General features: G+C 35.5%; 1 protein-coding gene across 1 annotated transcript; it reads right to left on the bottom strand.

Moving 5' to 3' along the window:
* Positions 1-44,097: 44,097 nt before the first annotated feature.
* ANXA1 (annexin A1) lies at positions 44,098-62,602 on the bottom strand. The gene is given in 13 exon segments (NM_001098567.1): positions 44,098-44,440; positions 45,337-45,459; positions 46,936-46,994; positions 48,297-48,392; positions 49,276-49,369; positions 50,953-51,009; positions 51,624-51,703; positions 53,595-53,685; positions 54,112-54,225; positions 55,065-55,159; positions 55,685-55,793; positions 55,887-55,966; positions 62,545-62,602. Coding segments are annotated over 12 exon segments (1,041 nt in total). The 5' UTR covers positions 55,953-55,966; positions 62,545-62,602; the 3' UTR covers positions 44,098-44,383.
* Positions 62,603-72,089: the final 9,487 nt, after the last annotated feature.

Genomic DNA, 72,089 nt, shown 5'->3' with positions numbered 1-72,089 from the left:
ATGTGCAAATCAGCTCATCTCTGTGTTTCAGGCTTCCTGTTGATTGTGTGACAGAGTTGCCAGGCACATAACACATTTGTTTTACAGCACTGCCTGATGAATTCACAGTGTTTTACCTCCAGGACTGAAAGTCCTTAATTTGTTCTTTGAGGAACAGTCTGTTTTCATCAAGAGACACGCTTTCGTTGATCAAGCAATTCTACAGAGAGTGACATTAAAGAAAAAGAATCTGGGGATAAGGGTTAGCAGGGAAGTATCTGCCCAGTACCCATGAAAACATAGCAGTTCTCATTTTCCAATTAAACACATTTATTAATTTTTAAATGAAGTTTTCAGAATATGCCTACATCCAGCACAATAGCAATCTCTAGGGCAAGGAAAAAAATGAAACAAAAGCGATGAAAAAAAAAATGATGTGAATTTGTAGCAAGTGCTGTGTTTAGGGGAAGTAATTTAAGTGTCAAGGAATATATAACACATTTAAAATATGCTTTTGGTAAAATATTACTGTCTGTTTAGGAATTATCTATTATAATTTTTCTGAATCCAATTTAAATATATAATGGGGTGAAATATACGTACAATATACTTCTAATTGCTTTTCTAATTAGTATGAGAATCCCTCTTAGGAAATACTTTTATATACCATTCAATACATATTTATTCTTTATCCACTACATGTCAGCCACTACTTTCAGACACCAGAGACACAGGGCTAAAATGATCAATCCTCTCTCCCCACGTGGAGCCTGCATTCTAGTCTGAGCTCATCTTGACAAACCACCTGAAGTGAAAGTGAGGTTCTGAAGGTTTAGGTGAGGAAATAACAAAAGAGATTCATGACAAGCTTAGCATAAGAAAGGGACAGGAATTTAGAGCGGGGATGAGCATAAAAACAAATAGAAGTTAAGAGTTTCAGAGGAAAGAGAAGACCAAGTAATAAGGTGAAAAGTTTAAGCCTGGGATAGAGAAAATGACTTAAAAAAAAAAAAAAAAAAAAAAAAACCCTGAAAAGCTAGATCTTCTAATACCCAATTTCAAAATATCTGTTGAGCAGCAATATGTGTAAAGACCTTCACCATTACATGAGAATAACCACAACAATCTACTGTATGACAGGAGCAATCACCAGACATAGATTGGAGAACTGACATTCTACAGAAGCTGGAAACTAGAGCAGAGATATCTAGGTAAACATTTAGCCACAGGAAAACTCAGAAACTCCGATACAGAATTTGAAATGAAAATCTGTGCTGATTTTAACAGGCACAATGGAGATCTGTGCTAAGACACATTATAGACTCTGTCTCTCTTTTTCTCTCTCTCTCTCTCTTCTCTGCCTTTCCTCTCTCTCCTCTCTTTTTTCCTGTATGTCCATACACATGTGTATTTTTATACAAAATAATTAAATTGAAATGAGCATTTAAATTTGAATTCCAAATTCAGAAGCCAAGCATTTCTATTCAGTTTTTTAAGCTGTAAAATTGGTTATGCCTGGCTCTACCTGATCTTGCAGAACTTCAGTGTTCCCATCTTGTGCAATAGGGAGTTTCTCTTTCTACTCTAGAGTGCAGCTCTAAAAACCAAATTAAACAATACATATTAAAGCAATTTGTAGATTACCACCTGCTACACAAGTAATGATGGCAATAACTTTGTTTTTGTACAGCTATGAACTCTTTATAAAGCTCTTTCTCATGTATCATCTTCTTTTCTGTTCAAAACCACTCTGCCAGTTAGACCTTATTGATCCCATTGAAAGAAAGGCAATAAAACAAAGCTCTGAGAGGCTGAGTATCCCAAAGTCACACAACAAGTAAATGGCCCAGAGACCACTTCCTGCTTTAAGAGCATCACTTTTCCATAATACACATTTTCTTTTGGCTTTTTAACCAGAATTCAGATAATCTTCAGTAGCCTCTTCCCGGAACCCATCTTTCCTTCTGGTCAGAGTGTGTGAGCTCTATGAAATGACACAGTGTCGGAGATCTTGAACTATGCAATATTTCTATTTAGTGAAAAACAAATATCCAGGGGTATGGAGAAGGTACACTAAAAAGAGGAAGGAAACGAGAAAATGTTGAAGTTCAAAACAGAGCTCCTACCATGCTGGGTAATTGCTTTGCATAGTTTTTTTAGGCAGAAATTATAGATCCATAATATGCTAATGAACATTCACACTCACAGTGTGCACTGTAATGACTCCAGTAGAAAAGCTCATAGCTTCCATTCAGTCCTGAATAGGCTGCCAAATGTGATCATACCTAGTTTCATGCAATCATAGATTAAACAATACTTTATTGTCATTAGCATACTTTAACACACACACACCACTATCATAAAATAATATTTTAAATTGTAATAAATAAAAATATAATCAAAAAGGAAAAAGGAATATTTAGAGCAAATTGTGAAATTGACCAAAAATAATTATTAAAGTTTAACAAATTAAAACGTTAGGAATCTGATGGAAACCTCATTCTCATCCAAGTTCACTGTCAATCACAATTCTTAGAAATGCCAGTGCCTGAGAGATATAACATCAATTTAAAAAATTTTAGTGATATTAAGGAAAATACAGTCCTCTTAACACTTTCCCTAGACCACTACAGCTTATCTGCTTCACAAAATGGATGGGTTTGAGTGTGTCTTTGTCTTTTACGTAAGTGTTACTAAACTACCCAGTCTGGCCCCTGCCACGGACTTCCCCACAGAATATGGCTGCCAACGTTTCAGATTTCACTCAGCACATCAGACTTAATTTACTAATTGTCTTCCCACATCATTTTGCCAACTGATAGAAAACCCAGAGTCAGTAAGTAGCCAATCATTTCCACCAGTCATCTCTCTCTCTCTGCAAGTGTAATATAGCATAGCCATGCCTTTGTGCAATGTGATCACCATTTCATTTAACTACTTTACTTAGAAATAAAATGGTTTTGGCTAATTGTCATAACTTGAACCTGTACTGTTATTACCTTTTCTTAATGTGATATCCATTTTACTCCCTTATCTTTCCTCTGAGCAACTCCCATTACGCAAGTCTGAGTCAATACATCCTCAGTCCCAGAAACACACTTACTTATTTCTCCAAGTCCAGGTAGTTTCATATTTATGCGTACATGGAGGAACAAATGAATTTTCAGATGTGTCTTAGTTTGGGTTCCTCCAGAAGACAACTCTAAGATAAGAATTTGAGTACAAATAGTTTTTTTAGGATGTTATCCCAGGAAACATGGGTGAAGGGGGATAAGTAAAAGTTGTGTTAATTCTCCTGTACTTCTAGACTGCTGTGCAAGGGGCACACCTGTCTCCAGCTGTCAGAAAAGCCATTGGGCAAAGAGGTGCAGAGTCTGGCAGTGAGAAATCAGAACTCCATGTGTGACATGGTAAAGCCCTAGGGAATGTGGTAGGGAACCAGCAGGTTCTGCTACAGGATGAATGTGATCCACACGGAAAAATAATAGTACCTGCATCACCAGAGTGCTGTTAGGATAAAGTGGATACATGCGTATAAGCCACATTTGCTCTGTATGTAATATCTTTTATTGTGTTTGCCTGTAAGTATTATGATTATGATATATATTTTATTAGCTTGTTATATATTCATTTTTTGGCTTAGTAATCATTCATCTCTGTGCATTTTAATGTATTCTTTACCTATTCCACAAGTTGTTTTTGTTGTTGTTGTTGTTGTTTTGTTTTGTTTTTTTTTTGAGATGGATGGAGTCTCGCTCTCTTGCCCAGGCTAGAGCACAGTGGCATGATCTCGGCTCATTGCAACCTCTGTCTCCAGGGTTCAAGCGATTCTGTGTGTCAGCCTCCCAAGGAGCTGGGATTACAGGCACCCGCCACCACAACTGGCTAATTTTTGCATTTTTAATAGAGATAGGGTTTTGCCATGTTGGCCAGGCTTGTCTCAAACTCCTGACCTCAGGTGATCTGCCCTGCTTGGCCTCCCAAAGTGCTGGAATTACAGATGTGGAGCTACCGTGCCTGGCCCAAAGTTTTTTAAATGACTTACAATAACACATAAAGTGTATAAAATTTAAAATGTGGCAAATAAAGCCAGACACAACTCAATCATAGATCAAAGTAATGAATGAGACTAAAAACAAGCCGGGTGCGGTGGCTCACGCCTGGAATCCCAGCACTTTGGGAGGCCAAGGTGGGTGGGTCATGAGGTCAGGAGTTTGAGACCAGCCTGGCCAACGCGGTGAAACTCCGTCTCTACTAAAAATACAAAAACTAGCTGGGCATGGTAGTGCATGCCTGTAATCCCAGCTACTCAGGAGACTGAGGCAGGAGAATCACTTGAACCCAGGAGGCGTAGATTGCAGTGAGCCGAGATCATGCCACTGCACTCCAGCCTGGGTGACAGAGCAAGACTCTGTCTCAAAAACAACAACAACAACAACAACAACAACAACAACACATATCACAATGACCTACACATTTGTCATTGCTGGCTAGATAGTTGTCTATAAGCTATTTAATAGACAATGTACAAACAGCAAGGTTTTTAACCCAGAGCTAGTTTCTTGTTCAATATGAGCAAAGATACCAAGGAAAGAATTGGAAACCTCTTCTAAAATCAAGGGGCCAAAGAGAATATGAGGATAATTTTGGTCACATTTTTCATAAAAATTATATTCTGTTACCAGAAATATAAAGCACATCAACATATGATATGTATTCATCATATACAGAAATTCAGGGTGTGCATAGTCATGTGAGATTTCTCCTGCTTCTGAAATTCAAATAACTTTAATCTGCAGAAGGAAAGTCTGCTCTTATAGACTTATGCAATGCATAGACATTACTCATGGAGAAGGTGCTCTACAAGGACAAACACACATAAAAAAGAGGCATATGGATTAGATTAGAACTTTTTGGTTCATAGCACACTTAATGTTTAATAATATTTCTATGATACCTAGACCAAATTAATAGCTTACAGTTTCATTTATTAAGTGGTTAAATGAAACACTGAAAAAGTATTTATTTTCTAACAATTTAGTAACCGTTTAAAAATATAATAGTACACACAAATATGAATAAAATATATTTTCTTTCTTTCACATGATGTCCTTTCCGTGGGAGATTGTAAGTCAATCTTACTTCCAGCTTCCATACTGGCATTCCTTTTAGAACTATCTTTGGCTTCAAGGGCCCGTGTTTCTCACCTGCAAGCGGGTGAGAAATGCCAGGGAGTTCACATCCCCTGAGAGTACTTCCAATTAATAAGAGTTATGTACACCATGGCCAGAATGTTGTGTTCCCCTAGAATTCATATGTTGAAATCCTAACCCCCAAGGTGATAATATCAGGAGGAGGGGCCTTTGGAAAGTGACTACCTAATGAGGACTTTGTCATTATGGAAATTAATGGGATTAATGCCATATTAAAAAAAAAATCCCAAGATTTTTTTAACCTTGCCCCTTCTGCCATGTTATGTTACAGTGAAAAGAGGTCCGTCGATGAACCAGAAAGGAGACCTTCACCTACTCACCAAATATACTGGCACCTTGATCTTGGACTTTTCAGCCTCCAAAACTATGAGAAATAATTTTCTGTGGTTGATAGGCCACTCACTTCATGGCATTTTCTTATAGCAGCTTGAACAGACTAAAACAATATATTAGGTTGGTGCAAAGGTTATTGCAGCTTTGAACTGTGAATTTTAAATTATTATAACTAGGCTCAAACACATCTTTATTAATCATATAGGAACCATTACAATCAACACATTTTTGCCAAGGAGAAATAAGTTTGTTTATTCCCGTAGTGTAAAAATCCGTGCTTCAGGATTTGATGAGCTCTGGAAAGCATTTTCTGCATCCTGCTGGTTGTGGAAGTATTTTCCCTGCAAAAAGATGTTGAGATGCTTAAAGAAGTGGTAGTCGGTTGGCAAGAGGTCAGGTCAATATGGCAGATAAGGCAAAACTTGATAGCCCAATTCGTTCTACTTTTGAAGTGTTGGTTGTGCGATGTGTGGCCTGGTGTTGTCATGGAGAAGAATTGGGCCCTTTCTGTTGACCAACGCCGGCTGCAGGCATTGCAGGTTTTGTGCAGCTCATCGATTTGCTGAGCATACTTCTCAGATTTAATGGTTTTGACAGGATTCAGAAAGTTGTAGTGGATCAGACTAGCAGCAGACCACCAAACAATGACCATGACCTTTTTTTGTTTGTTTGTTTATTGGTGCAAGTTTGGCTGTGGGAAGTGTTTTGGAACTTCTTCTCAGTCCAGCCACTGAGCAGGTTGTTGCTAATTGTCACATACAATCCACTTTTCCTTGCATGTGGCAATTTGATCTAGAAATGGTTCATTGTTGTGTAGAACAAAAGAAGACGACACTTCAAAATGATTTTTTTTAATCTTCGCTCAGCTTATGAGGCACCCACTTATTGAGGTTTTTCACCTTTCTAATTTGCATCAAATGCCAAATGACCAATGTTGAGTTCTTCAGCAACTTCTCATGTAGTTGTAAGGGGATCAGCTTCAATGATTGCTCTCAATTGATCATTATCAACTTCCAATGGTGGCCACTACGCTCCTCTGCAAGGTTCTCCTGTCCTCTGTACGTATGTTTGTTAGGAGTTCCTGGGCCAAACGCACTGTTGATGTTGACTGTTTCCGCTGCTTTATGCCCCATTTTGAACTTAAATAAGAAAATCGCTTGAATTTGCTTTTTGTCTAACATTATTTCCATAGTCTAAAATAAATATAAAGTAAACAGCAAGTAATAAGTCATTAGCAAGATAACATAAAGCGAGAAATGTGCATTAAAATGATATATAACAGAAGCACATTTATTTAAGAATGTATTCCTCTATCAAACAGCAATTCCAACAATGCAAATACTCCAGCTCCCTTGCCTATGTGGGGACATAACTCTGAGGTGTTTGTTCTAGTTTGTCTTCCAGAGGTCTCCATTGGGATTAATCTCCAGTTACCTACAGTGAACGCTTGCTTGAGAGTGTACCATTTTATTGACTGTGTTGCCTTTTCTGTATAACTTTCCTCCTTCCCTTGTAGTGTTTCTGGGCATCACCTCCTAATCAATACATGAATGTACTTGAACCCCTGTTTCAGGGTTTTCACCTGGAAGAAATCAAACTAAGACAAATGAATTAATGATTCATCAACCATACACCATGTTCTAGCAATATTTTCTTTTTCACTTTTTTCCCTTGCTTTTTATCCCTGATGCTAATCACAGTGCCATTTATATGATAGGCATATAAACGGCACTGTGTTCTTTTAGTGCCCAATCACACTACAATTCATTCAGGTGACATGCACCAAGCCCCCATGTTGTATATACTGAGTTTGGTGCTGAGCCCACAGTATATATACTGTGTTTGGTGCTGAGCTCAGTTTCGTGCTGAGCCCAAAATATACTGTGTTTGGAGCTGAGAATCCCAATATAAATAAATATAAAGAAGGTATACAATCCCTGTTTTTAAAAACTCGTAGTCTCCAGAAGAGAAAGACTTATGAACTGGTGACTGATGATATACAGTAAATGCTTAAAAACTGTCAATAAGTAGTTTCTGATTACTCAAATAAATTAGCAACCTCCCTGTCCCCATAACCATTTTCACTTTTTTCCTATGCCCTTCTCTCTCTTTATACAGCATTGTTAGAATACCGCATGAGCAGTGTGTATGGGTCAGAAGTTATATGTTAGGGCAGTTCTCCCTTGTCATCTTTGCAGTGAGAGTAGGGGCTATTTGGTCCATTTGTTTAGCATAATGTATTTGAGACCAAGATTAAAAGTCTCACTTTGGGAAGACACATGGAAAAGGCAACATGAAAGAATTAGCTCAAATCCATCATCACTGCTAAGAAAACAGCTTAAAATTGGTGTTCCACGTGTGGTGGGATGATAGCATCAAACTTATTAGTAAGGGAGATTGATTTATGAAAGAAATGACATGAAAATCTTCCCTTTTTTTCTAACTCATCTTCACTCATTAATAATAAAGGTGTCTAGGGAAAGTCCTCTTCAGCAATCAGGAATCAGTAAAGTGCTATCTATGTCCATATGTATTAAAGTGAGTCGCTTGCCAGATTAGCCCTGGTTCTTCATATGTGATTCAGTTAAATAACTAGACAGATAGACACCACAGATGTGGAGATATATATAGAAGGATATAATGAACTCATAACTATTTGCCTACCGTCAACAACAAAAATAAAATAAGAATTACTTTAAAACAACTAGGAATTATTTCCAATTTAGCTATATTTTACCAAAGGTCTATGGTAGGTCTTGTGAAGGGAACAGAGGGAAAATAATTATACTGTTGCACATAGTGTCGTAAGACCATTAATAATGTGGCCATGATTACAGCTAATGATTATAATTTAAAGACATCTCATGCTAGGAACTAGGTAGAAGGGGGCAAAGTGGCTGCCACTGTTAGCTTGAAAGAAATGTCATATTTTCCCTGAACAGCTTAATATTCTGTTGGTCAGATATAAACCACAATTTGTGCCCTTGGGAGTAAGAGCTGGAGGAGAGAAAATTTAAAACTCTACTAGGAGTTTCTTGAATGGATAAGGACATATTGTGCTTATATGGTTATGGTTACCACGTTGCCACGGAAGCCCTCTCTAAATAAGTGACATGGACAACAAGAAAATCATCATTGTTCCCCCATTTTATTCAACTTCAGACAGCAAGAAAAATAAGTTATCTACGCCTGTGCACATATTTACTCACACACAAATATACATACACACATACACACACAGACATAAGCAAGAAGATTTTAAACTCCTGTACAAAGCCATATGTGGTGCCTACGTCCCTGACAGTTTTCAAAGCCAGCCACTGATAAAAGACAGGGAATTTATGAATGAAGTAGAATTACAATATATTCTACTTCTACGCATCATTGCCAAAGACAAAAGGATGAGAATCAATTCAGAAAATAATGTTTTAATTTTTTCTTTCGTTATTTGTAACAACCTTTTAAAAAGCAGCAATAAAATAACCTTCCCATTCACCCATTTGTTAGGCTCAATATACCAAACTCACAAACACTACACATTTTCCATGTTGTAGTATCTTCTGGCAGTATCTTTAAAAGGAAAGACGCTTAGAGTTTTATGTGCTTGTATAATTTTGGGGATTTCAATTGTGTTGAGGCAGGGGAAAATAAGTAAGAGCTTTAGCAAATTCCCCTATTTTGAACTAAAAGGGAAGTAGTCTAAATTAATATGTTGAAGTCAAAGCTATCTTTTTCTCTCTTTAGTATGTTCAGTACCTCACACTAGGCTAATAAAATGTTGCTAGAAGCAGTCATTAGAGAAACTACTTTACTAAATAAGAATGTAAATAAGAATGAGTCACAATTTGTAGTGTATCGATTGTTTTAAGGGAATATTTCAAAGTACAATTTACATAAACCAATTGAAGACAATCCCAACAAACTTGTTTACATGGTAAAATCCAGCCATAGGCTTCTGTAACTAGAGAGCTAAGAGTCTAAAAGTTTATAGACACTTACATAGCAAACCTAATACAAATGTTTCATTGCAATAAACATTACACATTCAATTCTGATAATATTTCTATTTTACCTGTATTAACCAGATAAAAGAAGCATTGGTAATTTTCTACACACAGATACTACTACCCTTTGTTAATATTTAGCACAGAAGAAATAAATACCTCTTGTGTAATTTTATTCCTGCTATCTAGGCCTATAAGAATATCATAAAGAGTGAAAAGTAGAACTTCCTCTGAAAAAAAGAGATCAACATGGTGATCACAGATAAATGGTCCTTCTGGAAATAAAACAAAACAAAATAACAACTAAAATCATCTCTTTGCCTTCTAAGGAATAAATCTAAATATATTTTTGTTTTTAAGATATAAAAATCATGACCTCAGAGACAACAACAACAACAAAATCTGTTGCAGTTGTAGTTATGATCAAGTGTCTATGAATCGATTCATGGTAGGATAGAGATGCGAGGGAGTTAAGACAGCACCTCTCATAACACGATTCTACTAATCAAACTAAGAGACCAGACGGCCGGCAAATGCCAAGAATAAGGGCCTGATGTCTGCCCTTTCTAGGGCATTTGTGTTAAAAAGCAAGATAATTTTTAAAATTTAGAACACAACAGTGCCAAGTCAAAGAAAGCAGAGCATTTAAGGTGTGCAATGAAAAATTTCCCTTGACAGGCATGGATAGTAAATACTGATACCAGACTGATTCAGGATAACTTACAACTAATTCTACAAAAGTAATTTTCAAACTCATACAAAAAAATGTGAAGTATTTTTGTTATATATTTTTAAAAACACAAATTCCCTCTACTTTGGTGTCTCTTTCATTTTAGTTTGAATTTCAGAGGATGTTACACAGCATCCAGGCCAACACCAAAGAAACAAGAGGTGAAATGATTTGCTTAGTCTTACGAATATTTGGGAGCCAAACTTCAACTGGAATGGGCTATCCTGATTTCATCTCTAAAATAACTTAGTCTAGTGACTTTTTGTTTTTGTTTTTGTTTGGTGCAGAGATAGAACAATAGCTAACAGACAAATAGCTCACATTTCCATTTTTTTTCTCATCAGTGTCACAGAATCATCAACAATTAAATGTCCTAGTATAAATCATATTAAAATAAACAGCAAGCCAACAAAATGGGTCTTTTACTAAATTGCAGAGAGTCTGAAGAGTGTATTTTGAGCATTTAAGTGTAGTCATTGGCATTCTGTACTAGAATGGGAAAGGAGAGTCAGGCTACATAAATGTCAACTCTGGTAAAATTGCCAGTGACATGGGCACTTCAGTTGTTGAGAAATGTACTGAGTCTAGCAGTTCTTTTTAAACCAATATTTAACAAAGCTTTCTGAAAATATTACATATGGCATGTATCAGCCTATGACATGTGGCCAATAACAACAGATATAAATTTAACTTGGGAAATTAGGTATGAAGGGCGTACTACCCATTAATAATTTGTATTATTCAACTCTAGCAACAATACATAAGTAATTAGGCATGACATAGTCAGTAGACAGTTTTGACCACCACTGCTGTCATAGTCAGTGGTGCAATGCAAGAATTTACAGGGAGGAAGGTGAAAGTGTACCTTTTGAGATGTTGTTGAAGTGCTGGACAGAGATCTTCCAAGGGCCTTGATATTGAATGGAAGCTCTCGTGCATACAGGTCGTTACATAGGAATGAAGATGGTGGTAGCAAGGAAGATATAGGACTGTATTATTGCTGAGAGAGATATTTTCATTAGAGAAAAAGGTCAACAGTGGTTGGGTAACATTACTGAGGAAGTATAATGTTGTCATCTACTAGAACTGGTTATTATCAGTGGACAACAGCCCAGCAGTTGATAATATTGAGGGAGTGCATAGAAGTAATGATGATAGTCCTCTCATCAAGAAACTTACGTTCAACATGAAACATCCACAAGCAAGAGTCAATAATAAATACTAGTATACATGGATATAGTTACAAAAATTGTGCTGAAGATAATTATCATTCTTGTTTAGAAAAGAAGTTTAACATTAATAAGAGAATAATTAGAATAAGAGTTGGCCAAATAGATTTCAAAATGATATTCAAACAAGAGAAGTATATCTAAATTGTTAGGTACAAGTATGTATAGGCAGGAATGATCACAGTTCACAGTCTTTTAGAGGGATTTTGAATAGATTGGCCTAAGCATTACATTCTAGACTGTGAACTTCTTGATTGCCATGTTGAAATTGACGTTATTCTCTGGCACGTTATGCTGCCCAATAGAACTTTCTGTGATACGGAAAAGGCTTTATATCTGAACTGTTCAACATTGTAGACACACACAGCTATGGAACGCTTGAATGAGTAGTACAAGTGAGAAAGTGAATTTTAATTTCATTTAATTTTAATTAATTAAAATTTAAATTTAAGTAGCCACGTGATGCTAGTAGTATCAGTATTAAATAGCAGAGCTCTAGAGACTAGGAAGTCACTATAGGTTTTCAGCAGAGAATAACAAGAGAAAGACAGTATTTTAGGCAGATTAATTTGGCAGATGTGTTTAGGCAAGTCTGGGGGATGAGGGAATGAGAAGCACTCCTGAGATTGTATTGAATTTATGAATGATCTGAAAGAATTGACATTTTTAAAATAAGTCTTTCAGTGATGAACATGATGTATTGCTCCATTTACTGAAGTTTTAAAATATCTCTCAGCAAGGTTTTATAAACTTGTAGCAACATAGTTCATAATAATAAAAATACTAAAGCAACCTACATGTTTATCAGAAATATAATGTGTATAAAAATTATATTTTAGAAAAGGTGAAAGAACCATAGCTGTATGCAACATGATTAATCATATTGGATAAATGAAGTAAGACACAAAATGATACATATAGTATTACTCCATTCAAAAAAGATACAATAACAGGTGAAACAAAAATGTATTGCTTATATACATAGTAAAACCATACAGAAAAACAAAGAATGGCTTACTATAAAAGTCAAGATGATAGATTCCTTTGCATGGAAGGGATGGGGTTATAACAGGATTATTATTAACCTGATTACTTCTTCATCTGGGTGGTGTTACTGCAGGCATTCACTTTATAACTATGAATTAATCTGTAAATATATGTTATGTACTTCCTAGTTATGTGTGTCACAGTGACCCAAAAAAAAGAAGTTGAAATAAATGTAAGAAAAAAGTAAAACAAAATTAAAATAATAATAAGGCAGAGAAGATAGGTTGCAATCCCTTGTAGCTCTTCCCATTCAAGAGGAAGAATACTCTATTACCCTACCCATTGATTCCAGGCTGGTTTTGTGATTTACTTTGGCCAATGGGACATTAGCAAATGTGACATAAGCAAAGACTTGAAAAAGGTTTTCACATTGGGGTTTGCCTTTTCTTGTTGATTTGAAACCCAGCTGCCACTTGACAAGGCTTGTCTACTAGGTGTTTGTAGACACATGGCTTGATATTTCTTATCATCTCAGCCAACCATTAGACATGTGAGTGAAGCCATCTGGGACCACAGCCCCAATTGTCCTACTAGCTGATTGCAGCTGCATGAGGGAATCAAGGTCAGACAAGGGGAGGAACTGCTGACTGAATATTGCCAAATTTCCAAACCACAGAATTGTGAACTAAAAATGAACCTTTTAAGCCACTAAGTTTTGGGTGGCATGCTTTCTGTTATGAATGCAGCAGAATATTTAGATATTCCCAGGTATCAAAAAGAGCACAGTAGTTCAATTGGTCAGTGATTCTGAATCTAAGCATTTTCACAGTAAAGGGGAAAGAGAAAACACACTAAAATGCATAGTTTTCATTTTCTGATCAACATACACCAACAAAAGGCAAGGTACATTTTTTAGGCTGTACAAAGTTATCAGTTTTCTTTAATATTATGTACAATGATGTCAAAGGCTATAGATATCTTGCTTATATATTAAAATCACGGGGTTATGAAAATTTGCTACACGTTGGTTATAATTTGTGCTTCTTGACAATCTTTCATTATCCTATTTCACACATGCATAATTTCATATGGATGATGAGTCTGCTTTTATTGGTTGGTATCAAAATTTCCAGTATTGAGAAGATTCTGAAAGTAGATGAGCTTGCTAAAGCAAAAGTAATAATAGTTGCAGAACATCTGACTCTGATTAGTAAAGGAAATCTCCCACCTCTCCCCAAAATACCCCACAAAAAATAATAAGACTCAAAATAGATACATGTATTAAAAACAAAAGGAGTGCTAACTTGAGTCAGAGTTCAAAGTTCCAGGTATTTTATCAATTTCCAAAGAATATCGTCCCATGTGAAATTAACATTGGCATACACAACTTGATGTCATAGGAAATAGTATAGCAATTAAAAGAAAGATTAAGATTTTTCAGGGTTATAGACTTTGAATACAAGAAACTCTAGGGGCAGATAGAGGATTTAGAAGAGAAATCTTGCCTGCACGTTCTGTAGCTTTCCTATATTTGCTATTTATTAACTTCCTGAATCCTTTTAAGTGCTTTTCAGTGAAAGACTCAAAAAAGATTGTTCTATAGGATTGTTTTGGGGGTATGCAGAATGAGGGGATAGGAAAACTGCAGCATCTTGGGAGAGAAAAAGATAGGATCCTGAGGAAATGGGGAGAGTGTGATCTGTGGCAACTGTGGAAAGAAAATAGAAACATTCTGAATATGAGAGGCCTGGGCAAAGGTAACCTTGGGGAGCTTTTCTAGACCTGAAAAGGGAATGTAGGGCTGAGAAGTTGTGTGCAACTCCCTGACATGTTAGAAAACTTCAATGAGAGCCCATAAAATAATTAACCATAAATGCTGAGAAATATGTACACCAGAGTACCTGTATCTTTGCTTTATTCTAGATTCTGAATCAGTCCATAGTCAACAAAAATATCTTTCTCTTTAGTTAGTAAAACTGAGCACACACCCCAGATATTTAGCTACCTTCTGTTTATTTACCTATGAATATGTCACAGGCATCTTTGCATAGTTAAAAAAATCTTACCCTCACCTATTTAAATAATATTTTTACAAGAATCCATATTGTCCCCGATTAATTTCTCTATCACCATTAATAAATTAAAATTATATTTATAAAGACTCTGTGGCGTAAAACTTAGGTACCAGAGAATGGTGTAGGTAGGCCTTCTTTGAAATCTCTTTTTTTCCCCTGCCCCCACTAATGGATTTAAGATGATTAAATTGCAAAAGTCATGACAGAAAGGTGATGTTTTGACAAAATGAGCTGGGTTGTTTGGAAGCAGCCCTGAAGCAGTAGCTTGGAATTGGGGGCCTTATGGATTTCTCCATAATGCAGATAGAACTTCATGATATATTTAAATCCTTTTCCGCAAACATTTCCCTGATTTGTTGCCAAGCCGTCACTGAATTTAGTAATCCAGACAGATTACCATAGGGGTCCTATTTTTAGGGTCCTTCTGTTGCTGTGGCAGTTGCAGCTGATCGGATTATGGTTCTATCCTAGCCATGTGAAATGCTTTGATGCTTTGAGAGAAACCTGCACTCAACTCCCGTAATTACAATGTCAGACTCATAGCTGGAAATTTCACTCTGAATTTATTTTGTAGCTCCATTGTGGCCAATCCATTATTAACTCATGAGATGGCGTGTTGTCTTAGTTTTGCTCTGTGTCTTTCAAACTAGCTCACTATTATGTGTATGTGTGTGTTGGAAGGGAGGGTGGGTGATAGTAAATGCACGCAGTGGGTCACAGAGGACATATATAATCTCTGATTCTGAGTGCAAAAAAAAAAAAAAAAAAAAATACGCAACCCAGACATTACTCTCTCCTATAAATGGCAATATCTCCATCTAGTGGTGAAAATTACCTTAATTGTCTTTACTGTCAGTTGAGAAAAAGCCACAAATTTGTCTCAGAACGTAATTTGTATTTTACCTTCACAATATAAATGTTTTCCCAAGAAGAATAGATGTTAGTCATATCAAATTGGACCCATCCCATGGCCTTTGCAAGGGAAAAAGTAATTCTGTTTACCTCAAAAGAAGTTTGTCTTCCACTGTCACCTGATACCTGGGTACACAGAATTTGTCCATAATTTTTTTCATGGTTTTTTCTTTTACAAGGTATTGGGAGGGAAGTAGTGACAAAGTGTAATGAAATAACAAGCTGAATGAATTTTATATGGACTTATATTCGATCTAAGAAGTAAATTACTCAGCCAATTTCTCATCTCTCATAAAACTATTTTTTCATCAATGGTATAGCAATTACGCCACAGTAAACTAGTATACATTTTTCACGTATATACAAAGAAATAATATTTTTCTTTGAAAAAATAAAGGCTAAAGCAGAATGTTAAGGTTTTCCCTATTTTATAACTTATTGCAACCTCAATCATAAAAAGCTCTTGCAACATGAAACCAGTTATTTAAGGCTGTCTTTTACGAATGCTCTTGATTGCATTTTCGTTATTGTTAATGCAAGTGGGAAATTGTTTTAACTAATATTCCTACTCATCTCCAATTATACAGCTTGTACTCACACATTTATTTAGGTAAATATCAATATGGAGTCACAAGGTAGAAAACCAGGAGAGTGAAGGCGGCCTCTGGGCACACAGCAGAGCCCGTTAGATGGCAGCACGCGCACGGTCTCAGCTTGTTTCAAATCCTGCTGCTTGTACTCGGAGCCCCTGAACCCCAGGTTGGTGTGTGTGCCATGGCAGTTTGGTATCTCCAGAGGGACTGAGTCCAGTAACTCGATGCAACAGAGTCCGATCTTTCAATCCAGAATGCCAACTGATTAATGTAAAATTGAACGTATTTTTTTTCTGATATGTTAATATTGGAATGTGTTACCCAAAGAATCTGATGTCAGGGCATCTAAGAATTTGAACGAGTTTGTGGCCTGGACAAGTGTTTTATCCAGCTTATGTCAAAATCCGGTGACTTTTTTCTGTCCAATACTTTCTTCCCTCCCTCTTTCCCCATCTCCTTCCTTCCCTTCCTCCTCCTCTTTCCTCTTTCCTTTTTCCTTCCATTTTTCTTTTTTCCTGCCTTTTTCTTTTCCTTCTTTCTTTCCTTCCTTTCTTTTTTTTTCCTACTTTCTTTCTATACTCCTTCTTTCCTTTATTCTTTCCATCCTCCCTCTCAGTGCCCTTCCCTGGCTTCTTTCTCTTAATAATAACACTAATAAGATTAATAGCAACAAATAAAAGGGAAAAATATGTTTGCATGTGCCAGTCTCTGTTGTAAGAACTTTACTGAGATTATCTAATTTAATCCTTCTAACCTTAACTATTCTAACCTATGCATACAGTAGGAGTAAACTGAGGGATACTTTCATTAAGTAAATTGTTCAATTTATTAATTCAGAATATATTTTTTGGACACTATGTAATCAGGATGCAACAGTGATCAAATCAGATAGATGTTCTCAAAGAGTCTGCATTCTGGACAGAAAATGAACAGTTTAACAAAAAATATTATGGCTTGTGATAAGTGCCATGAAGCAAATGAAAGGAGTGCCATGATGAGACAAAGATTAGAGCTCTCTTTTTTATAAGGTAGTATATATGAATTGTACATTTCATATACATATGTACAAATCTAGGTTATAAAGTAACTGTATTCTCAAGATCTGGAGTCTTGCTTATGTGGACAGGTTTTGAGCCTGGCATTTTTAGACTTTTTGGACATTATACTTTTTCTTACACATTGTAGCCTTTATGTTTACATTTTCCTCATCTTTCTTTACTTTATGAAAAGATTAGCTGCAGTTACCTTAAATAAAATATGGCAATCATACTTTCTTGAACTACACCCCTATTGAACAATATGGTTCTTCAGTGACATATTCACAGATGATATCTCACTCACTTGTATAGATGACTAATCTCATCCATTATGTATTAATTTGTACCTTAATTTTAAGTTATGAGGACTTTCCTATATTTCTCCATACCTGACATTTATGTGTCTATGCACACACATTATATTTTAAGAAGAAAAAATTGAGCTTATAAAATGGATTTATAGCTACCTGAGAAAATATACAATGTCAAATATAACCATTTTGCTAATTTTATGTAGTTTAAAATATTTGTTATATTATTTCATTTCAAAAAATTAACGCTTTGGTGCCCCAAATTCACTATCCTCAATTGACATGATACAGAAGAAATAAGCAGTAAGCATTATAATTGTGAGGGTATTGAAAATAGTGATGAAAGAAGGAAAGTGTAGAATCCAGGTTGAAAATAGCAATATTTAAACTGCATGAAAGAATATCATTTTTTATTGAAGCATGGTTAAAACTTTAAAGATATTCTTCAAAAGAGATTCACAGTTTTAAAATAGTCAATGCTTTCATTTATTTTCTGCACCACTAAAGCTTAAGAATGCCTGTCATATTAAAATTTCTTGGTAAAGGGACCACACACAGTGGCTCATACCTGTAATTTCAGCACTTTGAGAGGCTGAGGTAGGCAGATCACTTGAGCCCAGGAGTTTGAGACCAGCCTGGGTAGCAGCAAAATCTTGTCTCTACAAGAAAATTTAAAGATTAGCTGAGCATGGTGGCTCATGTCTGAAGTCCCAGCTACTTAGGAGGCTGAAGTGGGAGGATCACTTGACCTGGAAGTTCAAGGCTGCAGTAAGCCAGGATTGCACCAGTGCACTCCAGCCTGGGTGACAGAGCAAGACCCTGCCAAAAAAAAAACAGAAGAAGAAGAAGAAAAAGAGAGAAAGAAAGAGAGAAAGGAAAGGAAAGGAAAAGAAAGGAAAGGAAAAAAATTTCTTAATAAATAAAAAATAATATTTCACATATCCTCACACCATTAAAGGATTATTAGGGACAGTCAAATTACATAAAATAGAGTGCTTGATGTGTATTACAGAGAAACCATAAGGTAGCATTATCTAAAGAATCAATGGATTTTCTGACCCCACAGTGTCTAGTGAGTAATAGCTATTAAATAAATATTTCTTGAATGTGCTTAATAAATACATGGAAATTTAAATTTCTCATGTAGACACAGTTATAATAGTCTCAGAAAAAGAAATATTCGTATCCAGTGTATTCATTCAGCAATATTTATAAATACAGGTATAAATTATATAGATAATAAATATGTAATATTAAAAGCATAATAAATGTGAATATAAAAATAAACAAAATATACAAAATATATGTGTGTATAAATATATATTAAATATACATATATGTATATTGTATACATTGAATACACAATATATAAACAGCTGTGTATATATACACATCTATACATATATTCTATATATATACATATATTAAATATATGTATATTCAACATATATATTATACATATATTAAATATATGTATATTCAACATATATATTATACATATATATGTACTGCTCTTTCTAACTTCTAGGAGCTACATAGAATCTCAAGTTTTAGTTTTAAGAAATAGGGCTTTCATTTTAATGGAGAAGACATATTAATAACTTATTACAAATTAAACAGTTTAATTTTAATTATCATAAGCTCCAAGAAGAATTTCAAGAAACTAGAAGAATATAGTAACAAGGGTGATTCACTGTTGGGAATCATTGGTCTAAAGTAATAAAAAGCTAATGAGTTATCAAAGACATAAAATGTTTTTAACAGCCTCCAAGAATCAATTTAAGCCCTAGCCCTAGCTCTAGAGGCTCAGATTTTCAGGACATGTTTACTCCTGTTTTATATTCATATAAAAGCAAAAAGTAAAGTTCAAATTGATAAAATAATCTAATAATGCTATGGCAATCAAAAAGACTGTACTCTCTCCTCTTGTCTGAATAGTATTAGAATTAAATATTTTAGATTCTACTTTAAAGTAGGCAAGCAAATTAGATAGCAGTATTGGGTCAGTGTAAATTTCCTGATTTTGATAATTTTACTATGATTTTGTAAGAAAACATGGTGTTTTCAGAAAACACACGTTTAAGTGGCAGAGAGATATCATGCCTTAAAGTTACTTTTCAATAGGTCAAAAATGTGTGTGTGTGTGTGTATGTTGTGTGTGTGTGTGTGTGGAAAAAGGACAGAAAAGGAGTAAAATATTAAAATTTGAGGATCTGTGTAAAAAGTATATCAGAATTATTTGTTCTATTTTTACAACATTTCTGTAAGTCTGAAATTCTTCAAAATAAAAAAAAATACAAACAGTGTTTGAAAAAATCATACTGAGCATGGTTCCTGGCACATAAATTCTTCATGAGTGTCAAGCTTAGATTCATAGTTTTTACTGAAATTATGAATTCACCACTTATGTTTTAGTTCTTACATTGCTATAAAGAAATACCTGCAACTAGGTAATTTTTAAAGAAAAGAGGTTTAATTGGCTTACGCAGTTCCACAGGCTGTACAAGAAGCATGGCACTGGCATCTGCTTAGTGTTTGGAGAGGATTTGGGAAACTTACAATGATGGCAGAAGGCGAAGGAGAAGCAGGCACGTCTTACATGGCAGGAGCAAGAGGGAGTGAAGGAGGAGGTGACACACACTTCTAAATGACCAGATCTCACGAGAACTCACACACTGTCATGAGGATGGTACCAACAGGATGGTGCTAAACCATTCATGAGAAATCATCCCCATGATCCAATCACCTCCCACCAGGCCCTGCCTCCAACACTGGGGATTACAATTTGACAAGTGATTTGGTGGGGATACAGATCCAAACCATATCAACTTGATATGACAAAACAAAGTAAATAAATCTCTGCCATTCAACTTTTAATTCACAAGGTAAATTTTTAATTCACAAAGTAAAAAGAAAAATATCTGTGTGTTATATTTAGGTTAGAAAAGACACTTCACAATGATGCTTATAAACTTTTCGTTTTTTAGTTTTTAAAAAAACTGACCTGAATGCAGTTTCCCTTCCCTTCTTCTTACACACCCAAGAAGAATAAATTATTCACAATGATAAAGGCAAGAAAATGTACCATCAACCAGCCACTTAAATGTTGAATTTCTGTAATATGGAAAGCTGATAAGGTCCTACTGATGGACAAATTAGAATTTAGAAAACAACACGAAACATGTGCTTGAGAAGGCAGAAAAAAAAGATGAGAGCAGGGGTTACTGTCAGAGTAATAAGTAAAAGGCTGAACAGAGAATGCATTAGCTTCCATGTTTGCAGCTGGCTGAGATATATACACCCAAATAATGGGATGGAAGGAGAAGGTAGACTTATAAATGTCTATTCAGCCATAGAAGGGAAGGCTAAGAGATTGCAAAGTTGCTGTCCAGGGGCGTTGATGTAATTAAGCCTATTGGTCAACCCTACAACCATGCACTTCTACATCTCTTGCTATGAATGGCAAATAAATTCTTACCTACATAAGCCATAATGATAATCAAGTTTTCTTTTATCTGGAACCAAAAATATTCCAGAACTGACCCAACATTTAGATGTGTAAATGCAATTATCAGAAAAACTCAAAATAACTATGTAATTAACAAGTAGTAGTAGGAGTAAGTAGGGCCAGAAAGATTGAGTAGGAAAGATACTATGTTCATCTTTTGCAATAGGGCTGTTAATATATATTTTTAAAAGTTAATGAATTAAGAAAGAAATTTACATGTTTGTAGTAAGAATTACTGAATTGAGCTACCTATAAAAGTAAAAATACGGATTTTTCAAATGGATTTACCTGGGACCATGGTACTTTCTCAGGTAATGGAAAAATGAATTAGAAAAAAATGACATGCATTTCAAATAAAATAATACAAATGATATATGTTGAGACTATGAGATGAGGGAAGATATCATAGAATATGGTATCTGATATCATTTTCTTAATTTAGTAACATGTTTATATTTATTTGTACATATATTTCCTTATGGCATTTATTAAGAAATACATAAAATTATTGAAAATATTTTCTAGTATGTGTTTTGGAATTTTTTCTCAAGAATAGACAAAAGAAAATCAAAAAGTTTTTTTCTTCACACAGCTGACAAAGAATAAAATGTTCACAATGGAAAGAAAATACATGGTCTTTGGGAGCAGATTTTTTAAATCCCTGGAAAGAAGTAACTAAATAATTGTCTGATTTCGTATGCTATTAATAGGTGATTTTTCCCATCTGCCTTACATTTCCATTTGCAGTTATCTGTTTTCATGTCTTCTCACGGTGTCAGGTTCACACCCTCAATTTGATGTTAGTGATTTGAAACAATTGAAAATCACTCTTGAGGGTGTGACCTGGCTTTGGACAATCTGCAATAAATCCAAGAGTCACAGTACCAGGAGACAAGCAATGAAGAGTATTGTATTTAAAAGCAAGAATCATTCATCCAGGGACTGCGACTTGCCAGACTTTTCTCTTAAAATTACTGAGTTCTAAATGAAGTTATTCATTCTTATTGATAGTTTCTATAGTTAAAAGCCAGCAAAATGATCCTGCCAGTAAACATCACTGTTTGCTTTTGTTTGTTTCCATCCCCAGTGATCAGCACTGGCAGCAATCAGTGCCCTCACTACATTTTCATTTATTACCAGTGCAGATGATGATTCTGTTAAGAGGTTGTCATGCTTTATCCATTTCTCATAGGCACATTCACTTTTCCAAAAGGCACAAAATTCACTTTGGGATAGAAAGGGAGGCAGGATGAGCTTTAGTTCCCCAGGGACAAGCAAGGGTTCAACAGGTCACTAGATGTGCAGGGCTAGGCATCTGAGAAGCCAGTGCTCACACATTTGATTTGAAGGACATAAATGCAAATGAAAGATTAAAATATACATGTGGATGATATCATGTGACCATTAGTAAGGCAAATAGACCACCCTATACAGTATCAATAACAATAAGACAGTAATCAAAGGAAGCAGAACACATGAACCCATGTAATAGGAGTAATGACCAGAGAACCACAAGAGAATCAGAGGATGGAAGTCACTGAAGGAAGAGAAGACATAAGAGACCCTGTCAAATATAGTTAAAAAAAATTAAAAAATGATTATTTTATTAATTGATAAGGTCATTGATGATTGGCCAATATTATTTCAGCAGAGTAATGAGGAGTAAACAGGAGTGAAGTGGAAATGGTCACTGAGATGTACTCTTTTAGGAAGTATGAAAGAGAAGAGTAATATCATTTGGCTCTCTGTCCCCACCCAAATCTCACGTAAAATTGTAATCCACAATGTTAGGGGAGGGAACTGGTTGGAGGTGATTGGATCATGGGAGCGGGTTTCTCCTCACTGTTCTCATGATAGTGAGTGAGTTCTAATGAGATCTAGTTGTTTAAAAGTGTGTAGCACTTCCCCTTTGCTTTCTTTCTTTCCAGCTCTGCCATGTGAACAAGGTACTTGCTTCCTCTTTCCCCTTCTGCCATGATTGTAAGTTTCCTGGGGCCTCCCCAACCATGCTTCCTGTGCAGCCTGCAGAACCGTGAATCAATTAAACCTCTTTTCTTAATAAATTACCTAGTCTCAGGTAGTTCTTTGTAGGAGTGTGAGAATGAACTAATATAAAGACACAAGAATTACTTGTGTGATTTTTAAAATTCTATGCTCTATTAATATTTTAATTGATGTATAATAATATACATATTTATGGGGTATCTGTAATATTTTGATACTATAGACAATGTGTAATAGCAAATAAGGCATTTAGGATATGCATCACCTCAAATATTTATCAGTGTGTGTGTGTGTGTGTGTGTGTGTGTGTTGGGAACATTTCAAATATTCTAGCTATTTTGAAATGTACAGTACATTGTTGTTAACTATAGTCACTCTACTTATGCTATCAAACACTAGAACTTATTTCTTCTAGCTAACTGTATGTTCATACCAATTTAACCAACTTCCTTTCATCCCGCCCACCCTTCCCAGATTCTGATAACTATTATTCTACTCTCTATCCAAGTGAGATCCACTATTTAGCTCCCACATATGAGTGAGAACATGTGGTATTTATTTGTCCTTCTGTGGCTGGCTTATTTTACTTAACATGATGACCTCCAGTTCTATCCACGTTGCTGCAAATGAGAAGATTTTATCTTCTATTAGGAATAGTATTCAATTATGTTTTTATCTATTTATCTATTGATCACATTTTTATCCATCATGCATTAATGAACACTTAGATTGATTTCATGTCTTGGCTATTATGAATAAACTGCAATAAACACAGGAGCGTAGGTAATTCTTTGATTTACTAGTTTCCTTTCCTTTGGAATAAATACCCTGTAGTAAGATTGCTGGATCATATGATAATTTTACTTTCAGTTTTTTGGGAAATCTCCATACTGTTTTTCATAATGGCTATACTAATTTACATTCTCACCAACAGTGTAAACGTGTTTCCTTTTCTTTGGATCATCTCTAGAATTTGTTAATTTTTTGTCTTTTTGATAATAGCCATTTTAACTGGAGTGAGAAGATATCTCATTGTGGTTTTGATGTGCATTTCTCTGATGATTGGTGATGTTGAACATTTTTTTCAAATATCTGTTGATCATTTCTATGTCTTCTTTTGAAAATTGCCTATTAAAATTCTTTTCCCAATTATTAAAAAATTATTTGGTTTTTTATTTGCTGTTGAGTTGTTTTAGTTCCTTTTATATTCTGGATAATATTTCCTTGTGAAATAAATAGTTTGGAAATACTTTGTCCTATTCTACAGCTTCTCTCTTCACTCTGTCAATTGCTTCCTTTGCTATGCAGAAGCTTCTTGGTTTAATGTAGTCTATTTATCTATTTTTGTTTTTGTTTCCTGTGCTTGTGAAGTTTTAGCCATAAAAACTTTGACTTGAACAATTTCCTAAGCATTTCCCCTATGCTCTCTTATAGTAGTTTTATAGTTTTAGACCTTATGCTTAAACTTCGTTTCATTTTGAGTTGATTTTTATATAAGGTGAGAGATAAGAGTCTAGTTTTATCCCTTTGCAGATAGAAATCCAGTTTTTCCAACTTGAAGAACTGAAGAAAGTATCTTTTCCCCAGTATATGTTCTTGGCACCTTTGTAAAGAATGAGTTTGCTGTAAATACATGAATTTATTTATGGGTTCTCTATTCTGTTTATTGTTCTATGTGTGTGATTTTAGACCAATGTCATGCTGTTTTTGCTACTATAGCTTTGTAATATATTTAGAAGTCAGGTAGTGTGATGCCTCCAGCTTTGTTATTTTTGCTCAGGATTGCTGGGTCTATTCAGGGTATTTTGTAATTCTATACAAATTGTAGGAATTTTTTTCATTTCTGTGAAGAATGACATTGGCATTATGGTAGGAATTGCATTGAATCTATAGATTGCTTTATATAATATGGCTATTTTAACAATATTAGTTCTACTGATCTATAAGTGTGGCATGTTTTTCCATTTATTTGTGTCCTCTTCAATTTCTTTCATTAAATAATTGAATGGAAATTTTACAGTTTTTCTTTTAGAAATCTTTCATCTTATTGTTTAAATTTATTCCTAGGTATTTTTGGTAGCCATTGTAAAAGGCATTGCTTTATTGATTTCTTTTTCAGCTAGTTTGTGATTAGTGTGTAGAAAAACTACTGATTTTTGTATTTTGATTTTGTATCTTGCAGCTTTACTTATTTATCAGTTCTAAGGGTTTCCTGGTGGAGTCTTTAGTTTTTTCTATATATAAGATAATCCTTCCTGCAGAGAGGGAAAATTTGACTTCCTCTTTTCCAGTTTGGATGTCTTTTATTTATTTTTCTTGCCTAATTGCTCTCACTAGGACTTTCATGTTGTGTTTAGTAGAGTGGTGAGAGTGGCATCCTTATCTTGTTCCAGTTGTCAGAGGTAAGGTTTTCAGCTTTTCTCCATTCAGCATGATGTTAGCTATGGGTTTGCTATATATAGCCTTTATTATGTTGAGGTATATTCCTACTATGCCTAACTTGCTGATAGTTTTTGTCATAAATGAATGCTAAATTTTATCAAATGCTTTTTCTGCATCTATCTAGATAATCATATGGTTTTCAGGCTTCATTCTGTTAATGCAATGTGTCGCATTTATTGATTTGCATGTGTTGAACCATCCTTGCATCCCTGGGTTAACTCCCACTTGATTATGATGTACTGTCTTTTAGATGTGCTATTTAATTCAGTTGGCTAATATTTTGTTGAGAATTTATGCATCCATGTTCATCAGGGATATTGTCATGTAGTTCTCTTTTTTTGTTGTTGTATTCTTGTCTGGTTTCGGCATCAGGTAATGCTGATCTGGTAGAATGCATTAGAAAAAATTTCCACCTCTTCAATTTTTTGAAATAGTTTAAAAAGAATTGGTCTTAGCTCTTCTTTATAATTTGGTGGAATTTAACAGTAAAGTCATTTAATCCTAGGCTTTTCTTTTTAGGAAGACTGTTTATTGCTGATTCAGTCTCATCACATGTCACTTATTTGTGCTGGTTTTCTGTGTCTTCCTGGTTCAGTCTTCATAGATTGGATCCAGGAATTTATCCATTTTCTCTACATTTTCCAACTTGTTATCATATAGTGGTTCGTAACAGTCTCTAATGATCCTTTGTATTTCTGTGGTATCAGTTGTAACGCCTCCTTATTTGTTTCTAATTGCATTTGTTTGGGTCTTCTTTCTCTTCTTTCCTTTTGGTCAGTATAGCTAGTGGTTTATCAAATTTGTTTATCTCTTCATAAAACCAATTTTTGGGGTTTTTTATTTTTCTATTGTTTGTTTCCATTTTGCTCAGTTCTGCTCTGATCTTTATTATTTCTTTCCTAATTTTGGGTTGTTCCTGCTTTTCTAGTTATTTGAGAACCTTCATTAGGTTATTTGAAATCTTTCTACTTTTTGATGTAGGCTTTTATAGTGATAAACTTCTCTTAGCACTGTTTTTGCTATATTCCATAGGTTTTGATATATAGTGTGCCAATTTTTATTTGTTTCAAGAATGTTTGAAGTTTTTTTCTTAACTTCTTTATTGATCAAATGGTTGTTCAGGGGTCTGTTGTTTAATTTCCATGTATTTGCACAGCTTCCAAAGTTCTCGGGTTATTGATTTCTAGCTTTATTTTATTGAGATCTGAAAAAGTACTTGATACAATTTTGATTTTTAAAATTTGCTGAGACTTGTTTCATGTTCTAACATATAGTTTGTCCTGGAGAATGTTTTATGTGCTGATGAGAAGAATATATATTCTGCAGTTGTGTGATGAAATATTCTGTAAATGTCTGTTAGGTCCATTTAGTCTATCGTACATTCCAAGTACCATGTTTATTGATAAATATTTGTCTAGATGATGTGTCCCATGCTGAAAGTGGGGTGTTGAAGTTCTCAGCTATTATTGTATTTAAGTGCCTTTCTCTTTAATTCTCATAATACTTGCTTTACATATTTAAGAGCTCCAGTGTTGGGTGCAGATATATTTACAATTGTTATATCTTCTTGCTGAATTATCTTTATATAATAATCTTCTTTGTCTATTTTTATGTTTGACTAAAAGACTATTTTTTTCTGAGAAGAGTGTAGTTACTTCTGCATATTTTTGGTTTTCATTTGTGTGGAATATTTTTTCCATCCCTTTTCTTTCAGTCTATGTATGTCTTTACAGGTTTAAATGAATTTTTTGTAGATGGCATATAGATGTGTCTTGGTTTTTTGTGTGTTTTATTTATTTATGTTTTTATCCATTCAGCAAGTCCATATCTTTTAATTGAGGAATTTAAAACATGTGCATTTAAGGTTGTTATTGATAGGTGAGGACTTGTTCCTATCACTTTGTTCATTGCTTTCTGATCGTTTTGTATATTCTGTTTCCTTTTGTCTCTTCCATTGTTTACCCTATGATTTGTTGGGCTTTTTTTGTGATAACATTTGACTCCATCCTTCTTCTCATTTGTGTATCAGCTCTACAAATTAGTTATATACTTTCTTTGTTATGTTGATGATGAATATTATCCTTTCATTTTCAAATGTAGAACTCATTTAGGCATTTCTTGTAGGGTCAGTCTAGTGGTGATGAATTCCCTCAGGGTTTGCTTGTCTGGAAAAGATTTTATTTGTCTTTCATTTTTGAAGGACAGCTTTTTTGGGTGTAGTATTCTTGGTCATTGGGGTTTGGGGTTTTTAATACTTTGAATATATCATCCCATTCTCTTCTGGCCTGTAAGATTTATGCAAGAAGTTCGCTGTTAATCTGATGAGAATTCCCTTACATGTAACTTGATATTTTTTCTGTTTTTAGAATCTATTTCTGTCTTCTTTTGAGAGTTTGACAATAATATGCCTAGGAGAATATCTTTTTGAGTTGAATCTATTTGGTTATCTTTGAATATCCTGTACCTGAATATCTATATATCCTGTAAGACTTGGAAAGTTTTCATCTATTTTTTGCTAAATAGTTTTTAAATGTCCTTGGCTATCTCTTCTTCTAGAAATTCCAAAATTCAAATATCTGATTACTTTATGGTGTCCTATATGTGACATAGGCTTTCCTTCTTTTTATTATTTATTTATGAGTTTTACTGGGTTATTTCAAATGGCCTGTCTTCACGTTCAGAAATTCTTCCTTCTGCTTGATCTAGTCTATTGTTGTGGCTCTTGATTGTATTTCTTATTTCTTAGCTTGGACTCTTCAGTTCCAGGATTTCTATTTATTTCTCTTTAATATCTATCTTTTTGTTGAATTTCTCATTCAGAATATATATATTTTTTTCTGATCACTCTGTATTGTTTATCTGTATTCTCTTCTATCTCTTTGAGTTTTTGAGTTTCTTTAATATCATTATTTTGAATTCTTTCTCAGGTATTTTGTGTGTGTGTGTGTGTGTGTGTGTGTGTGTGTGTATAAATTGTTGGTATCTGTTACTAGAGAATTATTGTATTCCTATTGGGGTGTAATGTTTCCTTGCTTTATCATGCTTCTTTGTGTCATTGATATCTGTGTATCTGATCTAACTGTCACATCTTCCAATTTTATTGATTGGCTTTTATTTTTTTTAAATAGAAGTATCTATAGTGTTGGTTGAGTAAGGTGTTTTGGCTCTGATTCTGGTGAATGCAGTAGTGTAGTCTCTGATTTCTTTGGCTATAATCAGTGTTAGTGGTGTCTGTGCGTTTCTCCGTGACTTAGGCTACAGCTGCAAGTGGATGCTTTGGTGAGCCTTTACTGGGGATGGAGACACCAGGTGAGGCAGTCCTCAGGCACCAGTGGTGGCAACAGCTGGCTAGGCGGGCTGGTTCTTGGGACCTCAGGCAGTATACATGGGTGTTGGTGGTAGTGGGTCCAGGAAGGCCAGTCCTCAGGCTTCCAGGCAGTTTTCTTAGTAATGGCGGTGGGCTGGGCAGGTGGGTAGGTTCCTGGGTCCTCAGGTAGTGTGTGTGGGGTTGGCAGTGGGCAGAAAGGGCCTTTCCTCAGGATCCTTAAGGTGTACATGGGTGCTGGCAATGGCAGTGTATTAGTCTGTTCTCATGCTGCTAATAAAGACATACCCAAGACTGGGTAATTTATAAAGCAAAGAGGCTTAATTGACTCACAATTCCACGTGGCTGGAGAGGTCTCACAATCATGGTGGAAGGTGAAGGAGGAGCAAAGTCACGTCTTACATGGCGGCAGGCAGAAAGAGCATGTGTAGGGGAACTTCCCTTTATAAAACCATCAGATCTTGTGAGACGTACTCACTATCATGAGAACAGCATGGGAAAGACTCTTCCCCATGACTCAATTACCTCCCACCTGGATCCCTCCCATGCCACATGGGAATTATGGGAGCTACAATTCAAGATGAGATTTGGGTGAGGACACAGCCAAACCATATCAAGTGGGCAGGTTGATCTGTCCCCAGGCCCCAGAATGATGTGTGTTGGCACTGGTGGTGGTGGTGATGGTGGCAGTGGGCATAATGTGTCTTTCCTCAGGCCCCAGAACCAGTCTTTAGGTCCTCTGAAGGCATATGCAGTTGCAAAGTATTCTTGCCACTGAAGGGGATAGTTGCTGTCAATGGCAGTGGCAGCCATCTCTCAGGCTCTGAGGAGTGCACACTTCTGATCTCTTTTGTCCTGGGGCAGCCTCCCTAGTGTGCCTCACCACACATTCCTTGGGGTGTAGGACACTGTGTTGGCTAAAATGCTGGAAACCCTGTCTCACTGCCTGGTCTAACCAGCATTGTGCTGCTGCAGCCCTCTAGGTGAATGCGGAGGGATGTCAATGGTTCTCCAGGGATGTGGGAATGTATGGGACTGTTGGGCCTGAGGGAAGAAATGCAGTCTAGTGGGATCTGAGTTCTCAAACTGATGCCATGGTGCCAACTTCTTGGGTCTCAGTGGGTGAGTGTGACTCAGCATTAATTCCCTCTTTGGAGTAATGCCATTGTGTGGACTCCAGATGAATTCCAGTGTTCTCTTTTAGATGTTCTATTCGATGGATGTGCAGTTATGTACTGCATTGGTTGTTCTTTGTGGAGGAGACGAGTGCCAGGCACCTTTATTCAGCCATATTGAAGCCCCTCCCATCCATTAATACTATGCAAGGTAAATCCAAATTATCTTTCTGATGCTTTATTTCAAATAAATATTATAAATATATTATATAAAATCATTCTATATTTCCACAGTGTATATGTGGTGTGTGTGTGTATATACTATATATATACACATATATATAATATATACTTCTTACCCATTGTTGACAATTTTAGTTATTTTATATTCTTTAAATTTTTTTCCCAATATTTTTCATGCCTAGGGCTTATGGGTCCCAGGTTAGATTTCAGACCTTGTGAAGCAACGGAACATGCTTTTACATTTTACTTTTACATTTTGTAATACAGTACTTTTTCATTTTTTAATTATTTGTATACACTTAGAAGGAAGTTTTAAAACATTACCACTAGATGGCAGAAAAGATCAAAAGTTGAATGAAACCAGAGGCAAACATTTTCATGAGTGATCATTTAAAATAAATATTCATTTTTATCTTTTATTATAAATTGACAATTTATGATTATATAAATTTATGGAGTACAAAGCGATGTTATAGTTTATGAATACAATGTGGTATAGTTAAATTAAGCTAATTTATATATCCATTACCTCAAACAGTATTTTTTTGTGGTGAGAACATTTGCAATTTAAATTTTAAAATGTACAATTCTGTATTATTAACTATATTTCTCATTCTATGTCATAAAACTCAAAAGAATTTTTTCTCTTTTCTGAGATGTTGTACCATCTGACCATCATCTTCCCATTCCTCCCACTCCCTGGTCTCTGTAACCACCATTCTGCTCTCTGCTTCTATGAGTTAAATTGTTTTGGACTCCACATGTAAGTTAGAACATGTGGTATTTGTCTTTGTTTCTGGCTTATTTCACTTAGCATAGTGTTCTCCAATTTCATCTATGTTGCCACACATGAGAAAATATCCTTCTTTTTTAAGGTTGAATATGCACTTGATTGTGCATATGTACCACATTTTCTTTATCCACCCACCTGTGCCTGGTCACTGAGGTTGATTTAAAAACTTGGCTATTGTGAACAGTGCTGCAATGAACATAGGAGTGTAGACATCTCTTTAACAAACTGACTTCAATTTTTGGGGGTGCATACCCAAAAGTGAAATTTTAGGATGATATGGTAATTCTTGTTTTTGAGGAACCTCCACCAGTTTTTTACAATACCTTTATTAATTTAAATTTCCATCAACAGTGTACAAGAGTTGAAATTGTACATTTAAAATCATTATAAATTATATTGCCAAATACTATAGCTAATGCATATCAAAAAATATGCTGACATACTTGGGAAATCTATGGAAATACTGAAGCCAACAGATTAAAAATTTCAGCCTAGTAACGCTATGCCTGTTTGTATCACAGTTGTGTCTTTTACAGCTCCCTAGAGAAAAACTTACAAGCTTTCTACAGGATATGAGAATCATGTTGAAAATATTATAGTTCATTTCTGTTCTTTCTGTCAGAAAATATGTTCTCCAAAAAGTGCAATAGATAAATTTCTTTATTTAGTATTCTAGCATTCTTTATTCCAACACTTTCCTCATTTTTCTAGAATAATTGGCTAATATCAAACATTATTAAGACAGTACATCATCATTCTATAGTAAATATATTTACTAGCCGAGTTTTTCTATTTAAAATAATTTCATGGTTCTTAATTTTTATGCCACCATTTTATTGGAGAAAGGTTATACTGTTCTTCACTGTCAAATATGAGTAGTTATGATAGGATATTTTAGTTACTAAGGCTTTGCACTCTGAACAACACCATTTAGGCCCTTTAATCAAAACTCAAAGGACACTTTTAATGCCCACATAGACATACTCACCTCCTACCACAGAAGTAGGATAGTTTGGTGAAGAACCCAGTGAATCAGAAATTCCTCCTCTCAGCTCTGTTTTGATGTTATTTTTCACTAAACAGCCCTCATGATGATTTACCCATTATTTCACTGAAGAGGGTAATGCTGTCCTTAGCTTACGGTGGCAGCAGAAGCCATGGACATATATTAGATCAGATGCTATTTATTTTTGTTTTTATTTTTTTGCAGATGGAAAATTCTTAAATGTTTTAAATGAAGGCTGAAGAGAACCAGTAAAGGAAGATTTAAAGTATGAAGGAGCAATAATATGCCCCCACCAATGTCTTTTCCTACTAAACTCATCAAAACAAGTCACAGAGAAACAATGGGCAAAATGTATTCACTTTTTAAAAATCTTCACTTAATACATGGTTTTGTTGCAGTGTTCTTTTATATAGGAAGTCAAATTTGTAACTTTTAAAGATAAATGAGATTTTTGTTTATTTGTTGTCTCGAAAACGTTTACAAAACTCACTGAAAGCATAAACAAAGTTTTTTTTTGTACATTTAAAATAATTTTAGAAAAACTATCACATATGACTAGGACATACATTTACTATGAATCACAGCTTATATGTACAGCAAATGTACAATCCTTTTAATTTGTCTTTAGTTAATCTGACCTTTCTAATCTCCCTAGTTTTCATACACTAGAAATAAAAATAACTTTGTGTCTTACCTTATTTAAGATCTGATGATGACTGTCCTTCTTGGGATAATAGCAGTCTCTCACATCCCAGTTAACCAGCTACAGACTTTGGCCTCCGATATCAAGGATCACCCAAGTGGAGAAGAGATGTTAACAAGCAAACAGTGGAGTCAGAAGACACTGGGCCAGAGATGTCAACCCTTAAACTCTACAGTGATATCCGTCCCCCTGTACACACTTCCCAGCCAGGGAAGGAAGAGGTGGAAGAGAAATTGAAAACTAAGCTTTATTTTTCTAAACAGATGAAATTGAAAACTAAGCTTTGTTTTACTAAACAAATTGAGAAATAATAAAAGGTAAATTAACAGAGCTGACATGGTGGCGCATACCTGTAACTCCAGCTATTCAGGAGCCTGAGATGGGAAGATCACTTGGACCCAGGAGTTTGAGACCAGCCTGGGCAACATAGTGAGTCCCCATCTCTACCAAAAAAATTAAAAATTAGCTGGGCATGGTGGTGCATGCCTGTAGTTCCAAATACTCAGGAGGTTAAGGTGGAAGGATTTCTTGAGCCCAGGAGTTTGAGGCTGCAGCGAGTTATGATTGTGCCACTGCCGTCCAGCCTGGGTGACAGAGCAAGACCCAATCTTAAATATGTAAATAAATAAGTAGTACATTATCAGATCAGACTAAGAGTCATACCAGATGGCAATAAAAGTTAATGTCTCCCCTCCTTGAGTGTGAGTATTCATTAAGGAGAATAGATTATTTTTAAGCAAAAAAAGAAACTATATTCAAGGCCATCTTCATGGATGTACAATCTGCACACGCTCACAGGGTCCTATGCTTAGAACAGCCCCATATTTGATTTAATAATCTACTCTCATCTTCTTGAAATTAGTAATTTTTTGATAGGGGCCCCCTTATTTTTATTTTGCATTGTCCCCACAAGTTATGTAGCCATGCTTGACTATATTTTCTTGTTTATTTTTCTTGCTTTTTTCAAATTATGATGTGAGTTCAACTTGTTATCCCACTAAACACAAGCCAAAACCTTGTATTATTTCTCCCTCTCTTTCTTCTTTCTTTTTCTCTTGAGAATTAACATACAATTTAGTTTTCTCTATGTAGACAGATTTTGTGTGTGCTTCTTTGGCACTTTTCTTCTATAGTAATACATTTAGAAAGACTAATCTAAATGAAAGATACATAGATGATAGATAAAACAGGATAAAGATAGTTAAAGTATAAAGTTGAGGCATTTGAAATCAACAGCTGGTTTGCATTCTGCCAACATGGAGTTTCCAACAGTCACAATCTCCATGAAAATGGAATGACAATAATCATTTCCAGTTAGACCCCAGAGACTAAAAGTGTATTTCCATTAGTCTAGCCAAAACCAGTCTGCTCTCCAGATGGGCTGTTCGGTTGATGACTCAGCTTGGGGATAAACCTGAGTTTTTTATAGACTCCATAGCTGGGTCCTAAAAAAAAAAGTAAAATTATTAATATGCAGATATATGAATGACATTTTCATTTCCTTTCTTTTCTCTCATATCAATTTTTTGCATTCTTCTCTGCTCTTTTTCACAGACACATTCTTTACTCCCACATTGGAGTCATTTGTAGTTCCGTTATGCAGAAAAGAACAGCCTATAAATAAACTTTCTACTACTTAAAAGATTAACTTTTTTATTATACTTTAAGTTCTAGGGTACATGTGCACAACGTGCAGGTTTGTTACATATGTAAACTTTAATCTGCAGTGAGACAAGAATATAATGAATATAACCCATAACTTAGTTTACTACATGTGAAAAATCTCATTACATTTTTCTTTGCAATAGCTGGAAATGATCTAATGTTTCAAATAATATAGGATATTTCATAATGCATTATCTTGTTAAAGGAAAGTTTCTGGTTGGAAATGCATTATAAGCTTCTTACAGTAGCAGCAGCTACTGTGTATTAATATTTACAGAGTGCTTTCTGTGTGCTAGATGTGGACAATCTAATTTAGTTTTGATCATGACCATCAATATCCTGATTTTATGTATGAGCAACCTGAGTTACAAAACTTGGCCAAGCTCCACAGCCAGTGAGGAGTCGGGCTGGGATTTGAATCACATAGCCTAATTCTGAGTTAGGGTTGTGAGGACACTGAACTCCTCTGAGTCAGTCTTCAGGGTCAAAAAAGTAAGCAATGATAATAATTGTAAGAAGGCACGTTGTTTACACATCAAAGTCAAAGGATTTAGCAGGTGGGTCACTTGACTATTGAGTCAACCTCCCACATCTTTACCATTGAAGTTAAGAAAAAAGGATCATTTCTACATGACTGCATTTTGGGTTTCCAGTTACTAAAAGCCCTTTCTCTTCCTGTATTTCTGGTACAGCCTGTAGCTGGTACACAAACTCCAGTCCAAAAATTCCTTCTCAGATCATTCTGTCTTCTGTACAGCAGTTGGTAGCAGTAGTAGTAGTATTTCACTGATAAGAAACTATCACTTAAAAGAGGCAATTACTATCTTTGAGGTCACTTAATCAATAAGTGGTGGAGGCTTGATTCAAACTCAGATTTCTCTGGCTCCCAAGTCACTATCCACTCTGCTCCCACACTATAATGAATCCTTAGCAAATACATACAAATGTTTTTTCCTTCTTATTGGCTAGCAATGTTTCATGGCTTTTGCAAAAGAAAATAATCATGATTAATCTCAATCTTCATTTACTGAGTATAATCTTCAGCACAATGTAGCTAATACATTGAACATGGCTTGTCAACATCCCCCAAAAAGTATTGCCTAAGGCAGTTATTTCTTGTATTAAAATAATAAGAATGTGAGAGCCATGGCTTTCTTTTTTAAAGTAACAATGATCTACGAATTTTCATAGCCACTCTATGGAAGATATTGCAAATGAAGTACAAGGAATGTGATTAAATATATTATTGTCCTTTATACAGGGATAATAGTGTTTCCTCTAAATGGTTCCAACGATCTCTCTGTTCTTCTCCAAATCATCTAGGACCTCATTACTCACCCTTTGAAAGGTAGAGTCTAATTACTGTTGCTTTGAAACTGAGCCTGTAACTTGCTTGTAACCAAAAGAATGTGACACAAATCATTTGTGATTTGTGAGACTAGGTGGCAGAAGATGGTGTAGCATCTGCCTTGGTAGCTGGAACACTTGTATTGAAGCCCTGGGATGCTGCCTCAGTGGGCTTACTTCCCTGAGACTGTCATGCAGGGAGGACGCTGAAGCTAGTCTCCTTGGACAAGCCTTGAGATTATTATATAAAGAAAGAGCTGCCTGGCCAGCCCTCAGCTGATCCATCCTCCATTTTCAGCTTCAGCCACCATTTGACTGCAATTGCAAGTGATTCCTGTAGCCAGAACCACCTGTCAGGAAGAGATAGATTTGGATATATTTCCCTGCAGAGGTCTTGGTGACAGCAGAGTGGTGGTCTCCTGATTAGGATGTGTGAGCAATGAGAAAGTGGCTGTACGTTTGTTTCCCTCTGCTTCTTGTACTTCGTAACTCCTAAATTTCTTGCCTAGTTCTCAACCTGGGCATCCAATCCTCCGCCCACTCTGAGTCCTTTACTCCCACACTCTTATATGCTTCTATAAGTTCCTCTTTCATAAGTCTGCTCATCAGTTTCTCTTGCTTGCAACCAAGGACTCAACTGCTATTCCTCACATTTAAGCTTTTAGAGGCCTATTGATTCGTATCAGCATACTCACATAATCACCTAGTTCTGTTTCTGAGTAAAAGGATTAGTTTAAGGTGCCACTTAGTCATCACTTTTAGAAGTGTATAAAATTTTTGGCTAAGTACCTAAATTATTTTCTCAAATTATCAGATGTCCTATAAGAAAGCATTTTGAATGTTTTCATAAAAGTATTCATGTTTCTATAAATTAAAAGACAATACAGGTTGCAATTAGGTGTCACTAGATTAAAAAAAACAAAAGACAAATTTCATTCAACAAATAGAGGGTGAAACACCTTTGCTTAGTTAACATTCATTCCCAGAGCTCTTTGTGTGTCACAATGAATACATAAATAACAATACAACTTTCAATTTACAGAAAGTCAAGAAAGCCTAATCTTTGGTTTGTGAATGTGGAAGAATGAAGGAATGTAGACCAAACAGCAGATATAGGTAACATATACATTATTGAAGGAGTTTTAGAAACAGTAGTGTTAGATTAGTGATTCTTTAAACTCAGTGTTCAAGTGAATGTAAAAGGGACATTCCAGGGGACCAGAAGAAAGCTGTGTCCATGATGCTCCCATGGTGCTTTCCCGATCTTTCAGGTCCTATTTTGCTCTCAATCTGTCTCACATCGTCTGGATCTTGTCTATGCTCAGACCTTCAATAGAGTTTAGCAATGATGTTCATTCAGCTCATCTTATGATTAGCAAAAAAACAAAATGCTGAAAACAAATGCTCCCTGTCAATTAGGGCTATTTTGAAATGGTAGAACCACTCCATCCCTAAGAGATTTTACAGAAGCATGCTAGTCCTTGAGGTAAAGCAACTTTCCTGCTGCAGTTGTGGCCCTGGTGGCTTCTCTAGAATGGATCTTTTCCCCAACATGTTGGACTAACCAAGAAAAGAGAGCTAGAGAGATTGTATGACACAGCAGTGCTCCAGTCTTGTATCCTTGGTATTCTAGTATAATTCTTGATGTCCACCAAATGCCTTAGCATAAAGAATAAGCACTTTGAGCTAACCTGTAATAGCACAAGCTATCATTTTTTGTCATAATTTTACTAAGTGCTAGCTATTGTACCAGACAATAGCAATACAACAATAAAAGGCAAAAAAAAGAAGAAAGAAAAGAAATAGTCTATGCAAACAACCTGTTTGTATTCTAGAAGAGGTGACAAATATTAACTAAATAATCGCTTAAATATAAAATTACAACTCTGGCATTTAATATAGTACAGAGATATGTAGTGTTAAAAGGGTCTATGAGATATTTGAGCTGATATTTGAAGAATTAGCAAAGTTAACAAGAATGAAATGAGAAAAATATAGTGTTTAGGCTGAGGAAGTCCAAAGCCCTTGAGGCAGGAGGAAGCATAGACAGAGTAAGGCTTGTAGAAGGTCAGTGCAGGGGAATACAGAAAGTGCTGAAAAGTATGCCGCCCAAAGAAGATGGAGAGCTGGGGAGAAGCCACGCCCTACTGGCACTAAGCTGAGTGACCAATGAGACTGGCATTTTGTGGAATCACAAACAAAAGCTTCTCAGTATTGTAAGGTGCCACCCAAGGGGTTGCATGAGGTAACCACATTAACATTTGCCATCTGGGCAGAGCAAAATACATGTGACAAAATATAGACATTAGCCCATCAGCTTAGTGCCAGTATTGAACTGGCAAGGCTCACACTTGCCCCTGGTAAGGCTCTGTCATCTTTAATCCATTCAAAGTGGATTAAAGAAGTTTCAACACGTGGTCTCTGGGAAAGATGGCTGCCCTGAGTAAAAGAAAAGATAGGAAAGGGAAAGGAGAGAAAGAGAGAGAAAAGCATAGCCTGTGATGAGGTAGGGAAGGCAAGTAGCTCAGGAAGGCCAGAGAAAGACCCACCCATTGTAGCAACACTGAATCAAAAGTTCAGGCGGTCGCTTGACAGTTGTGAAGGGATCTTTTCCAGGGGTCCTATCAGCTCTCAAGTTTCCCCCTTTGGGGAGGAAAAAGCTCCCCATGTCCCATGATCCTGTACACGCCTAATCCTTACACCCATAGCCATCAGCAAACAGTGCAAGGCAGATTAATCCACAGAGAATAGTGGTTAACATCCCATAGTGCCAAATCCATTTTTAACAAAGAGAGACTTTACTGAGAGGGGCCTCTAACCCCCTACATTTTAGGAAGCACTCTAACCTTCCTATGCTGGTCCTCAAACCCAAGTTTGGTCAAGCGTCCTTGCCTTTTATTCACGCCTGTAATCCCAGCACTTTTGGAGGCCGAGGTGGGTGGATCACCTGAGGTCAGGAGTTCCACCAGCCTGACCAACCTGGTGAAGCCCCGTCTCTACTAAAAAATACAAAAATTAGCTGGGTGTGGTAGCACATGCCTATAATCCCAGCTACTCGGGAGGCTGAAGCATGAGAATGGCTTGAACCCGGGAGGCAGAGGTTGCACAGCCTGGACAAGAGCGAAACTCCGTCTCAAAAAAAAAAGTGGGGTGGGGGGACTTTTAACCTTCTTTGTCTTAGGAAAGACTCTCCTAAGTTGGGCCTCTAACCCAACCCCATCCTTTACTGGGGTAAAATGTACCCCACCACTTACTCAAAGTTGGTGCTGCAATCTATTTCCTTCAGGTCAGGGGTCTCTTCAGTATAGTCCCTTCATGGTCACCAGGAAGATGTTACCAGAAAAGGGTCCTGATCCAGACCCCAAGAGAGGGTTCTTGGATCTCACGCAAGAAAGAATCTGGGGCAAGTCCATAGAGTAAAGTGAAAGCAAGTTCATTAAGAAAGTAAAGAAATAAAGAATGGCTACTCCATAAGCAGAGCAGCCTTTTCTCCTAAATCTTGACAATAAATATATTTCTTTCTAATATTTGACATTTACAACTCTCAAGTATTTTTTTCTTTAAACCTAACCATTGAAGGGGGATATGATATCAAAAAAAGTAGAAAATATACAATTGCACTTCATGGCCTTGTTTATTAGATTTGCCAAAAAAAAATCACTATATCTATAAGCAAAAGACAATATTTCTATTTTTTACTTTTTGGGTAAAAATGTACTTATTATCATATATACTTCCTATATTTTTATATATTTGAAAATATTATTACCATTGTGTTTAAGAGATTCCTCACTGATTGTACAGAGTTTCCACTACTCCATGACAAAACCAACTTATTTTATAATAGTATCTTGCAACAAGACCTGGCATCTGAAGCAGGTTCTCATTTAGTTTCATTTTTTCCTCATATCTATGGTCTTTCTTCTCATAATTTTCTTCCTGTAACTTTAGTGAAATGGATCCATAGTCAGAAAGCCTGTGTTCAAATTTGTGTTTATTCATTGACCTACTGTATGAACTTGGACAAGTCCAGAGAAATCTGGAAACTTTGATTTCTTCATTTGTAGAAAGCAGATAACACCTCCCTCCCAGGTTTATTTGAAAACCGAATGATATTTTTGTAAAAATGCATCTAATTATAGTTCTTAGGTCTTAATTCTCAATACAAAAGATAATTAATTCATTCAGGAATATGAAATGCCACTAGCCATTCAGGTTTTTGCTGTTTTGTAGCCTTTCCTGATTCCATTACTCTCTCTTGATTTACCAAAGCGCTTCCTATGTGCCTATATATTACCTTTAATACATTATACCATCATATTTTGCATAGCTTTTTTCTCCCTGGCTATATTATGAGCTTTACAATTAGATAGCTATTTTAATAGACTTTATTTTTATAGAGAAGTTTTAGGTTTACAGAAAAATTGCACAGAAATTAGAGTCTCCATACACCCTTTCTACCTCTCCCTTATTTTTCCCTTGATACATTATTAACCAATATCCATAGTTTACATAAGATTCACTCTTTGTATTGTACAGTTCTACAGGTTCTTGGAAATGTGTAACTGCCATGTATCTACCATTATAGTATCATACAGAATAGTTTCATTGCCCTAAAACTGTTCTGTGCTCCACCTATTTATCCCTCCCCCCTTCAACCTAACCCCTGGAAATCATTGATCTTTTTACTGTCTCCATAAGTTTTGTCTTTTTCAATATTTTCAGTATTTATATAGTTGGAATCATGTAATATGTAGACTTTCAGACTGGCTTTTTTCACTCAGCAGTATGTGTTTAAGATTCTTCCATGTCTTTTGCTTGATAGCTCATTTCCTTTTATTATTAAATAGTTTTCTACTGTTTGAATGTACATAGTTTGTTTATTCACTCACCTTTTGAAAGGCATCTTGGTTGCTTCTAAGTTTTGGAAATGACAAGTAACCCTGCTATAATCATTTGTGTGCAGGTTTCTTGCTTGTGGACATAAATTTTCAACTTGTTTGCATAAATACCTAGGAGCATGATTGCTGGATGATGTAAGACTGTGTTTAGCTTTGTTAAAAAAAAAAAAAAAGACAAAATTGTTTTCCAAAGCGGCTGTGCCATTTTGCATTCACACCAGGAATGAAAGAGAGTTTCTGTTGCTTGACATGGAATGGATTTTAGTTATTCTAATAGGAGTGCAGCGGTGTCTCATTGTTTTAATTTGCAATTCCCTAATGATATATGATGTTGAGCATATTTTCATATGCTTATTTACCATCTTTATATCTTCTTTAGTGAGGTAGCTGTTCAGATCTTTTGCTTATTTTTTAAAATTTTTTAACTTCTTTTACTGTTCAGTCTTTAGAGGTTTTTTTATATTTTTGTTTATCAGTTCTCTATCAGATATTTGTCTTGCAAAAATTTTCTCCAAGTCTGTAGTTTATCTTTTTAGTCTCATAATAGTGTATTTGCAAAGAAGAAGTTTTTAATTTTAGTGAAATTCACCTTACCATTTTTTTCCATGGATTATGGAAAGCTATATATTTTTGTTTTCTAAAATTTTGCTTTTTACTACTACTTACTGAGGTGGCTCTCCTATTCATTTGTGTATCCACTTACCTGTCACCTTGTCTAGAATTTATTCAGGAGCCTTCCAAGTAGTTTTGATAAAGTAAGTAAGTTTAGCACTTTCGGAAGGTATATCAGACAGGGCCCTAGAAGGAAATGGCTAGTATAACAAGCTGGACATTTGACGATTGTTTTAATTATGGGAATACTGAGGTGTACTTCCTTAGAGGTGTAGGCAAGTTAAGAGAACCCACATGAGATATTGCAGTATCTACGGAGCAGCAGCAGCAGGAATCCCAAGTCCAAAGGGCAAGGAGAGGAAATAGTTGAGAGCTAGAGCCTCAGACAAGGTGACACCTGATGGAAGCTGTGACTGTAGAAGAACACAAATGTTAATAAGTCTCTAGAATCAGGGAGGGAGCAGGAGTACCTCTGCCTCATCTCCCAGCTCCTGCCAGGTTCTTCCATAAGCTGAATTCAGCCAGAAATCAGAAGGCAAGAGAACCTGCATGATAAAGTCTTCAGAAGTCACATATCAGAGCAGAACAGAAAAGAGCAAATGTTGGGCAGGGAGGGAAAGAAGGGCAAAGAGAGAGTAAAGAGCTCAGGCAGTTTCTTTAAAATTAATTGGAAGTAGGAAGATGTGGGGATGCAATCTGAACAAGGTAGCTCTCTTACTGACTGGCAAAAATTTTGGCCAGGTGGCTCATGCCTGTAATCCCAGCACTTTGGGAGGCTGAGGCGGGCAGATCACCTGAGGTCAGGAGTTCAAGACCAGCCTGATCAACATGGTGAAACCTCATCTCTACTAAAAATACAAAAACTAGCCAGGGGTGGTGGTGCTTGCCTGTAATCCCAGCTACCCTGGAGCTGGGGCAAGAGAATCAATTGAGCCTGGGAGGCGGAAGTTGCAGTGAGCTGAGATCACAGCATTGCACTCCAGCCTGGGTGACAAGAGCAAGACTCCATCTCAAAAACAAAAAACAAAAAATACCTGGCCCCAATTATTAGAATAGTGCTAACAAAAGTAACTTGATAACTTCATCCTGCCTTGATATAACAGCTCCAGGTTCCCTCTGATTTCCCACATAGGTACTTCTTCCAAATCAAGCATACGAAGGCGATATGGTATATAATAAAATCCAGAGGCCATAAGGGGCAGCATATCTGTCAACCCATTTACCAATATGCTGTGTACCAAGTAATCGTGACTATAACACATGATACGCGGGACAGGTGTGTGTAGAAGAAAGTTAAGGTCAGCGATCAAGACAAGCTACAACCAGGTGAAGGAGGGTTAACTCTGAATGCAGCTCAGAGTGATCAGAATATCCCATGGCCAACCCAAGTCTTCTTTTTTTTTCTTTTCTTTTGAAATGGGGTCTTGCTCTGTTGCCCAGACTGGAGTGCAGTGGCGCGATCTCGGCTCACTGCAAGCTCTGCCTCCCACAACCCAAGTCTTTTGAGGATGAATAAATTGTTACCACCTTTATCCAGCTCTACCTAGTGAGAAGACGCTCACGGGAAAGTAACTCTTCCCATTGCCTTTTTGAAAAAAGAGCTCGTACCATGGCTGATGCTCTCTTTGAAATAAAGAGCTTAACTAAATTGATATCTATCATCTATTCATAGAGAATGAGAAATTGCAAGGTTTTATATTTTCATTAAATATAAATATCAAAAATTAAAGAAAGACCAACACAAATATGTCCAATTGTTTTTGACAAAAGTGCAAAAGCAAGTTAACAAAGGGCAGCCTTTTCAACCAACAACAAATGGTGCAGGTGCAATTGGACATTGATAACGATGCCAACAGAAAAAGAACCACAACCTAAGTCTCTCCTTTTATAAAAAATCAACTCAAAATGGATCACAAATTTACATGTAAAATGTAAAATCATAAAATTTTTAGCAAAAAACATGAACAATTCTTAAGGCCAAGGGTTAGATAAAGAGCTTGTAGACATGACATCAAAAGTACAACTATAAAAGAAAAATAAATAATAAATTGGATCTCATTAAAATTGAAAATTTTTACTTTGTAAAAGAAGCTGCTAAGATGATGAAAAGACAAGCTGTAGACTACCACAAAATATTTGCAAACCACGTATCTGATGAAGGACTAATATCTAGAATGTATGAAGAATTTTCAAGATTCAACAATAAATAAAAAATAAGCGGCTGGGCACAGTGGCTCATGCTTGTAATCCCAGCACTTTGAGAGGCCATGGCGGGTGGATCGCCTGAGGTCAGGAGTTAAGGCCAGCCTGGCCGACATGGCAAAACCCCATTTCTACTAAAAATACAAAAAAAAAATTAGCTGGGTGTGGTGGTGGGTGCCTGTAATCCCAGCTACTCGGGAGGCTGAGGCAGGAGAATCACTTGAACCTGGGAGGTGGAGGTTGCAGTGAGCCGAGATCACGCCAATGCACTCCAGCCTGGGCAACAAAGCAAGGCTCTGTTTCAAAATAAATAAATAAAATAAATAAATAAATAAATAAATAAATAATAAGCAATGCTAAAAATACAAAATAGTGACAACTTCAAATGCTGGCAAGGATGTGGAGAAACTGAACCACTGTTAGATTTATGGTGGTAAAGTGGAATAGTATTACCAGTCTGGAAAACAATTTGGCAGTTTCTTAGAAAAAGTAAACGTAAAATTACCATGAAACAAACATGAGAACTTTTTACAAGTATTGCCATTTCATCTTTATACTAGTTAATGAAATATAGAATATATCAAATTGTTATAATGCTAGTGCAATAAATTTATTATACAGAGACACAATCTCAATAGTCTGTACACATACGATAAAATGTAGTATCCCTTTTCAAAAGCTATAAGTATTTTCTTCAATTCAGAATGTGAACTCTATTTCATTAAATAATTATAATCTAGAATTCAGGCTTGTATCCCTTAATGTCAAATTAAACCACTGAATTACACATAAAAGAAAGTCAAAATAGAAGAGTCAATGACACACCAATTGTCTTGTGACGTCATTTTATTTTCAGCTACATAGACATCTTTCTCATGTATTGTTACTAGAACAACTTGTATAGGGTTTTATGGTTTGGGGAAAACATTTTTAAAAAATGGACTTATCTCTATTATACAGAGTTATAATATAAAAATGATTTAAAGGCTATATTTTTCAGCATGTAGGTAGCTACACTGTAATCCTGTTGAAGAAACTTTCCTATTTAAGCTTATAGGATGAAAATATATAATTAAAGTCTTCTGATCATAGCTTGAGACCATCAAGGGAATGTTTAGTTTCCTCCACAAAGAGCCACCAGGATTTTTTCATAATCTCCTTTGGTTTCATCCTGTTGATTCAAAAAAAGGTATACTTAATGTTAGTCGAAACCATAATTCTCTATTTTTTTTTACTTATAGAAGAATTATTTTTAGACTTAGCTGTAGATGAGATTACACATTACCATTCACTTAATTAAACAATATGTACAACAGATAACTGATTTTTTATCATTGCATAAAAAAGCAATAGCCTTCAAGACTGAGATTACAAACTTTTCTGAATTAATTATGTTTTATATTAGTGCCATTATTTTCTATGAATGAAATATCACACAAAATTAAATCAGTATAACACAATATAATCTCATATCTTATGTGAGGAGATACCTGATTCACTCACCAGAAGAAGAGAAACATATAGTGCCTATAATTTTCTCACGTTTTCTGGGTAGATTTTAGTTATCCAATATGACTAATTAATTAAATTTAAATCGTTATCTACCTTTCAGTAAGTCCAAAACCCTTGACTGTTCTTTGTCTTATTTTTTAACATTCTTATGAGACAACTTGAACATAAATTTTAAACATTTTACATGTGATAAAATTAAGATAAATATTTTGAATAAGGAGTTTCTAATCCTCTGACAAATATTAATGGCAAAATAAACCATAATGTCTATCTACCCTAGGGGGAGCACTAGAATATTTTGCTTGCTGAATTTATGCACGGGAAACTAAATGTTTCCATGACTTTAGTTGAAAAATGTACCTAGTATTTCAGTAGAGAACTCACTAGTAGATTTTACCAGTGAAAGTTCAATTTACTCATGAAGTATACACCATAATACATTAAATTAATCTTACATATTAAATTTATAGATACAATAAGTCAACTCTTCTCTTTGAAGATCTTGCAAAAAGAAATTTCATTTATTGGGATGGCATTAGAGGGATCACAACATACCAGGATGGCTTGGCAAAGGGAGATACCATACATCTTCTGATAGAATGCTTTGATATCATTCATGTCAATTTCAGAACGGGAAACCATAATCCTGATCAATGCCTTATGGCGAGTTCCAACACCCTGGCCAAAACAAATGAGGGTAAGTGTCTCTTATATTCAGAAAATACTCTCATTAAAGAACATGAATTTTAAAGTGAAGCCTTCTTACTCTTCCATATAATTTCTATAGAAAAACTAGCTATACACACACACACACACACACACACCCCTTACACGAATGGTAATGAAATGAAAATAAATAATCCTCTACATTAGCAGTAGGTATAGAGAGCTGTCACAACTTCCTAACTCATCTCTCACTATCCGGTCTCTACACTGTCCAATAATTACAAAAAAAGGGAACTTCTAAACTGCAAATTTAATAATCTAGTCTATCTATTTAAAACACTGTCAGTGATCTTCTGTTGCTCTTAGGATAGAATCTAATCAAGGCTTACGATATCCTGCCTAATTCTTTTTCAAGGCTTACAATATCCTGCCTAATTCTACCATCTCTTCCAGTGTGCACCATCACTCTATACTTACTGTCTTGAGAAGGTTCTGTTACCTTTTGCCTTCAAGCATGTGTGTGGGTTACTTCCTCCTCTTGGACCACCCTTGCTTTATCCCCATCTCTTCCACTCTTGCCCTCATCTGGCTCATTTCTATTTAAACTTCAGGTCTTAGTTTAGCTGACAGCAATGCTACCTGGATTTCCAAAGTCTGGAGTATATGTCCCACTTTTCTCTTCCACGGCACCAGGTATTCATCATTACCCAGTGAAATATCACACTAGACTATCGCAGAAAGGGGGCAGCAACTATGCTAACCACTACAGAGCAGTACCTAGCATGTCCATCATTTCATATTATTCAAATTATTCATATATATTCAAAATATTCCTTCATATTATTCAAATAGTTAGATCTTTCTCTCTTTCTCTGTCTCTGAAAACCTCTTTATTTTGGAGCTGCAAAGAAAAAAATGAAGATAACTTCATAACTATTCATTTGTGGGCTCAGAATGCCAGTATAGAAGAGGTACCTTGTATAATACCATGCATGTCAGACAGTAAAGTTAAAGTGACATAGTTGATCTCAAATACATCATTCTACATCCTTAATCATAGAATGACATTTCAAAAGTTTCAACTATTAATCTGTGGCATAAAAGACAGAATAATAAAAACAACAAATCAGACTCATAAAGTGGGAGATTATAAAACTCACAACCTTAGAGGAAGTAGGCCACTAAAATTACACATTAAAAAAGAAAGTATATCACCCTTCCCGTGGTGACACATGTTTTAAGCAAATCACAAGTGAGCCGTAAATCACTTACAGGCTCACTTTACAATCTCATCTGTAAAAAAAGGCACCGAATCTAACAGAAGTTTATTCTGAGAAGGTAGTGTATTACCTCTTCCATCAAATAGAACAATGATTCTCATTAATGGGAAGATATTAAATGTGAGGTTTTCAAACAACATGAGGTTTTCTGTTCTTTCTACAAATAATTCTTCCTCTAAGCAGGACATGTAAGTAGAATGGTACATACTTTCATGGCTTGATGAAGCTTCTCTGCAAAGAAAGCTGGTTTGCTTGTGGCGCACTTCACTGTTAGAGAAGAAAATTTTAGTTGATGTATTTACCATGAAAAAATGAAATATCCATATGAAAGAAACAGGAAATACAGAATTTTGCCAACAGTGTTCTATCCCTCATCATCATTCTTCACCTCTCATCTCCCAATATAGGGCAGTTAACTTCTGAGAAGGTATTTGTGACTCTCTAGATGGTGGTTTTGAATATTCTTTTCCCTGACGATCAATTTTTTTATTACTTAAATACATCTCAAGAGCAACTTCAGTAGTTTGCGCTATCCAACATATGTTCTCCTTGGGAGTGGAGAAGCCACTAGGTGTTCAAGCCTATATAAATACTTTATTTATGTTACTATAAGAACATTTAAAAAGAACACCCTATGAACAACAGACACTGCAGACTACTAGAGAGGGCAGGGAGAGAGGGGGCATGGGTCAAAAAACTACTTATTGGGTACTATGCTCACTACCTGAGTGCAGTACACTCATGGAACAAACGTGCACATGTACCTCTGTGTCTAAAGTAAGAGATGCACAAACAAATAAGTAAAAATAAATGAATAAATGAATAAAAAACTCTGGGATAGGATGAGCTTAAATATAAAACAGAACCCAAATAATACTAGCACATTCCAGTTCATAGTGTTCTTCATCTTGTCGAGATCTATGGACCAACAGCATTGGCATCAATGGGGAGCTTGTTAGAAAAGCAGAATCTAAGCTCCACCCCAGACCTGGGGAATCAGAATCTGCATTTTAACAAGCTTTCCAGGGGATTCAAGTGCATAGTCATGAATGAGAAACACTGCTTGAGAACATAGGTTCCCCAACCCCGATGGTTGTCTGAATAACCTGGGAGATCTTTAAAAAGTACCGATTTTTAGAGGCCAACTCAGACCCACTGAATCAGACTCTCCTGGACCTGCCCAAGATTGTACAATTAACAAGCAGTAGACCAGGACTTGAAGTTACATTTATACAGATGTTACATTTATTCCAGATCCCATGCTCTCAGTGACCATTCTGAATTGCCTCTGTGGTGTGCCCAGCCTGGTACATTGTTTGATATAAGTAGGTGCTCAATAAGTATAGTCTATCTCTCTCTATTTTTGAAAAGGGGAATAATATCTATTGTTATTAAGGTTATAGTACTTTGCCAATCTTTTACGTTGCTTCAATTGAAACAGATGCACTACTTCTGATTATTTTTTGTTTTCTTTTATTGGTTTTGTTTCTGTTGTTGTTGTTAAGTATAGGATAGCATTGAAAGTACAATTTCTAGTTAGAAAACTCTTTCAACTGCTGGACTACATACCGATAGCTGTGAGGCATTTCTCAATGTCACCTTTCAACTCCAGGTCCAGAACTTTGTTCATGTCATGCTTACTGTACTTGGTGTATTTCTGAAACACTGAATATTAAATTCAAACTAAGATACATGCAAAACATCCTTTTCTTCAGAAAGCTTTAGCAAAATCAAGGCAACTGACTCAAAGAATTTTTTAGAATAACAACTTTGGCTACACCTTTTAAAGCAATATACCCAATTAATCATAACGTGAATACTTCATCCTCTCCTAGGAATGTAACTTACCTGGCCATTTTGGTATTCCTATATATTTTGGCAAAATGTTTGCAAATGTTGACAGTTATTAGAAACGGCATGTGATTGACAACTATAGCACTTCCTACAGCAGTTCTAAGAGCCATAGCAAATGGATCTTCCCTTATATAAAGACCTGTGCACTAAATTTCTCTTACATTTAACAGTAGAAATCAGTATACTATTATAAGATGGTGAACTTTGGTAATTGTCATAACTTTTCCATTGCCTTCACTTCCAAGAGGCCCAGAGCTAAATCTCGCACTCAAAGGCCAGGACTTTTTCTGAGTTTTGTCTTGTTGTTGTTTTTCCAAAGCACCTACATATTTCTTTCTTCATTTAGCTCTGAGGGTTTTTTGTTTTTTTTTGTTTTTCTTCATTCTAATTTCATTTGTTCTGTTATGCATGTCTTTTCCCACACATATTCCAAATCTTTTAGGGGAGTAAAAGCAGTGAAAATAACAAAATTATGTTCCACATGCCCAAGTCACAAAATGTATTAAATATTATAAAGTAGCGGCTGTACAAAATTGGACAAATTGACAAATAACAATGGGTCAGGAACACTATATCTGTTTGATACAGGAGTGATATTGAAAAAGGGTTCTGTTTTTACTTTCTCTTATTTGTCATCAAAAAAGAAAATTGCATCTTCCATAAACAGATTCCAGAAAAAGAAATTTATTGTTACCTCTGCGAAGTTGTGGATAGCTTCTGGTGGTAAGGATGGTATTGAACACGTTTACGTCTGTCCCCTTTCTCCTTTCTCCTGCTTCATACAAGGCCTGTCAAGAAACACAAAAGTAAACACTTCACTATCTGTTGAAATGATATCTGCACAATAATGTTAGACCTTGTCAAAGATTATATAGGCAATCGCTTTGTGCCCAATACAATCAGAGTAGTCAACAATAAGATTGCAAGTTCTTTAAAGATAGGGACCTTATTTTGTTTGTCAAATATCTTCCACAGTTTCTCTCAAGGTGCCTTGTAAACACTAGAGTCTGAATATATGTTTGCAGAATAAATGTTTGCTGAACTAAATTGCTTTAAGATTATGCTCTATAGTAAGACAACTCCAAGGGGATCTCTAAAGATTTTTTACTCTGTGTTGTTCAAAGTAATTATCAGCAAATGTTACTTATAAATCAATAATTCAACCGTAACCTGGACCTTGCATTTTGATGTTAGAATTTCTGTATTCAAATTCTGACTCTGCAATTTCAAAGCTGTATAATCTTAGACAAATAGATCAACCTTACTAAATGACAGATTTTTTTCTTTTATATATGAAAAATATAATCCCTGCCCTATTGTCACAAGCGGTCTTTATTAACTTTGAAATGTTGACTACCATCATTCTCTTGGGTCACACTAATCCATGTAGCCTCCATAAATATATATTAAGAACCCTGATAGTCTTAAAATGGAAAGCAAATTCAGAAATGTCAAAAGCAAATAAGAATTTTTTATTATGGGCAATTATTCAAATGCTAACTCTTGTTCCTTAATATGCTTGAACAATTTCTATTAAAATGATAAAACCTTCAATGTATGTAAAAATTATTTTGCATTTTTCAAGCAAATTGATCTGATATGTATGCATTTGTTGAACAAAAAGTTCATGAGTGCCTATTATGTACATGATAATGTACTGGTATAGCAGAAGTGGATGGGGGTGCACAAAGAAATCTCTATCCTTAGTGAAGCACTGTAATGAATTCTCTAGAGAATACTGTTCCATGAGAAGGCATAATGCAAATATTAGTTGTTTGTTTGTTTTAAATGGAAATTCCAGGCTTTAAAATGATATGATTTTTCTTATGTTGCCAGTGGTTTGGCATATAAATAATCAGCAATGTCACTGAAACTAAATAAAACAATATGTTAGAAAGCATATATTATTATAATTTATCCTATACTCTTGTTATATCATTGCAGGAATATTTTGACAATATAAATTGACATCTATAAACCATTCCAAAGTTCTCTGTTAAAAATAACATTAAATATGCTTACTCTTTCCATTGCACATAATAAAAAAATTACATTTCCCCTTCTTATACCTAGTACAACGAAAGGTCAGAGTTTTTTTTAACAAACAATTCTTGGGAATGACAAATCAAATTTGTATTGTCCTTCTTCAGTTCTCTCTGGTTTTACGAATAATGAGAGATATTGAAAACTTACAAAGACTACTTTTTTGTGTGTGGGGGCTACAGAAAGACATGCCTCATTCAGGAAATGAACATTAAGAAGCCATTGGTCTCTCAGAAGATCTTAGATTTGCTTTCACAGGGGATCATGTGGTAGCCCCACTTAAGGTAGGAAGATGAACTGCAGCAGTATTTTGTAAGCACTTCCTTACCCTGGCATCTGAATCAGCCAAGTCTTCATTCACACCAAAGTCCTCAGATCGGTCACCCTGAAAGAAATCCCATTCTATTGTAAGCTCTTCTCTAGCATGTATTTGCATGATTTACTTAATTATCTTAAACTCAGATAAATAATATTTTTTGAGAAAAAGGTATTCTATTACTCATTTCTAGAAGGAGCTCAGATCCAAGATTTTACTTGCGATGGTTTTAGATGTTCTTCCCCTCCAAACCTCATGTTGAAATTTGATCCCCAGTGTTAAAGGTGGGGCCTAGAGGGAGGTATTTGGGTCCTGGGGCTGATCTCTCATGAAGAGATTAATGCCATCACTGGGAATGAGTTCTTGCTCATGAGAACCACGAGAGCTGGTTGTTAACGAGGCTGGCACCTCCCCATTCTCTCTCTTGCTTCCTTTCTTGCCATGTGGTCTCTGCACACACCAGCTCCCTTTCCTCTTCTGTCAGGAGTGGAAGCAGCCTGAGGCTCTCACCAGACATAGATACCCAAACTTGAATTTGTTAGCCATCAGAATCCTGAGCCAAATAAACCTTTTTACCTTTAAAAATTACCTAGCCTCAGATATTCCCTTATAGCAACACAAAATGGACTAAGAAATTAGTCTTTATAAAACAAGAGGCATTTCCTAAAGTATCTGAGTTGTACCTTAGCAAGAGAAAGCAAAGCGTTCCGAAAATCTCCAGATGTGTCTGAGGTTATGTCTTTGGCCAGATCTCTCTTCAGTTCTGAGAAAAAAGAAAAATAGGTTTTATAGTAAACCAGTGATGAATAATAATAAGAATATCTGACATCTCTAAGTTGGTTGAAAATTCACAGTGCCACAGTGTTCAATGACTTATGGAACATGTTGCAAAATATTATCATTTTTAAATAAGAAGAGAAAAATTAAAGCAGGTAAATTTTTGGATCACTGAGTTTATTTCACATGAAGCAATGGGAGCAATTTAGATAATACTGTGATTGAAAACTCACAGTCACAAAGCTTTTGTTAAGAATAAATTGTACAGGTATACATTAGTAATTAATTCTGAAATACAACATGGCAGAATTTAAGCAATAGAATGAATAAAATAATTGTTTAAAAGAACAAAATGAGGTACTTGCTTGAATGCAAATTATTTATTTAGTTTAAAAAGTATAAATGTCTTATAAGTAATGCAGTTTGATGATTTATGTGAGTGTAAACACTTCTGCTTAACTACGTAAAATAATACTGTAATAGGAAAAAATAATTGAATTTATAATTGATTAGTGCTATGGTTTTCATATTGTTTGTTTGGCCCTGCCAAGTCTCATGTTGCAATTTATTCTCCACTGTTGAAGGTGGGGCCTGTTGGGAGATGTTTGGATGATGGGGGCAGATCCCTCATGAATGGCTCGGAGTGAGTTCTCATTCATAGTTTCTTTAAGAACTGGCTGTTGAAAAGAGCCTGGCACCTCCTTTTCTCTCTCTCCCTCTCTGCACACATCTGCTTCTGTCTGCTTTCTGCCATGAGTAGAAGTAGTATGAGGCCCTCATCAAAAGCAGACACTGGTCCCATACTACTTGTACAGTACTTCCTTTCTTTTTACATTACTTGGTCTCAGATATTTCTTTATAGCAACACAAACGGACTAAAACAACTTGAAACTGGGCAATGTAATAAACTATCACTGGCCTATATCTTGGCCATATGAAAAATATATAAACACTTATTTTTATAAACTATGTTTTATCAAACAAAAATAATCATCATTATTATTATCACTGACACATGGATCTAACATAAACATTGGTAATTAAATAAGAATTGCAGAAAATGAGGTTTAAAAGCTTCCTTATTTTTATTCTTTTATTAAATTCCTCTGAAAATGATATGCAAAAGCTATTGTATTCTCCATGCTTGGTATGAGAATCAAGCAGAAAGATCTTCTATATGCCATATATTGCATTGGGAAAGCCAAAAAGCCAGCAGCTCAGGGAAATGAGAGTAGGAAAATGGTAAGAGACTCGCAATTACCCTCTTTTCAGTGTTGAGCACATCATTTAAATGAGATGCTTCACTGGAGAGATAAAATAAGCTAAGACTAGTCTTTTATTCTGTGAATTTAACTAGAGATAAAGTGAGTCGCTTATGTTCATAACGATAAAGTTAAGGTTTCCAACAGAGAATTATAAGCACCTAATTCTTTACTTTTTCAAGGACAAATGAAGAACATTTTGTTAGGAGATTTTTTTGTTATTATATATTCTTTTCAAAAAAAATGACCTTGGGACATTTTTATAAAATACATTCCAGAATAATAGAAAAGTGTTTTTCAGAAATTTTTAAAAATTCAATGCTCTGAATTGAGGTTTCCATTATAATTGTATGTGGCCATTTATCCTAGAGGAACATTTTCTATTAAAACGCAAGCTTGATGTGGATTGGGACACCATCTCCCTTGTCAGCAACCTAGCAACTCAAGCGTTGCCTGGTAACAGCATTTAATAGACATGTGCCAAACAATAAAGAAACATTTTGATATGTGGAGATTCCAAAGCTGCCATAATTACCATACACAGTCAATTTTAAGAAAGTATATTAGATTTCCTTTTCAAATAAGGCATTTGGACTGTTGGACATTACAACTTACCCTCTCTGTAGACCCTGTTAATGTCTCTGATTTCTTTGTTAGTTCTTGATGCCAAAATCTCAATTAGAGTATCTTCATCAGTTCCAAGGCCCTAAATTTGAAGAGAAGAAAAGGATAAATGTAGAAAAAAATCTTCATGCAAGAGGATCAATGAGTTTTTGGTGTTCCAAAATTTGTTTGACTCTGTCATTTAGTAAATTTCACCCACAACATTTAATAATTACAATAAGCTCTATTACATTGCTCTAAAACAAAACAAGTTGATCATCAATATTTTGGGTAAAAATAAAAATGCAAATATATGACTCATATAGTGACATGACATGGAAGGTGTTAGTGCCAACATTTATGTTTTCATTTACATATTAATTCCTTCATTGAGGTATTAATTTATTTATTCTTCAAACTCCCACTGATTGACAGGTACTATACTAGGTTTTGAAAATAACATAAGCATAAGTGACTTGCCCAATACATCCTCGTGAGGAAAGGAGTTTGCTTAAATTGGGCGATTTACCTTCATGGCAGCACGAAGTTCATCAGCATCAAATTGTGCTGGAGTTTTTAGCAGAGCTAAAACAACCTCCTCAAGGTGACCTGTAAGGGCTTTCTTCAGTGTTTCATCCAGGGGCTACAAAAAAAAAGATTAGAATCAGGACTTCCAATAAGTAACATGCTAGGTTAAAAAATGTGATATTACCTGACTTTAGGTCATCGTACAACTCATCCCTAAACCCAACCATCTTTTAGAGCTTCTTCCCTTCACATACAAAGTGTACCAAATATTTTGAAACATTATCTTACTCTTCCAGATCTAGAGGGATTAGAATAAAATTTACTGAATTCATCAATAACTTCTTAAAGCATAGGGTTAGTAATCTTATATACAGGGGAGAAATCACAAAGATCAAAACACAGAGGACTGTGTGCTAACAGAAAACAGAAGTAAAATTACTTTTAAAATAATATATTCATGTTTCCAATCTTTGAGGTTTGTACTTCTCAAATAACAAGCAGTATAATCAGATATTGAAATTATATAGTTTTCTAATTTCATTGCTTTAGAAAACTACTCATATTGGGTATAAAAGACATAAGGCTTATTTTTAAAGTAGAATTATATATAAAATTTAGGCATTAAACAGTTCAGTTTAAATATTAGTACATTTCAATCAGACCATATTCTTTATTGACAGCAGCAATCTCGATGTTTACGTTCAAATTAAAAATTTGTCCCCAGAGCACCACGTCTGCAAACAATATACACCAAGATGACTAATGTATAAAAATAGGAAATTTGATAAAATTGATTAAATTGCAACAAAGTGGATAAACACTGCAATCCCAATCATAGATGTAATGAGAAAACAGTGGTTAGAACCTTAAAGAACTAGGTAACTGTGCTTCCGAATCCATGGTTAAGTATAACTATGCTGAAATTAAATATCTAAATTTACCACTCTAACTTACCTTTCCTGTTTCCTGGAGATATGCTGCTTTGATCTGTTGACGCTGTGCATTGTTTCGCTTAGTTAGAATGTCAATGATGGTTGCTTCATCCACACCTGGAAATAAAGGGCCAACAGCCTTTAACATCAATTTTCTTCATCATCAATTGACATAAAATAATTCATTATCGAGATGCTCCAAAAGAACTTCTTAACAAATTAAGAAATATAAATTATATATCAGCCTAAAAAATCGATGCTATACTACATATCAAGGAAGCACTTGGGAGAATGACATTTCATTCGAGTGAGAAAGGAAGAGACAATTAACTTTTCCTGGCCCTCAGTGTTGCAGTGTTTGATACTAGTTGCAACTCTATATGTGAACAGAGGTTTTAATTTCAGCATGGAATTTCTGCTAGAAATGAGCCAGTAATATCTGCTGTAACAATAGAGATTCCACTGATTTGAACACAATTTCCTCAGTGTTAAGTAAATAATTACATCTTCGTTTGGCAAATAAATGTTTTTATCTTCAAAATGAAACAGATTCTTTCCATTGCACATGTCTGTTTTTTGACAGTCATTCAAATAGCCGTTCTGAAATGTCCAGGAGGGAACTGTTTTGAGGAAACACGTTACCTTTAACCATTATGGCCTTGTGCAAGGCAGCGACATCCGAGGATGGATTGAAGGTAGGATAGGGGCTCACCGCTGATCCGGGACCACCTTTGGATGACTTCACAGTTTGCTAAGAATGAGACAGAAATAAATTAATGTCCATTTACTTATATTCGTTTTTATTTCAATATTGTAATCATAATTTTATTATCACTCTACTTACAACATATTCCTGCTCTTCATTTTCAATAAACCAGGCCTGCTTGAGGAATTCTGATACCATTGCCATTTTTGAAAAAGTGTCTGGAAAGAAAACAGTTAGATGCTTTTACAAAACAAATGCACCACACACAACCTCTCCTTCCTCACCTCTTACATACATAAGAGTTAGCATTAGAGAGTAGCCTTGCGCTTACTTTCCAGGATCAATTACACTTAGGAGCATAACAAAATGTAAGACGTAATTTTTTTTAAAGGAAGCTTTTATACTTAAAATGAAACCATACCCTCCTCTCTGAAATTGAACTCTTTCTTGGCATATTCAGTTCTAAACTTTAGAGATCAGACAACTACTACAAGTAAGCACACAGGCTGAAGAGAGGAGTTTGTGGTTCACTACATTGTTCTAAATTTATAGACCACCCACCATATGCCAAGCACTAAGAGTACAAAAACATTGAAATATCATCTTAAGTACCCTCAGGACTTAAAGCTAGTGTGTGCTCTCCATAGGAAAACATAAAGGCTAAAGAAACTTCTTAGAGTAGGCCCTGGCTGACCCAAGCCTCTCTTGAAATGAGTCAAGATTAACCTGGCAGAAAAGTTAAAGAAGAAGCTTGTCATATTTGGGAAGCAGAAGAAAGTTTGCTGGAGCGAGAAATGTTGGCAGAAGCTGAAACAAGAAGCTTCAATGTGTCCACAAAGCTTTGGGAAAACATTAATGGGTTTCTTTTTGTTTGTTTGTTTTTTTAAAGCAGCATGGTTTCATTTATGTTTCCGAAAGACCATTCATCCTTTATCATGGAGAATGGCTAACAGATAGACAAGATGGAGGATTAGAACACTATTTAGTAGACCATTAGACCATCTATGTGGAATTAATGAGAGCCTGTACAAAAGTAATGGCTAGATGAAAAGCTTAATGATTGCTTTTTTTTTTTTTTTTTTTTTTTTTGAGATGGAGTCTTGCTCTGTCGCCCAGGCTGGAGTGCAGTGGTGCGATCTCGACTCATTGCAACCTCCGTCTCCTGGGTTCAAGCAATTCTCCTGCCTCAGCCTCCTGAGTAGCTGGGATTACAGGCACCAGCCACCACGCCCAGCTAATTTTTGTATTTTTAGTAGAGACAGGTTTTCACCATGTTGGCTAGACTGATTTTGAACTCATGACCCCAAGTGATCTGCCCGCCTCGGCCTCCCAAAGTGCTGGAATTACAGGTGTGAGCTACCACTCCCAGCCAATGATTACATTTATAAGGTAAAATAACTTGTGCCAATCTGTACAAGTGAATTCAGATTTAAAATTTTAATTGTAAAAAGATATCGAGGTGATATTTCTCCCTGAATAATTTAGTTTCCTTTTCTATTTCTTGATATAAAAGTACTCAGCATTGAAGTAATTGCTATCTTCACATTTCTTCCTATTTGAGCTGTCTAAATAGTAGTCCTACATATTTTCCCACCCAACACAAAAAACCCAGAAAAGAATTATTTTATACTGGATTTTTTTGTTGTAGCAGGAAGCCTAGAGGTGCAATTGTAACATGCATGTTCTTTTGGCAGACTCTATCTTAAAGGAAATTTCTTGAATTGCTATCATGACTTGGCAATATTTTTATTTAATGAGACATATATTTTTAAGATCTTAAGTATATTGAAAATTAATGTGTTCTCTGTTTTGGCCACACACACACAAAATGCCATCACAGATTCTTTTAGTCTGGGGATGTTTTTCAGAGGCCTTGCTCAAGGTCTACACTGATCTGTCTATCTACACCATTCTGTTTCACCCCTCTAGAGACTACTCTCATGAATGTTTGTGAGAGAGGTTGGGAGGATAATCTTGGCAGTTTTAAATTCTTGATATGAAGATAAATGACTTATGAGGCATAAACTGATTCCATAAACTGATTCCTCAACAGCATGTTCAGACAAACTCTTTCCATTTTCACCTGCTAAAAAGTAACTGGAGTTGCAAGTAATAACACTGAATGCATGAAGAAAATAATATCCAAAGCAGAAATCATCCCCACTTAATTCACATGGGATTGCTCTTATCACTATTCTGTCATCTGTGAGAAGAACCAATACTGTTTCCATTCATTTAAAGCAGCCTGTTTCCTAAATATAATTGATAGACTTAAAATTGCTTCCTGATAAAGTAACAACCCGCAATTTTGCACAAGGTTTTAGTTCCCATTACAGTCTAGTTTGATGCAATTGCGGTTGCCACATGGAGTTTCATATTCCAACTTCTTAATTTGCACACCCAATACTTTAAAAGCAATTCTAGCAGCTTCAGGCACTCAAAATTTCCATTTTCATCATTTCATCCAAGCCTTTGATAAGGAAGAATCATCAAAATGAGTGTTAAAATTCGTCACTTGGCAAAGTACTACTCCATCACTTATAAAAACATGTTTTTATTATTTATTTATTTTATTTATTTATTATTTATTTATATATTATTTATTATTATTATTAATATTCCATTCTTTTCAATTAGCAAATAAAAACTTCAAAAGAAAGCAAAAGAAAGACTAAAGATATTGTCCAGTCTAATATTAAAGGTGTCTCTGACAACTTCAAAATAAACGTTATAAAAACTTTACTGTACTAGTTTTTTTTTTACTTCTAAGAAATACTTGAATAATGTCCATTTAAAAAAAAAAACCAGAGAAAGCCCAGGAAAAGGTATATTAATTACATAACACAAGATAACAAAAATAAGTTGTTTAAGTCACTTATTTGAAAGAGAGAGCATCCCTAGAGGAGACAGCTTTGTGATTTGTATCTTCTAAGTTCCTACATTCTAGCCTGAAGTATTTGGATAGACTAAAAGCATAATCTAGGAAAGAAAAGCAACCAATAGAGAATTTTCTTCAAGAAATCAATTAGAGAAAAACAGAATCTGAATTCAACCAAATTCACCACTAGCTCTTAGCAAAGATTAAAGACAGGAGCATCAAGGCAGGATATAAGAAATTGCTCTAAAGGAAACAGATTTTATCACATACAGCTGGTTAAGGGCTCAAAGCCAACTGCATGTATTAACTGAACTTCTGAATAATTATAATACAACTAACAAATACCAAATATATATTTTTTTATATATTGGCCAAATTCTATCCTTAAGCCATTCTGACTCTTCAATACCTACACTCTGCATGAAAACCTGCCTAAGCCAATGAGTTCATGAAAGGTTTTCTTTTTTCTATCTTTTTGTTTGTAGTGTATAAAGCTTGCAATAGATTTTAAAGAGCCTGTTCTATCAACTTATAGATTTCAACTAACTCAATACAGATTTCAACTAACCAAAGATAAGCTCTAAAACTAAGTTTATTTCAGTACTTAGCATGAGCTCATTGACGGTGAAATTGGCCATTTATACATAGGCAAATCTATAAGGAAATTAACAATATTTCACATTTCTTCTAATTAATGGTCTTTTTGTGAACATGCACTGCCTACTAATGTCAGCTTATCTATGATTTGAATGTATAGCTTTCTAAAGAGTAGCAACTTTTTTGCATATTTATGTGTCCTAAGAGAGACCCCCCCCTTCATTTTTCCATCTCTCAGCCTCATGAAAGGCTACCTCTAGAATTTGTGACAGAGGAAGCTGAGTTTTGTGGTTGATTGTATCTTCCTGGTTACAATCTAGAACTATCAGAGTTTTGCAATGATAGTAACAGCAATGACTAACCCTTGCTTGGAATAATAGCCTTTAATCATTATCCTCAGTTTCTATCTGGGAAAACGGAGTGCTATTTTCAAGCAGTCTTCCTGCTAGTAGTGGCAAGAATGGAGACATAAATCCATCCCTTTTGATTCCAAAGTGTTATATATTTTGGCTGTGCATGGTGGCTCACACCTGTAATCCCAGCAATTTAGGAGGCCAAGGTGGGCAGATTACTTGAGGCCAGGAGTTCAAGACCAGCCTGGCCAGCATGGCGAAACCCCGTCTCTACCAAAAGTACAAAAATCAGCCAGGCATGGTGGTGTGCACCTGTAGTCCCATCTACTCAGAAGGCTGAGGCAGGAGAATCACTTGAACCCAGGAAGAGGCGGAGGCTGCAGTGAGCCGAGATTGTACCACTACACTCCATCCTGGGCGACATAACAAGACTCTGTCGGGAAGAAAGAAATAAAAAGAAAAGAAAAGAAAAAAGAAAAGAAAGAGAAGGGAGGGAGGGAATTAGTGACCAAAAAGAAAATGACATGATCAGTGCTCTTTTAATCACTCACACCTGAGAATCAAATTCATTAACAATCAACTTGTGCAGACCGTAGCAGGTTTCACCCCAGCCTTAGGGAGTTTATTTTTAAATGCACGGCCTTGTGCATAGTTTTTACTCGAATATGTATTTCACAAGTCCTTCCCACACCTTCCCTGGTGAGAGAAAGCAATTAAGACTACACAATGGCATGACTTACAGAAAGCAATTTATGAAAGGTAGCCTCACTAATGTTTTGCTTCCAGGCTTTTCGATAGGGTGTTCTTCTTGCCTGGAATGCTTGTTCCTCCTCCACATTCACTTCCCTTTGCCTAACTAATTGCTACTTCTAAGTGACTCATCAGCATTGATCTCATCACGTTCTTCAGAAACCCTTCATTAGTTCCTCAGCACTGGATTCGGTGACCTTCCATGCTCTCCCAAAGCATCCTGACTTCACCCCTACACCAGCCCCACCATTCTGTATTATCACTTTCCATTGGCTTGTTTATATTCCCCAGGAGCAGGCCATGAGGCCTGTGCTAACATACAAATAATAATATTCATTATGTATATACTTCCAATCCCTAGCAAAATGCCTGGAATTTAGGATGTTAATAAGTATTATTGAATGAATATCATGTATCATTACTAATATTTTAAAAAACATATCTACACTAATTTAACGAACATTTTCTACCCACAACTATAGGATATAAAATACAAATTGAAGTATACTGGTTCTTGATTATCTGGCGATCTGACCTCAAGAAAAACATTTAGCTTCTCCAGAGGGTCTTCGTTTATAAAATAAGAATGTTGAAGTAATTATCATCTAAGATCCATTTACAGCTCTGAAGTGACAATCTTAAATATTACTTCAAGTAGATGAAGATGAAGAAAATTAGCATAATGAAGGAAGGCATTATATAAATTGGATTGTTCTGAGCTTCCTGATGAAATTCTGTCCAATTTTAAAGGAAAAGGAAATAGTTGACTTCAAAAAACTGTTTATAGTTTATCATTGAAAAATAATAGGTCCACTGGTTTACCTCTGATTTGAAATGTCATAAATTAATAGGTCTAGAGAGAGCTAACGTCATATTCAGAAATCAACCTTTGCAGACCTTCTGGTTGAAAAAGTATTTAATAAGCATGAAACTCTGGCTGGTTCCTTAATAATATTATTATTAACTATTTTGTCAACATCTGTTAAATGTTGGCTATGTGCTGGATGTGGTTGAGCCTGGAGCTAGGGTGTTACTGTCACTTTTGGGGAAGAGGCCATTTCAGAATTATGAAACCAACATATTACCACATTTGAGTCATTTGCAATGTGCATTCTCTTACAGCTACCAAAATACTCCTGTGGAAAGAGGGCAACATTGCTTTCTCAAAGTTTTTACAATCTTTTAGATATAACCAAGGCAAGAAAAATTCCATCCTTGTTAATTAGCTAGCAGTGAACATAAGAAATCAGAACATTTAATAAACATTTAAAATGAACGAACAGAAAAATTCTTGAAGGAACATGTTTAAGAAAAAAATAGCCAGATACATGATTTGTAATCTCACTTTTACAAATATATCCAACACTAGTAAATACTCTTCTTTAGTTTTGCTTTGTGCTTTTCTAAGGAGCTTTATGGCCATTAGCTCATGCAACAATCAAGTGGAATAGCTGTTGGAGGGCCTCACTGACATTCCCCTAGGATAATGTATCTGACGCTACCCAGAAAGTATTTCCCTTCTTCTTAGGTTTTCCAGCCAGCACTTGAAAAGACTGTATATGACACAGAGCCTACAAGAAGAGGAATGTGGCCACACCCTCTTTAAATGAAAAAAGTAATAAGCGGACCTTCTTATTTTAAATAGCATAAGCAAATATAACATATATTTTTAAATGTTTATTACAAAGAGCATGATTAGCACTTTGAGGTCTGAATCTATCTTGTTTTCCTTACAAAAGAAGAAAATAAATTATGAAAGTCCTACTATTTTGAAACAGTTCCCTGCAGCCCACTCCTATCACTTTTGTTCTTGCCCCCAAAAAGCAGCCCCCATCACGATTTCTCTGTAAAACACACAGCTCTTGGGAAGAAATATTTCAAGGGGAAGGAAAGGAAAAACACATTCTTTTAAGGCTACCAGAGGGAAAGCACATTCTTCCCTTCTTTCTCATGGTAACTCTCCAAGAGTACAATGAGCCAGTATTAAGCAAACTTATCTTATTTTTACTTGTATTTGTTAACTAAGTAGAATAAAATATTGTAATTTGCCATTCCTAAAATATAAATATCCAATGTAATTCTACAGAAAGATTTATGAATGACTTATCATGTTAAATGCAACTAACCATAAATCCTGTAGAAGCAGTAACATTTAACATAGTGATGAGAAAAGTTTTCAAAACAACCAAAACTAACTAAAAGGAAAACCAAGACTTACCTTTATCTCTACCTTCTTGCAAAGAACTAAAGAGAAATTCTTCTCTGAAGATTTCACACTGGCAGTGGAGACTTGGGCTTCTGATTTTATAGGATTTTAAAGGAAGCCACACCTAGCAACCAGAAGTTAGTAATTGGCTGTCTTCTGTTTGAAGTACATGGCTCAGCTATGTCCAAAAACAAAGTGAAACAAGTCTTGCAAAACTACTCACTAAACCAATTCAACTGGCATTACAAAGGAAAAGAAACGGAAGGGCTGATTTTTCCCCCCTCTTTATTTTGCACTTTTATTTCCAGATGGGATATTTATTTTGCACTTTTATTTTCAGAGTATACATCTGCCCCAATCCTAATACCAGTGATTGGCACACTTTTGTAGTTAAATAGGTTGTAGACTAAAAAGTATGTTACCTTCAAAACTAAACAAACAAACAAACAAAATATTACATTTGAATTCCACCTCCGTCACTTATTATTCTGTGACTTTAGGGACATACTTAATTTTTCTGAACCTGTTTTCACTTTTGTTTTGCTGTCTTTTTCCCTCGCTTTTTGTGGAGAATGGGGTCTCGTTATATTGCCCAGGCAGGTCTCAAACTCCTGGGCTCAGGCTATCCTCCCGTCTCTGTCTCTCTAAGAGTTGGAATCACAAGCGTGAGCCACCATGCCTAGCTGTTTTTACTTTTGTATATAGGAGCATTATCTAAGTTGTCTACCCACTAGAATTCTTGTGACAATGGAGAAATAACATATATTTGTAAATTTTAACATTACACAGTGCCGAATAATTTTCTATTTATATTTTTCTTGCCTTAAAAAATAAACGACTTTTGTTCTTAGATATAGCTTGTTGTTATAAATAAGAAATAGAGAAGTAATAAAGTTCCAGATTGGCTCAAAATTTTGAACAAAGGTAATGCCAAAAATTTGATCATTATGACATTCAATAAAAGCATTGACATCAGAAGGCCTATCTACATTAATTCTTTTAAATAGAGTCAGTTACATAGAACTATATATATAAACTGTAATATAGATCAGTTATATATACATTTTGATACACATAGATCTTTGACATTGTAGACTAGTTGAACACCAAAACAAGGAACTAGACCTATAAAATGAAAGGATTAATGGAGCAGCAACTATTACAGAACACATTCCATAAGAAATTTCCCACCCGATGAAGGAAAATTGGTTCTGGTAACTTCCATAGTGGTTCATTTTCATTCTTCTTGAAACCCTACAAAGTATTATATGATGTTTCCATTAAAGTGCACAAGTGTAAAATCTCACAGCATTATGGCTCAATTTATGCTGCATTTAGTGGTTTGTTCTTTTTCCTCTTTTCCTCATAGATATTTCACGTAAAAAACATGAAGTTTAGGAAGTTAATGAAAATACTTTCTAAAGATTGGCAGTATTTTATAATACATTCTAAGTGCTCGATGCCAATATCAATGAAGTCAACATATCCTGAAGTAGGACGATCATCTAATCTAAATATTTAAGAAAATGTCAATATATGATTTTACTATCATATGCGTAAGTTGAAAATTAATTAGTTATCTGCTAACAAGTTAAGTTAATTGATATTATTGCAAATTGATCTTGACAGATGTAGACTAACTTTCTAGTACCATATTTATGTCATCAGGTGAGAAGGAATAAGATGATTATACAAAATCTGGTTTTCTTTTTTTCTTTAATTTGCGTTTGTATTCCTAAGTCTGGTAATGGAACTATTGGAACATTCCTGCACAGTGATGCTCTTGTGAAATGAAGAAAAAAGTCCACTTACTTTTTATAAAATATAACAACCTAGAGAACATGTATAGTCTCATTTTGTTTTGTTGCTGCTATTACCAGTGCCATAAACTGAATGGAATTATTTTATATGTTTGGATTTGTAATACATAGGCAAACCTAAAATAGCAACAATAAATATGATAATTGTAGCAGAATTAAGAAAAAAAAAGTGAGAAGAATGTTTTTCCAAAATTAACTTCCAGCTGTAACACTAAAGGCAAGTGAAACTCCCAAACATAACACAAAAAGAAAGCCACTAATCATGTAGGTATATTGCTGTGAATAATCTGTCAGAATCTTTTTCTCCGCATAATAATAATGTCGAGTAGATTTATGGAAATAAAAGAACAAGTAAAATATGTTATCATTAACAGTGAGGGGATAATCATGGGTTAAATGCTTTCTGTGGGTGAAACGCCACATACTCCAGAGAAATGACTCACCACTCTTGCTGTTTCTAGAAGATGATGATTCATCGGCTCCACTTACTTTACAAACAGAGAAAATAAAGAAAGAGAAGGAAAGAAAAAAGACAGTTAAAATCAATCTCTATATGTTACGTTTTTCACAGCATGTTTATTTTCACTCATTTGGTTTAGAATCTGATAGTGAAGAGGAAACAAAACAAAACAAGGAGAGGAAATATGGAGTCTCTCACATACATCTCATTGTGCATAAGACTCTTGCAAAATATCTGATCTTAGTAAGCTGTCCCCTCATCCTTTACATTTAACTCTATCTAAGCATTACTTGTTATATGGAAGAAAGAGTATATTCTGAATGATCAAGAACAGCATTTCACAGATATTCCAAAATCTCCCCACAGCTTCCTCATACCCCCTATCCACAGCCAACAAAAATCATTATTTTAGTGTGTGTTTCTCATGTGTCCCCAGGTCAAAGCATTTTGAGGGCTAGTATTCTAAATGTTTTCCCTTTGCCTCTAAACATGGCAAATAATTATCACACACACTGAGTTATTGAGATTATTATTATTATTATTCCTCAGTTATTTATATGAATTAAAGACAGAATTTTTTTTCAAATTTTACTCTTTCAGGTTAATGAAGTAGTCATGTGGGTAGCTAAAGCCAAAGGGAGGTACCTTTGTTGGACTTCACTTAGGGAAAAAGATCTTACCTCCCTGCCTCTCTATATTTCCTTTTGTGGGTGGAAAATCTTAGAGAAGATAAAAACTCAAATTCGGTGATGGCTTAGTATCTATTACTGTGTGACTTAGGAAAAGTCAGCGAATGACTTGGTGATTCAACTAGTATACTTCCAACATCAGGATCATGCTAGGATTAGTAATTTTGTATTGCACAAGTTATTTTGTTTAATCCCTGAGTATAGTATCAATATCCCTCTCTATATTATTCGAAAGTAAGAGAATAAGACCTTGTCACATTCGCTATAATAACAAATTTTACTTCAATAATTTTCAAGAAGTTTTGCAGAAGGAAAATGAAGATATGTGTTAAGGTCAAAAGGTCAAACTCTGCTTTCTAGGTTCCAGCTGTTTTAAAATAGTCTGGCAGTTTCTTACAAAGATAAACAGAGTCTTACAATGCAATCCAGCAATTGTGCTCCTAGATATTTACCCAAATGAGTTAGGAAACATGTTTACACAAAAACCTTCACATGTATGCTTATAGCAATTTATTCATAATTACCAGAAATTGGAAGCAGCTGAGATATTTTTCAAGAGGTAAGTGAATACATAGACTATAGTATGTTTATATAATGGACTATTACTCAATGATAAAAAGAAATGCTTTTAAACCAGGAAAAGAAATGAAGGAATCATAAATGAGTATCACTAAGTAAAGGAAGACAGTATGAAAAGGCTATGTCTGTTTCATTCCAATGAGATGCATTCTGGAGAAGGCAAACTGTAGAGAAAGTAAAAAGATCAATGGTTGCCAGGAGTTGGTGGCAGGGAGGAGTAATAAATAAGAGACTTTTAGGGAAGTGGGCTGGGCATGGTGGCTCACACCTGTAATCCCAGCACTTTGGGAGGCCGAGGCGACGGATCATCAGGTCAGGAGTTCAAGACCAGCCTGACCAACATGATGAAACCCCGTCTACTAAAATACAAAAAAAAATTAGCTGGGCATGGTGGTGCACGCCTGTGGTCCCAGCTACTCAGAAGGCTGAGGCAGGAGAATCACTTGAACCTGGGAGGCAGAGGTTAAAGTGAGCCAAGATTGCACCATTGTATTCCAGCCTAGGCAACAGAGCGAGACTATGTCTCAAAAAAAAAAAGAGAAGAGATTTTTAGGGAAGTGAAACCATTCTGTATGATACTGTAATGGTGTATGCATACATTATGGATTTGGCAAAACACATAGAAATGTATAACATGAACAGTAGGCCCTAATGTAAACTATGGCAATTAGCTAATAATAATGTATCAATATTGGTTCACCAATATAACAAATGGACCACATCAATCCAAAATATTAGTAACAGGGGAAACTAAGAGCAGCGGGAAATTGAGTATATGAGAATTCTCTGTACTTTCTGCTCAATTTTTCTGTAAACCTAAAATTTCTCTAAAAACTAGAGTCTATTATGAAAAAAAGGAAGTTCATTTGATTATATACTTTCTAAAATATACCAGGACCATATAATTTCTAATATAATAATTCAAAAATTCTTATGTAATCAGAACACAAAAAATACAGCAAGTCTTCACATAATCATTGCCAACTCCATGGATTTATGACACAAACCAAAGATTAATATCCTTAAATTTAATAATGACTTTTTTTCAATTTCTATTTTAACTCAATAGGTTTAAAAAGTGATTTAAAACAATTATTTAAACTAGCATAGTTAAACAAAAACTGGATCCTCATACTATCTTAAAAAATACAAAAACATGGATCTGGATGGATCTGGAATTAAAATGGGAGTAAATATATAAAACAAACAATAAACTTTACAAGATATTCTGTAAATATCTTGTAGCTAAATTTGTAATGAAAGTTTTCCAGACCAAGCCACAGTAAATGTTTGCTTTGCATTGGTTGGGGTGATTTTGGTTAACTTTATCATAAATAGATTATTATCCAATAGAAAAATGAAATTTTCTTTCAAAGAGAAACTTGATAAATCCTAAATCTCATTTTCTCATTTACAAGTCAAATATGATTATACTTTGTTAAAAGTAACTTGCAAAAGATCACTATTCAGGATAATCTATTCTGAGAATAACATTTATAATCTCTGTGGTGGGAGACTAATCTGTGGCTTAAAACCTGTTATTATAAAAGAAATGAGAGGTGTTTTTAATATAGGCAAATAAAAATCCTCAAGTGGAAAAAATAAGCAAAATCAGTAGATTCTTACAAAAACTTCATATTTCCTTACATGCACTAACAAAGTGTTACTATCTACAGTGTACCAGGAGCTCTTATCAATTGTAAAGCCAGCAATCCAAACAACAACAAAAATGGATGAAACCTGAGTACAGTCAAATGCCTCCGAGTCAGCAGATATGCAAATCCAAATTGCCAAACAAACAGTAAAAGTTGTTCAAATTTACACTGGTGAGGGAAATACTGTTTAAAGAAATGACAGTGTATGGATATATACTCATCAGGGTGGTGATGACCTCAAATTTTCTATAACACCTTTACCAGCAATAAATGGTATTAGAAAAGGATACACTCATATATTGCTGGTGCTTGTTTGCTTGTTGGTTTGAAAGTCATTTGGCAGCAACTATTAAAATAAAAAACACACAGAATAAGATAATTAAGAGGGGCAGAAAGCAAGCCAAGATAATGTAATCCTGATGACGCAACTGCAGGTGAAAGTGTCAGGAAGAAAGCTGTGAAAAACATTGCAAAAGGATACAAAATGGTCACTTAGAGGCTCCAAAAGGAAGTCATTTAGAAAGGGCTCTTGTACTTGGAAATTAAGAAAGAGGTGGTGGCCTTAAGGATAAGGGGTTTTGGAAACACAGTGGAGAGAAATTGGTTTGAGAAGACCATAGGAGCTGAGGATATGGAGTTAAGTGTAGGCAACTCTTAGACATACACGCTTTCACTAAATGGTGGAAAACCGAAAGAGAGTAACAAGATATTAATTGTGAGGTAGCATTGGGAAATCTGAACGTGTTCTCGGGTAGACCATGAGGAGCTATAGAAGAAGAGTGAAGCCACAGGAAACAAACAAACAAAAAAAAACAGCATAGTTGATGAAATAAGCTTCCAGAATATTTGGGAGAACAGGTGAACCAGTACAAGGAAAGAGTTACTAGCCTTTGAGATGAGGGCCATTCCTTGCACTGAGGATCTCCTCATATCTTCCTTTCCTGGTTGAAGATTTAATAGGAAGAAAGAGATGAACCCCTAGTCCTCTAGTGGGACAAATACAGTAATGCTGAGGGGCAGAGACTAAGAAACAGCACTGACAAGAATTTTCAAAGGGAAGATGATGTGAAGACATAGGGAGAAGACAGCCATCCACAGCCAAGGAGAGAGGCCTGGGGCAGATATTTCCCGCATGGCCTCAAAAGGAACCAACCCTGCTAACTCCCTGATAATGGACTTGTAGCTTCCAGAACTGTGAGGAAATAAATTTCTGTTAATTAAGCCACCCGGTCTGTGTAGAGTTGGGTCTACACACTCGTGTAGTCTTAAGGGAGGCAATGGATGGGCCAGAATGTCTCTTTCATGAAGTAGCAGTGCACCTACAAATCTAAAGATCACCGAAAAGTCCCTTGATGTGCACCTCCAAGAACATGCAGAATTGGTTACAGTTGAAGTGAAAAGACACCTATTTTGCACTAACCATAGTTTAAAGGTAACGATGCTTAAATTTTGCAACAACACATCTTTTTTTTTCTACATGCATAATGATAGCAAGGGATATAAGACAAATTTTAATAACCAAATAATTTAAAATAAAATGTCTTGCAATGTCGTAATTGTACAGAAATATTAGAAGTGACACTTGTGTAGCTAGTTAGTATACAAAAATCATCCTCTTAACTTTTCAAGTATTTGTATTTTTTATATATCTATACAATTATGGAAGGCCACAAAACTGCCATAAAAAAGGGTAAAAATATAACATAAGAAGGGGGATAACCTGCACACTTTACATAACTATGATCATCTTTAAGCTCAAAGCCAAACATGCAAATTCTAACATTTTCCCTAAATCTGATACATAACCAGGAGTCCTTTGGAGAGACTAAAAATAAGCAAAATGTGAAAAAGAAACAATTCTAAATTCCACATGTAATAGCCAGATTCAGAAGAACTCCAAGAAATTTAAATTCAGCTAATGGGTTTACAGTGGTCAATCCAGAGAATTAAAGATTCTTAGGCTCCATCAAAAACTCCTTTTCCTATTTGAAACTGTATCCTGTTGCCTGGTTAAGGTTTGGCATTTTTTAAGAGGCTGTGGCAGGTGCTTATAATATGCACATTGCAGTTTTATTTCCATCTGGGTGAACAAGAAGTCAGCTGCCTGGAGCTGAGACTTATTTGCTTATGGACACAGGTAAATTTGCTTAAAGTGTTCTAAATGTAAAGAGAATAAGGCTTAGTTGGGTGAAGGGGGAGCACCAAAAACTCACTGGGATTAGAAATGATGGGTTAGGCAAATATTTTCATAGTATTTGATATTTGCAATATGGAAATGAAATGCAGATCAGAACTGCCTCATGGACTTCTTAAAATACAGTGTTTCCTAAAGTTCCTTTAAACTGAAACATCTAAGTTACATTTCTATGCAGCTTGAATGTACTAAATTTAATATAACTATGAGATAGTTTTTAAAACTCTATAGACAGTGTTTTGTTAAAAATAAGTACTGCATTGAGGAGAACTATTGTATAGTGAATGTCACTAACAGAAAAAAAGTGTTTCTGGGAAAATTAATGAAGAACCCATTTTGCAAACAAAGTTGCTTTTGCAGAAGAAGTTTCAAGAGTTCAGGATATCTAACTGTGGTCTGATGAATCATGACTTTAGAATTTGCCCCGAAGTGGGGAATTAGGGGAGAAAGATTGTCAGGGGATTGCATAATCCTCCCTGAAACTAAGTAGTGGGAAGATAGTACCATTTCTTTTCTTGAAATACCTGTATATTTTTAAACAGGCAGTTCAACTTTAACTTGGCAGATGCTTTAAATTGAAATATGAGCTCTTTAGAAAAAGAAGAAAACAAAAGAGGTGTTTTCAAATTACTCATTTCACTTCAAAAAAAAAATGGTAGAAAAACCACATTTTTCCCAAAGGAGGGGACACTTAGAATTGCTTACACTACTTGTCTTGAAGATCTTGCGTTGCTTAGTAAATTAAAGTTATTTCAGCTATTGAGACATTATTTCTACTGGTCTTACAGAGGCTCAGAAGACTTTCAAACTGATTTCTGGGGCAAGGCTTTCTCTGAGTTTGAGCTCTCTCTGTTGAAATCCTATTCACATTTTTAAGACCCATCTCGAAAGCCAGTCCTCCACAGTATAATTTCAAATCTTTATAAAAAGGAGTGGTGCTTCTCTAAAAAGCATACTGCACACTGGTTGGATCTTGAATACTAAGTCATTTTACTTGACTTTGTAGTGTACTTGTTTTTATATTGTATCCCTCCCCTCCTAGACTGTTTCTTTACTACTCATTCATATTCATACCTGATCTTTTTCACAGGGCTTTGCACATTGTAGGTGCACACACAAAATACTCAACATTTATTCAATTATTTAGCAAAGTGATTCAACCGTAGCCAGTAACTATGTGTTAGCTCTCCAAAAAAAAATATATTAGCAATCACACATAATAGGTGCTATTCCAGGCACTAGGGATTCTGTGACTGAACAAGACAAAAAGTCTACTACCCTCACAAAACTTACATTCTAGTGATATAAGTTGTTGTTGCTTATGTAAAAAAAAAAAAAAAAAAAAAAAAAAGCTTAATCTTCATCTTATAGGATTTCCATAGTCTACTCATAAGTAGTGCAGATTTTGAAACAGTACTTTTGCCTTAAGCGGTAATTGCAGCCAACAGATCATAAATAGAAGAGTGTCTCATCTTCTTACAAGCATAGCCAATATCTTTAATTTAAAAAAAAAAAAAAAAGCCAGGCGCAGTGGCTCACGCCTGTAATCTCAGCACTTTGGGAGGCTGAGGTGGGCTGATCACGAGGTCGGGAGATGGAGACAATCCTGGCTAACACGGTGAAACCCCGTCTCTACTGAAAATACAAAAAATTAGCCAGGCGTGGCGCCTGTAGTCCCAGCTACTTGGGAGGCTGAGGCAGGAGAATGGCGTGAACCCAGGAGGCGGAGTTTGCAGTGAGCCGAGATCGCGCCACTGCACTCCAGCCTGGGAGACAGAGCGAGACTCCGTCTCAAAAAAAAAAGAAAAAAAAAAGCAGAATGGACTGATAACATTAAAGGCAGTCATGATTAGACCTTTGAAGGCATCCAAATTTAATATCTGCCCCTCGTGGCCATGTTGTGATGGGATTACACGCATCCATTAATATTGTGGGCCCCAAAGGCCTGTGAAAAAGGGGGCCTTGGAAACGCCGTTATCAGTGTTGTGTTTAAGAGTGAAAGTCAAATTGCGGAGGAATAACTCATCCTACCTGGGCCAATGAAACCAGGGGCACAGAGCAGGGACATCAGAAGATAATTCAACTAAATCCAGCTGTAGTAGCTGTCAACAGCAGAGGACAGGGCGCCAGACTCCACAATGTATGTAAAAGGCTGGGAGG

The sequence above is a fragment of the Pan troglodytes genome, chromosome 11 (genome assembly GCF_028858775.2).
Source record: "Pan troglodytes isolate AG18354 chromosome 11, NHGRI_mPanTro3-v2.0_pri, whole genome shotgun sequence".
In the NCBI taxonomy this organism is placed as follows: Eukaryota; Metazoa; Chordata; class Mammalia; order Primates; family Hominidae; genus Pan; species Pan troglodytes.
Note: the sequence above shows the minus strand (reverse complement) of the source record. Positions and strands in the feature narration are given on the sequence as shown.